At 39.7% G+C, this 72,089-nt stretch overlaps 2 protein-coding genes across 6 annotated transcripts in view; both read left to right on the top strand.

Moving 5' to 3' along the window:
- The first annotated feature begins 15,323 nt into the window (after positions 1 to 15,323).
- avpr1aa (arginine vasopressin receptor 1Aa) lies at positions 15,324 to 43,950 on the top strand. Of its 5 annotated transcripts, none has more exons than XR_008531916.1 (4): positions 15,324 to 15,945; positions 17,542 to 19,109; positions 21,655 to 21,805; positions 42,936 to 43,022. XR_008531916.1 is itself a non-coding variant. In XM_054619836.1 (3 exons), the coding sequence occupies exon 3, from the start codon at positions 17,789 to 17,791 to the stop codon at positions 18,821 to 18,823; it is 1,035 nt and encodes a 344-aa protein (XP_054475811.1). In that variant the 5' UTR covers positions 15,324 to 15,945; positions 17,365 to 17,441; positions 17,542 to 17,788; the 3' UTR covers positions 18,824 to 19,222. The 5 variants fall into 5 exon arrangements, 3 of the variants coding, with proteins under 3 accessions (XP_054475811.1, XP_054475812.1, XP_054475810.1); XR_008531917.1 differs by lacking the exon at positions 42,936 to 43,022 and adding an exon at positions 25,143 to 25,212; XM_054619836.1 differs by lacking the exons at positions 21,655 to 21,805; positions 42,936 to 43,022 and adding an exon at positions 17,365 to 17,441 and having other exon boundaries at positions 17,542 to 19,222.
- Positions 43,951 to 61,257: 17,307 nt separating this feature from the next.
- Positions 61,258 to 72,089, top strand: part of ppm1h (protein phosphatase, Mg2+/Mn2+ dependent, 1H) — a 31,334-nt gene continuing 20,502 nt past the window's right edge. The window contains exons 1-2 of the mRNA XM_054619998.1: positions 61,258 to 61,539; positions 70,828 to 70,993. Of these exons, the coding sequence (XP_054475973.1) occupies positions 61,307 to 61,539; positions 70,828 to 70,993 (399 nt within the window). The 5' untranslated portion in view covers positions 61,258 to 61,306. The remainder of the gene's footprint in view (positions 61,540 to 70,827; positions 70,994 to 72,089) is intronic.

Raw genomic sequence — 72,089 nt, 5'->3', positions numbered from 1 at the left:
TTACGGTGATGTCATTTGATGGTCCTTTTCATTAAAGGTACAGTCACTGTGCCAACCGCACACACATTATAAAGCCATTGGTACAAGGCAATAAAGTAAGTTATTTTCCTTTAATAAAACTCCCCAACAGAGCAGTGTTATTTCCATTCAACTTCCTTATACTACTGTTGGTGGACCATTGCAGCACCGCTTTACGATTTTATTATCTGCAGGTATGAGAATACATTTATTTTTATAGCGAAACCAATAATGATTTGTCCGCATTCATCTGTAGGGGAAAAGATAGAGAAAATGAATTTGAACAATATCTGAATCTGAATATTCACTAGCTGTTGAAACTGTTTTAAATGGGTATGGATTCAGACATACAAGTTCATTTTGGAGGCCGTATTTGCGGTCCAGTTGATCTGTATTGTGTTTCATTGAGAGGTTTTTGCTATATCTAGTCTACCCATACTGATATATGTGTCTTGATGTGTGTGGATTGTGGCAGACAAGATCAGTCAAGTGACTTTAATGGTAAAATGAAACAAAGCCTTAGAGGCCAAGACAGGATGTCAGATTAGAAGCAGTCAAAATGGTGGAAATAAAGTGTGGATGGGCTGGTATAAATACTGTGTGAATGAGGAACATGCAGGGGCCGGGGTGAATTAAGACAGGGACAGAGAGGAAGACTTAGCAAAATACAAACAACTGAGGAAGCAAGCGTGACAGTATGGTAAAACACAACTGAACTTGAAAATTAGATTTGTTCCAGAACATTCTTTGGCTGCATTAATCTTGTTTGTGTGAACCTGATAAACTGATGAATATATATTGTTTAGAGCATTTCTGTGAACCTGTCTGTCAAAAAAAAAATGAGACATGCTGTAACATATAAGGAAATATGCTTTACCAATACACTGGATTAAGACCAGTGACAAAAATATATATATAATATATAATATATATATATATATATATATATACTATTTTAGATACTATAATACTATATAGAAATGGATTTTACAGGTGTTGACGTGTTTCCAGCTCCTGTGATTATTTTAACTACAATTTCTCGTCTATACTCTTGGCTAGTAAATATCTCATATAAAACCACACTGTAGGTTTTACTTTTAAATGCACTTAGTAGCTGTATAGTAATGGTACAGAGTATTATAATTGTGATGTTTACACCACTGTCTTCTCTTTAGATAATGGAGCTAGTGTATTCACCTGAGACTACAGACATTCAGTCACAGCCTGCTGTCCCACTGTCTCCCTCTATTATTGATCTTCCCACACTGGGAGATGGCGAGTGTTACCATGTCTTCATTAGCTACAGCAACACCGACTACCAGTGGACCCACTCCCTCATCCACCAGCTGGAGTCCTTCGGCTTGCTGGTCTGCGACAATGAGCGTGACTCCACTCCCGGCGGCACCGTGTTGGAAAACATGTCCGACTGCATCCAGGAGAGCCAGAAGGTCCTGCTGGTTCTCAGCCCAGAGTTTGTGAGGAGCCGCTGGTGTCTCCTGGAGGCCAACATGTCTTTGTTCAGAGACTGCCTGCAGAGGAAACTCATCGTCCCAGTGCTGCTGGAGCCAGGAGTCTCTGTTCCTCTCCACCTCTGCCACCTCACCTACCTGGAGGCCAACGACCCGGACTTCAAGAATAAGCTGCTCAAGGTGCTCTGCATCCCCAACCAGCAGCTTCAAGGGTCCACTGTGGTGCCCTTCCAGCCTCCTTCTATCTACAATGGGAAGGCCCTGCAGCCTTTGATTGCTGTCAATGATGAGGGACTCAAAGAATGGAATTGTGGTCAGTTCAGTGACATGGAGGTGCCAGACCAACTGCGCCTGATCATTGAGGACCACGAGAAGTACAGAAAGGCTGTGAGGATGATCAATGATGTCTCTCAAAGTAAAGTGCTCCCACTCTGGCTTAGATTACTGATGCCTGCTATATCTGCAATATTGAGTTTTTTTTTGTTAATTGCATTAAATCCGTTGGTAACTGGTTTATCGAATGGCGTGAACCCAATTCTTTGTGCGGTCACTATTGCTTGTCATGTCTGTGTTTTAATAGGTTTTTTCTTTGGTGGTGTTCTCTGGAAAAAAGATCAACGGAAGTACATAGTGAAGGAAATGCAGAGAGCTATGGGCCGGGCAAACATAATCCTCTCTGAGGAGAAAGTGTTAATGGGCTGTTGGTCAAATTCAAAAATCTATCTAGTGTACATTAATCTGGACGGTTGCAAACAAGAGTTTGCGGAAACATTTTTGAGCAGGGTTGTGATGAGGATATGTTTCAAAGAGCCCTGACCTTCTTCTCACCAGGTTATGCCTGCTGCCTTGCTAACATACACTTCCCCTTTCCTCAGCCCAGCTCCACTGGTCACCTGGAGGGAGGGGTGTGTTTCTGTCAGTATGTCTCACAGCAACTGAGTACAGAGCAATGGGAATAGTAATGGCCACATTATTGTCTTTACTGTTAGATTAAAGCTCACCAAGTCATCATGTAATGTCTTGATGATTACGAGCCACCAAGAGTCATTAAAGGCACAGTAACTTAATTCATGTTAGAAGCCCCTCAGACATCATGAAGGAGGCTGTCACTTTAACAAACCTGAAAGCAGAACAGTGAGGATGCTTGGCACCCTCTTCTTCTGGAGTTTACTTTCAGTTCTCGATCACCCACACTGTGCGATCACTCTTCATTATATATGCTGGAATTTACTGTATCATGAACAGGTATCGATGTAATTTTTTTTGCCTTTATTTGTTGTCCTTATTGTTATAATAGGTTTCCTTCTTTCAAAGAGCACTAGGATTCTGTTGTTTTTTTAACATGATGTTTAGCATGATTTACTTCACAGATAAAAATTTGAGTCTGTTTTGTACACTTTTGACGTCTTTCTTTTTTTTTGTACACATCATTGATCTTTATAACTCTCAATAACCTTCAACTTAAGCTTATGTGATTACTTCTTCATACATATGTAAGGTGCTTAGTGTATATTTGGAGTAGCATTGAGTTCCACGCTCATGCGTGTTGGTACTAGGGAAGTGAAAAAAAGTTCAGTTACAATGTTATCCTGAATCCAGCTTTAGCAGACTTTATCCAGCAGCCAAAGTGAACTGCGATCAATGATCCAGCCGCTGTCTGCCAGCTGCAGACAGCATGCATGATTCCGCAGAGCACGTAAGCTCTGCCCCTGCAGCTTTGATCATATTCCAATTCCTTATTAACAATAAAATGTCACTGAACTTACATCATATCCAAACTTGAAGTGACTTTAAGGAATTATGCTGTAAAATGCAGGGGGCCCGGGTGAATTAAGACAGGGACAGAGAGGAAGACTTAGCAAAATACAAACAACTGAGGAAGCAAGTGTGACAGTATGGTAAACACAACTGAACTTGAAAATTAGATTTGTTCCAGAACATTCTTTGGCTGCATTAATCTTGTTTGTGTGAACCTGATAAACTGATAAATATATATTGTTTAGAGCATTTCTGTGAACCTGTCTGTCAAAAAAAAAACGAGACATGCTGTAACATATAAGGAAATATGCTTTACCAATACACTGGATTAAGACCAGTGACAAATAATATATATATATATATATATATATATATATATATATATATATATTTAGATACTTGCAGTCAGACAATTTACAAGTGACTGACATGATGATAATGGTGATGATGAGGATGATGATGATAATGTAAATAGTAAAACTATTTGTGACTAATGCACACTTATGGTAAATACTCAATTTGCGTCCACTAACATGCTATCACAAATGTTATGGCAATCAAAAGTCTTATATATATATTAGCCTGGACCAAAGTGGACAGACAGACTGACAGACTGACGCAGCCATCCACAGAGCTGCACAAGACATTAAAAATGTGTGAACAGATTATTGTTTAATTTGTAAACAGATATTTCAATGCTCAGTCATGCTTGCATGTGCATATGCATATAGCAGAAATCCACATGGAGCATGTCTGTACAAACAAACACACAGCCAAGTGATCATGATATTATTCTATTAATCATGACGACAGGCTGACAAGGTCACAAATGTCTGCCAAGACATGAGAAGATTATTAATTGAGTCTCAGTTGGTACAAAAAAAAAAGACAACTGCAGCCATGACCATGAAATGTATGCTCAGCAGGTGGATGTGGTGACAGAAGAAGCTGGGACAAACTACATTTTTCATCCTCCCAGCTCAGACGTGGTAGCCTTAACCTGGAGACGCAGACAAAAACACAGACACACGCATAATGTTCCACTGCCTATTCCATCTTGTCAATATACGTACCTGTCCTAAATCTGGCACAACTAATAAATAGCTCTAAAGACTTTGTCACAGTCAAGGTAAACAAATAACTGCATGAATGCATGAATGATGGTTTATGCACTGTGGGACCAGGGAAAAGATTGTTTCAGTGTAGAAATATGACTCTGTGCAAATGTTTACTGCATTCTGTTAAATCAGTTTACTCAAGATGTAAACTGAGATGGTATTCATGTAGAACCTTGATACTTGATCCACTCTCTTCAAATGGAATAAGCCTATATGAACTGTCTTGTGGTAGGAACCCATTTCTTGAGTTTCTTTAAAGGGGCCAAATTAATTTTTCATCCTCCCAGCTCAGACGTGGTAGCCTTAACCTGGAGACGCAGACAAAAACACAGACAAACGCATAATGTTCCACTGCCTATTCCATCTTGTCAATATACGTACCTGTTCTAAATCTGGCACAACTAATAAATAGCTCTAAAGACTTTGTCACAGTCAAGGTAAAAAAATAACTGCTTGAATGCATGAATAATGATTTATGCACTGTGGGACCTGGGATTTCTGTTTATTCAGGTGAAAATATTGTTTCAGTGTAGAAATATGACTCTGTGGAAATGTTTGCTGCAGTCTGTTAAATCAGTTTACTCAAGATGTGAACTGAGATGGTATTCATGTGGAACCTTGATACTTGATCCACTCTCTTTCAATATGAAATAGGCCTACATGAACTGTCTTGTGGTAGCAACCAATTTCTTGAGTTTTTTAAAAGGGCTAAATTAAAAAATTCAGAGCATATCTATTGCTTCCAACAGGTTCTCAACATGGCGACAGCTGACGCGGCGGTTTGCAGGGAACAGTGCAAACAACGGAAACAGTGCTGACAGAGCTAACAGTATTTACCTGAAGGGGAACCGAAGGATGTACGCTACTCTTCCTCAAAGATCGACATTCATTCTCTGCTCAGATATACATCACTCCACTACATCTTAATGCTTCAAATATCATGCATTTGTGGAGCTGATTTTACTTCTATATGCACAAAATTGCATATGGAGTATAAAAAAGAACAATACCATTACCTTACATTGTTTTTCATGGTTTATAAGAAGTAACCAATGGCTTTAGTAACAGTTAATGAATGATTTGCAATTTTTTTTACAAGCAGTTCAATTTTACCAAGTCTACAGTTGTTCATAATGTTGATAAGTCATCAATATGGTTTTGCAATAATATATCAAATCTGCAGGTGTAAATGCTGCAAACTGGATGATAGTCCCGATTCTTGAAAAACATTTTCAGAAGGTGCAGTTTACTTTACATTACATTACATTACAGTCATTTAGCAGACGCTTTTATCCAAAGCGACTTACAATCAGTAGTATATTACATATCATTCACCCATTCACACACTGATGACAGGCTACCATGCAAGGTGCCACCATCAGACTCTAACTAACATTCATACAACATCCAGTCCACACCGATGGCAAGCCTTCGGGAGCAACTTGGGGTTAAGTGTCTTGCCCAAGGACACATCGACTGCCGAAGCCGGGTATCGAACCACCGATCCTCTGATTGGAGAACTACCTTGTAGTCTCCACTACGCCACAGCCACCCCACACCTGTCTATGGAAGCGGTCTTGCTTGGTTAAAAACACAAGGTGTCATACTGGAGATATTTTTCAGACTTGAAAACCCCAAAGATTTACTCTTAATGGCTTATAACTGATCTTTAAAGCAGCAGTACATTATCTATTAAGGATCCCCTCCAGACTCTCCTTTCCAGATAACAATAAGTTGTGCCACAGTTGAGGTTAAACTGTGTTGTAACTATCTGTAAGATTAACTCAGAGTGATAAATGCAGCAAAGTTAAGGCAGCAACAAACCAGACTGGGTTCTGCTCGGCCAGAACAGATGTGAATGAGTGGCTAAGATCTGAAGAAGTCCTAATCACACTTGCATGCAGACAAAAATAAATAAATAGTTTTGACAGTTCAGTAAGTTGTACAGAACCATTATTGTGTTGTAAACTGTTTCTAAGGTGATTATATGCAGCTGTAGACAGGTTGGACCTTAACCAGCCAAGTGGACAGGTGTAAGCGTCTCAGGTTACGGTGATGTCATTTGATGGTCCTTTTCATTAAAGGTACAGTCACTGTGCCAACCGCACCCACATTATAAAGCCATTGGTACAAGGCAATAAAGTAAGTTATTTTCCTTTAATAAAACTCCCCAACAGAGCAGTGTTATTTCCATTCAACTTCCTTATACTACTGTTGGTGGACCATTGCAGCACTGCTTTACAATTTTATTATCTGCAGGTATGGGAATACATCTATTTTTATTGTGAAACCAATAATGAATTGTTCGCATTCATCTGTAGGGGAAAAGATAGAGAAAATTAATTTTGAACAATATCTCAATCTGAATATTCACTAGCTGTTGAAACTGTTTTAAATGGTTATGGATTCGGACATACAAGTTCATTTTGGAGGCCGTATTTTGCGGTCCAGTTGATCTGTATTGTGTTTCATTGAGAGGTTTTTGCTACATCTAGTCTACCCATACTGATATATGTGTCTTGATGTGTGAGGATTGTGGCAGACAAGATCAGTCAAATTATTTTATTGGTAAAATGAAACAAAGCCTTAGAGGCCAAGACAGGATGTCAGATTAGAAGCAGTCAAGATGGTGGAAAAAAGTGTGGATGGGCTGGTATAAATACTGTGTGGATGAGGAACATGCAGGGGCCGGGGTGAATTAAGACAGGGACAGAGAGGAAGACTTAGCAAAATACAAACAACTGAGGAAGCAAGCGTGACAGTATGGTAAAACACAACTGAACTTGTATATTAGATTTGTTCCAGAACATTCTTTGGCTGCATTAATCTTATTTATGTGAATCTGATAAATTGATATATTTACCAGTTTAGTTCAGTCTGTAAAACAAATATAGAGAAATGCTGTAACATATAAGGCAATATACTTTATCAATACACTCGATTAAGACCTGTCACAAATACTATAATATTATATAGAAATGGATTTTACAGGTGTTGACGTGTTTCCAGCCCCTGTGATTATTTTAACTACAATTTCTCGTCTATACTCTTTCCTTGTAAATATCTCATATAAAACCACATGGGGGCTGGTATGAATACTGTTTGAATGGGGAACATGCAGGGGTCCGGGTGAATTCAGAAGATGCTTGAGACAGGGACAGAGAGGTAGATTTAGCAAAATACAAACAACTGAGGAAGCAAGCGTGACAATATGGTAAAACACAACTGAAGTTGTATATTAGATTTGCTCAAGAACATTCTTTGGCTGCATTAATCTTGTTTGTGTGAACCTGATAAACTGATATATATAGCTATATATAGTTTAGAGCATTTCTGTGAACCTGTCTGTCAAAAAAAAATTAAATAGAGAAATGCTGTAACATATAAGGCAATATACTTTGTCAATACACTGGATTAAGACCTGTGAAAAATACTATATAGAAATGGATTTTACAGGTGTTGATGTGTTTCAAGCCCCTGGGATTATTTTAACTACAATTTCTCGTCTATACTCTTTGCTAGTAAATATCTCATATAAAACCACACTGTAGGTTTTACTTTTAAATGCACTCAGTAGTTGTATAGTAATGGTACAGAGTATCCCTGTAAGACAATTCTAATTCTAATGTTTACACCGCTTTCTTCTCTTTAGATAATGGAGCCAGTGTATTCACCTGAGACTGCAGACATTCAGTCACAGCCTGCTTTCCCACTGTCTCCCTCTTTTAATGATCTTCCCTCACTGGGAGATGGCGAGTGTTACCATGTCTTCATTAGCTACAGCAGCACCGACTACCAGTGGACCCACTCCCTCATCCACCAGCTGGAGGCCTTCGGCTTGCAGGTCTGCTACCATAAGCGTGACTTCACTCCCGGCCGCACCGTGTTGGAAAACATGTCCGACTGCATCCAGAAGAGCCAGAAAATCCTGCTGGTTCTCAGCCCAGAGTTTGTGAGGAGCCGCTGGTGTCTCCTGGAGGCCAACATGTCTTTGTTCAGAGACTGCCTGCAGAGGAAACCCATCGTCCCAGTGCTGCTGGAGCCAGGAGTCTCTGTTCCTCTCCACCTTTGCCACCTCACCTACCTGGAGGCCAACGACCCGGACTTCAAGAATAATCTGCTCAAGGTGCTCTGCACCCCCAACCAGCAGCTTCAAGGGTCCACTGTGGTGCCCTTCCAGCCTCCTTCTATCTACAATGGGAAGGCCCTGCAGCCTTTGATTGCTGTCAATAATAATGGACTCAAAGAATGGAATTGTGGTCAGTTCAGTGACATGGAGGTGCGAGACCAACTGTGCCTGATCATTGAGGACCATGAGAAGTACAGAAAGGCTGTGAGGATGATCAATGATGTCTCTCAAAGTAAAGTGCTCCCACTCTGGCTTAGATTACTGATGCTTGTTATCCCTGGAATATTGGCAGTTATTTTGGCAGTTCTATCTGGAGTTGTAGATCCGTTGGCAACTGGTGAATCGAGTGGCGTGAACCAAAAGCTTTGGGGCTTCACTCGTGTTTGCATCTCCTGTCTTTTCATAAATTTTCTTATTGATGCTGGTCTCTGGACAAAAAATCAACGGAAGTACATAGTGAAGGAAATGCAGAGAGCTATGGGCCGGGCAAACATAATCCTCTCTGAGGAGAAAGTGTTAATGGGCTGTTGCTCAAATTCAAAAATCTATCAGGTGTACATTAATCTGGACGGTTGCAAACAAGAGTTTGCAGAAACATTTTCTGAGCAGGGTTGTGATGAGGATATGTTTCAAAGAGCCCTGACCTTCTTCTCACCAGGTTATGCCTGCTGCCTTGCTAAAATAAACTTCCCCTTTCCTCAGCCCAGCTCCACTGGTCACCTGGAGGGAGGGGTGTGTTTCTGTCAGTATGTCTCACAGCAACTGAGTACAGAGCAATGGGAATAGTAATGGCCACATTCTTGTCTTTACTGTTAGATTAAAGCTCTCCAAATCAACATGTAATGTCTTGACTAATACGAGCCACCAAGAGCCATTAAAGGCACAGTCACTTCATGTTAGAAGCCCCTCAGACATCAGGAAGGAGGCTGTCACTTTAACAAACCTGAAAGCAGAACAGTGAGGATGCTTGGCACCCTCTTCTTCCGGAGTTTACTTTCAGTTCTCGATCACCCACACTGTGCGATCACTCTTCATTATATATGCTGGAATTTACTGTATCATGAACAGGTATGAATGTATGTTTTTTTGCCTTTATTTGTTGTCCTTACTGTTATAATAGGTTTCCTTCTTTCAAAGAGCAGTAGGATTCTGTTGTTTTTTTAACATGATGTTTAGCATGATTTACTTCACAAATAAAAATTTGAGTCTGTTTTGTACACTTTTGATGTCTTTCTTTTTTTTGTACACATCATTGATCTTTATAACTCTCAATAACCTTCAACTTAAGCTTATGTGATTACTTCTTTATACACAAATACGTTGCTTACTGTATATTTGGAGTAGCATTGAGTTCCTTAAATACAATTTTTTGCTGAGTGATGTCACATCAGACTTTTTAGATTTGTATATTGTTTTACATGAAATCAGCTGAAATGTTTCACTTCTTTAGACAGACATAGTGTAGTGTAGTGAAGGAAAACAATATAGTACTACATTGACTTGACAGAGAGAGATTACTTGTTACCTTGTAAATTAAAATTTTACTCAAGATATATTTACATTACATTACAGTCATTTAGCAGACGCTTTTATCCAAAGCGACTTACAATCAGTAGTATATTGCATATCATTCACCCATTCACACACTGATGACAGGCTACCATGCAAGGTGCCACCATCAGACTCTAACTAACATTCATACAACATCCAGTCCACACTGATGGCAAGCCTTCGGGAGCAACTTGGGGTTAAGTGTCTTGCCCAAGGACACATCGACTGGCGAAGCCGGGTATTGAACCACCGATTCTCTGAATGGAGAACTACCTTGCTCTCCACTACGCCACAGTATATAACAATTAACGCTCTTAAGCACAAATAGCGACATCCACACTTTGTCACAAACTTGCTGGAAGGTGCCAGACTTTGAATGAATGCAACAGAAGATACCCTTTACCTGGCTGTGGCCTGTCTACTCCTTCCTTGCCTGTGTCTCCGCCCGATCACTGTCAGTCCAATAAAGCACCACACAGCAGAGAGACTGACCAGGTAAACTTATTGGCCTACACAAAGAAGCAAATAAAAACAGACAGCGATGTAGCAATCCGTTTTCAGCCGTCTATCAGACGCTATAGAGTCCCTCTTACCCTGAGCCTTGGTACCCAAAGGGGCAGTGTTTGAACTGGCTGCACATCCTGCTTATTGACTGGGGGTCACAGCACCACATGCGGTCCAAATGCTCTTTGCTGATGCCCTGAAACATCCTGAAAAAATCAAAAGAAGAAGAAAAGACAAAATGCAGGCAGAGGGCAGGGTCTCTGTCGATACAGACAACACAACACACTTCTCTAGCTTCATTAGCGATGATTGAGAGGGATCATTTTTGTTTAAGACAATACATTGTTTTCTTAAGGGAAATTGTTGCATAGTATACCTTTATGTATGAAACACCTGCGACAAAGGACACCTTTAAATAAAAAAAATATTTACTGATTTGCTCTTGTAGAGAATGATATCATTTGATAGGCAGGTCACTTTTGGGTGATTCAAAACCCATAATATCCTATTTTTAAAGAAGCATGATGATAGACTATCAGTGTTGACATAAAATTACCTATTTCTTTGTCTTCCCCGTCCTTGTATAGCATGTACATTCTGCTTATATCACAGTCCAAAAACACAGAGCTATGGAAACAACAAATTCATGAAAAGCAACTTTAAATTTCCTTTTGTCTTCTTTACCTTCAAATGTTTTAATCATAATCCATTTCCTTATTCAAAATAAATGTTGCTGAACTTACATCATATCCAAACTTGAAGTGACTTTAAGGAACTTTGCTGTAAGATGACCTCTAAAGATATTTTTTTCAATAAGTCGACGAGTTAACGATATTTTGGTTGGCAACTGGTTTATCGAATGGCGAGAACTGCTTATTGATATTGGTCTCTGGAAAAAAGATCAACTGAAGTACATAGGGAAGGAAATGCAGAGAGCTATGGGCTAAAATATATTTTTTTGACACTTCAGGAAGCTGAAAAAAATAAACTGTCTCCTAAGGTGATTATATGCAGCTATAGACAGGTTGGATCTTAACCAGCCAGGTGGACAGGTTTAAGCGTCTCAGGTTACGGTGATGTCATTTGATGGTCCTTTTCATTAAAGGTACAGTCACTGTGCCAACCGCACACACATTATAAAGCCATTGGTACAAGGCAATGAAGTAGGTTATATGCCTTTAATAAAACTCCACAACAGAGCAGTGTTATTTCCATTCAACTTCCTTATACTACTGTTGGTGGACCATTGCAGCACTACTTTACAATTTTATTATCTGCAGGTATGAGAATACATCTATTTTTATTGTGAAACCAATAATGAATTGTTTGCATTGAACTGTAGAGCGAAAAGATAGAAGAACTTATTTTGAACAATATCTGAATCTGAATATTCACTAGCTGTTGAAACTGTTTTAAATGGTTATGGATTCAGACATATGAGTTCATTTTGGAGGCCGTATTTTGCGGTCCAGTTGATCTGTATTGTGTTTCATTGAGAGATTTTTGCTATATCTAGTCTACCCATACTGATATATGTGTCTTGATGTGTGTGGATTGTGGCAGACAAGATCAGTCAAGTGACTTTAATGGTAAAATGAAACAAAGCCTTAGAGGCCAAGACAGGAGGTCAGATTAGAAGCAGACAAGATGGTGGAAATAAGTGTGGATGGGCTGGTATAAATACTGTGTGAATGAGGAACATGCAGGGGCCGGGGTGAATTAAGACAGGGACAGAGAGGAAGACTTAGCAAAATACAAACAATTGAGGAAGCAAGCATGACAGTATGGTAAACACAACTGAACTTATATATTAGATTTGTTACAGGATATTCTTTGGCTGCATTAATCTTGTTTGTGTGAATCTGATAAATTGATATATACAGCTCTGTAAAACATTAAGAGACCGCTTCAAAATTATCAGTTCATCTGATTTTACCATTTATTGGTATGTGTTTGAGTACAATTATTTTTTTTGTTTTATTCTATAAACTACTGACAACATTTCTCCCAAATTTCAAATAAAAATATCTTCATTTAGAGCATTCATTTGCAGAAAATGACAACTGGTCAAAATAACAAAAAAGATGCAGTGTTTTCAGATCTCGAATAATGCAAAGAAAACAAGTTCATATTCATTTTTAAACAACACAATACTAATGTTTTAACTGAGGAAGAGTTCAGAAATCAATATTTGTTGGAATAACCTTGATTTACAATCACAGCTTTCATGCGTCTTGGCATGCTCTCCACCAGTCTTTCACATTGCTGTTGGGTTCACTTTATGCCACTCATGGCGCAAAAATTCAAGCAGCTCGGCTTTGTTTGATGGCTTGTGACCATCCATCTTCCTCTTGATCACATTCCAGAGGTTTTCAGTGGGATTCAGGTCTGGAGATTGGGCAGGCCATGACAAGGTCCTGATCTGGTGGTCCTTCATCTACACCTTCACTGACATGTCTGTGTGGCATGGAGCATTGTCCTGCTGGAAAAAACACTCCTCAGAGTTGGGGAACATTGTCAGAGCAGAAGGAAGCAAGTTTTCTTCCAGGACAACTTTGTTCTTGGCTTGATTCATGCGTCCTTTACAAAGACAAATCTGCCCGATTCCAGCCATGCTGAAGCACCCCCAGATCATCACCGATCCTCCACCAAATTTCACAGTAGGTGCGAGACACTGTGGCTTGTAGGCCTCCCCAGGTCTCTGTCTAACAATTAGACGACCAGGTGTTGGGCAAAGCTGAAAATTGGACTCATCAGGGAAGATGACCTTACTCCAGTCCTCTATGGTCCAATCCTTACGGTCTTTCGCAAACCTCAGCCTGGCTCTTATTTGCTTCTCGTTGATGAAGGGCTTTTTTCTAGCTTTGCACGACTTCCGCCCTGCCCCTAGGAGCCTATTTCTAACCGTCCTCGCCGTGCACTTCACCCCAGCCGCCGTTTGCCATTCTTTTTGGAGGTCACTTGATGTCATCCTACGGTTGTTGAGTGACATTCGAATGAGTTGGCGGTCATCCCGGTGAGTGAAGAGTCGTTTTCGTCCTCTGCCGGTCTGTAGCTTTGTTGTCCCTAATGTCTGCTGCTTGACCTTGGTCTTATGAACCGCCGTCTTTGAAATTTTAAGGATGGAAGCAACCAGACGCTCACTGTATCCCTCCGCCAGTAAAACCAGAATTGAACCCTTCTTTTCCTCCCAAAAATATTTTCTTTAAAACTCTTTTGGCATGGTAAATAGTCACTTTTTTTATTCCAATTACTTTTAAGGTACTACTAGCACTGTTTCCGCCATCCAGCTGGTCCTATTGCAAGAGGATAGTGATGAACACAGCACTGGTTTTTATACTTTTCTTCATTAAATAAGATTTAAATACTCTAAATGAATTTATTTATTTTTTTAATTTGTGAGAAATGTCAGTAGTTTATAGAATAAAACAAAAATGTAAGTTTACTCAAACACATGCCAATAAATAGTAAAACCAGAAAAACTGATAATTTTTTCCAGAGCTGTATATATATAAGTTTAATATATTACCAGTTTAGAGCATATTTGTGAACCTGTCTGTAAAAGAAAAAATAAGAAATACTGTAACATATAAGGAAATTGACTTTACCAATACACTGGAAAAAGTGACAAATACAATAATATTATATAGAAATGGATTTTACAGGTGTTGATGTGTTTCCAGCTCCTGTGATTATTTTAACTACAATTTCTCATCTCTACTCTTGGCTAGTAAATATCTCATATAAAACCACACTGTAGGTTTTACTTTTAAATGCACTTAGTAGTTGTATAGTAATGGTACAGAGAATCCTTGTAGGACAATTATAATTGTGATGTTTACACCACTGTCTTCTCTTTAGATAATGGAGCCAGTGTATTCACCTGAGACTGCAGACATTCAGTCACAGCCTGTCCCACTGTCTCCCTCTTTTATTGATCTTCCCACACTGGGAGATGACGAGTGTTACCATGTCTTCATTAGCTACAGCAGCACCGACTACCAGTGGACCCACTCCCTCATCCACCAGCTGGAGTCCTTCGGCTTGCAGGTCTGCTACCATGAGCGTGACTTCACTCCCGGCCGCACCGTGTTGGAAAACATGTCCGACTGCATCCAGGAGAGCCAGAAAGTCCTGCTGGTTCTCAGCCCAGAGTTTGTGAGGAGCCGCTGGTGTCTCCTGGAGGCCAACATGTCTTTGTTCAGAGACTGCCTGCAGAGGAAACCCATCGTCCCAGTGCTGCTGGAGCCAGGAATCTCTGTTCCTCTCCACCTCTGCCACCTCACCTACCTGGAGGCCAACGACCCGGACTTCAAGAATAAGCTGCTCAAGGTGCTCTGCACCCCCAACCAGCAGCTTCAAGGGTCCACTGTGGTGCCCTTCCAGCCTCCTTCTATCTACAATGGGAAGGCCCTGCAGCCTTTGATTGCTGTCAATGATGAGGGACTCAATAAATGGGCTTGTGGTCAGTTCAGTGACATGGAGGTGCCAGACCAACTGCGCCTGATCATTGAGGACCATGAGAAGTACAGAAAGGCTGTGAGGATGATCAATGATGTCTCTCAAAGTAAAGTGCCCCCACTCTGGCTTAGAGCACTGATGCCTGTTATCGGTGGAATATTGGTATTTGTTTTGTCAGCTCTATCCTCAGTTTCGATAGTTTGGTTGATAACTGGCAGGAACCCATATCTTTGGGCGGTCACTATTGCTTGTCTTGTCTGTGCTATAATAGGTTTGACTATTGATGTTGGTCTCTGGAAAAAAGATCAACTGAAGTACATAGTGAAGGAAATGCAGAGAGCTATGGGCCGGGCAAACATAATCCTCTCTGAGGAGAAAGTGTTAATGGGCTGTTGCTCAAATTCAAAAATCTATCTAGTGTACATTAATCTGGACGGTTGCAAACAAGAGTTTGCAGAAACATTTTCTGAGCAGGGTTGTGATGAGGATATGTTTCAAAGAGCCCTGACCTTCTTCTCACCAGGTTATGCCTGCTGCCTTGCTAAAAGACACTTCCCCTTTCCTCAGCCCAGCTCCACTGGTCACCTGGAGGGAGGGGTGTGTTTCTGTCAGTATGTCTCACAGCAACTGAGTACAGAGCAATGGGAATAGTAATGGCCACATTATTGTCTTTACTGTTAGATTAAAGCTCACCAAATCAACATGTAATGTCTTGACTAATAAGAGCCACCAAGAGCCATTAAAGGCACAGTCACTTAATTCATGTTAGAAGCCCCTCAGACATCAGGAAGGAGGCTGTCACTTTAACAAACCTGAAAGCAGAACAGTGAGGATGCTTGGCACCCTCTTCTTCCGGAGTTTACTTTCAGTTCTCGATCACCCACACTGTGCGATCACTCTTCATTATATATGCTGGAATTTACTGTATCATGAACAGGTATGAATGTATGTTTTTTTGCCTTTATTTGTTGTCCTTACTGTTATAATAGGTTTCCTTCTTTCAAAGAGCAGTAGGATTCTGTTGTTTCTTTTAACATGATGTTTAGCATGATTTACTTCACAGATAAAAATTTGAGTCTGTTTTGTACACTGTTGATGTCTTTCTTTTTTTTGTACACATCATTGATCTTTATAACTCTCAATAACCTTGATCTTAAGCCTATTTGATTACTTCTTTATACACAAATACGTTGCTTACTGTATATTTGGAGTAGCATTGAGTTCCTTAAATACAATTTTTTGCTGAGTGATGTCACATCAGACTTTTTAGATTTGTATATTGTTATACATGAAATCAGCTGCAATATTTTGCTTCATTAGACAGACATAGTGTAGTGTAGTGAAGGAAAACAATATAGTACTACATTGACTTGACAGAGAGAGATTACTTATTACCTTGCAAATTAAAATTTTACTCAAGATATATAACAATTAACGCTCGTAAGAACAAATAGCGACATCCACACTTTGTCACAAACTTGCTGGAAGGTGCCAGACTTTGAATGAATGCAACAGAAGATACCCTTTACATGGCTGTGGCCTGTCTACTCCTTCCTTGCCTGTGTCTCCGCTCGATCACAGTCAGTCCAATAAAGCACCACACAGCAGAGAGACTGACCAGGTAAACTTATTGGCCTACACAAAGAAGCAAATAAAAACAGACAGCGATGTAGCAATCCGTTTTCAGCCGTCTATCAGACGCTATAGAGTCCCTCTTACCCTGAGCCTTGGTACCCAAAGGGGCAGTGTTTGAACTGGCTGCACAGCCTGCTTATTGACTGGGGGTCACAGCCCCACATGCGGTCCAAATGCTCTTTGCTGATGCCCTGAAACATCCTGAAAACAGCAAAAGAAGAAGAAAAGACAAAATGCAGGCAGAGGGCAGGGTCTCTGTCGATACAGACACCACAACACACTTCTCTAGGTTCATTAGCGATGATTGAGAGGGATCATTTTTGTTTAAGACAATACATTGTTTTTTAAGGGAAATTGTTGCATAGAATACTTTTAGGTCTAAAACACCTGCGACAAAAGGACACCTTTAAAAAGAAAAAAATGTATTTGCTGATTTCTTTTGGGAGAGGATGATATTTTTTGATAGGTAGGTCACTTTTGGGTGATTCAAAACCCATAATATCCTCTTTTTAAAGAACTAGATGATAGACTATCAGTGTTGACATAAAATTACCTATTTCTTTGTCTTCCCCGTCCGTGTATAGCATGTACATTCTGCTTATATCACAGTTCAAAAACACAGAGCTATGGAAACAACAAATTCATGAAAAGCAACTTTAAATTTACTTTTTTCTTCTTTACCTTCAAATGTTTTAATCATATTCCATTTCCTTATTCAAAGTCAAATGTTGCTGAACTTACATCATATCCAAACTTGAAGTGACTTTAAGGAACTTTGCTGTAAGATGACCTCTAAAGGTATTTTTTTCAATGAGTCGACGAGTTATGCTAACAAAAAACCATGGCTATATTAAATATTCAAAAAGGATTTCTCAATAATAATTTCTTTTCATTATAGTTTCTTCGTAGATAATGGAGCCAATGACCTGCAGACTGCAGACATACAGTCACAGCCTGTCCCACTGTCTCCCTCTATTAATGATCTTCCCACACTGGGAGATGGCGAGTGTTACCATGTCTTCATTAGCTACAGCAGCACCGACTACCAGTGGACCCACTCCCTCATCCACCAGCTGGAGTCCTTCGGCTTGCAGGTCTGCTACCATGAGCGTGACTTCACTCCCGGCCGCACCGTGTTGGAAAACATGTCCGACTGCATCCAGGAGAGCCAGAAAGTCCTGCTGGTTCTCAGCCCAGAGTTTGTGAGGAGCCGCTGGTGTCTCCTGGAGGCCAACATGTCTTTGTTCAGAGACTGCCTGCAGAGGAAACCCATCGTCCCAGTGCTGCTGGAGCCAGGAGTCTCTGTTCCTCTCCACCTCTGCCACCTCACCTACCTGGAGGCCAATGACCCGGACTTCAAGACTAAGCTGCTCAAGGTGCTCTGCACCCCCAACCAGCAGCTTCAAGGGTCCACTGTGGTGCCCTTCCAGCCTCCTTCTATCTACAATGGGAAGGCCCTGCAGTCTTTGATTGCTGTCAATGATGATGAACTCAATGAATGGGATTGTGGTCAGTTCAGTGACATGGAGGTGCCAGACCAACTGCGCCTGATCATTAAGGATCATGAGAAGTACAGAAAGGCTGTGAGGATGATCAATGATGTCTCTCAAAGTAAAGTGTGGTTTCGCCCACTCTGGGTTAGGGTACTGATCTACCTTACAGGCATAATATGTTTTTTAATCATGACAGCATTTTCCACAGGTTTGACAATCATATTTTGTAGTAGCCAAAGGTTTTACGCATACCCTTTAGGAGTATGGGTGCTCACTATTTCTGGTTTCTGCTGTGTTCCATTGGGGTTGTTTATTCAGATTTGTCTCTGGAAGTGGGGAGATGTGAAGTACATTGTGAGGGAAATGCAGAAAGCTATATGCAAAGCAAACACAATACTCTCTGAGGAAAATGTGTTAATGGGTTGTCGGTTCAATTTAAAACAAATCTATCTAGTGTACATTAATCTGGACGGTTGCAAAAAAGAGTTTGCAGAAACATTTTCTGAGCAGGGTTGTGATGAGGATATGTTTCAAAGAGCCCTGACCTTCTTCTCATCAGGTTATGCCTGCTGCCTTGCTAAAAGACACTTCCCCTTTCCTCAGCCCAGCTCCACTGGTCACCTGGAGGGAGGGGTGTGTTTCTGTCAGTATGTCTCACAGCAACTGAGTACAGAGCAATGGGAATAGTAATGGCCACATTATTGTCTTTACTGTTAGATTAAAGCTCACCAAATCATCATGTAATGTCTTGACTAATACGAGCCACCAAGAGCCATTAAAGGCACAGTCACTTAATTCATGTTAGAAGCCCCTCAGACATCAGGAAGGAGGCTGTCACTTTAACAAACCTGAAAGCAGAACAGTGAGGATGCTTGGCACCCTCTTCTTCCGGAGTTTACTTTCAGTTCTCGATCACCCACACTGTGCGATCACTCTTCATTAAATATGCTGGGATTTACTGTATCATGAACAGGTATGAATGTAAGTTTTTTTGCCTTTATTTGTTGTCCTTACTGTTATAATAGGTTTCCTTCTTTCAAAGAGCAGTAGGATTCTGTTGTTTCTTTTAACACGATGTTTAGCATGATTTACTTCACAGATAAAAATTTGAGTCTGTTTTGTACACTTTTGATGTCTTTCTTTTTTTTGTACACATCATTGATCTTTATAACTCTCAATAACCTTGATCTTAAGCCTATTTGATTACTTCTTTATACACAAATAAGTTGCTTACTGTATATTTGGAGTAGCATTGAGTTCCTTAAATACAGGTAATTCTTCACTGAGTGATGTCACATCAGACTTTTTAGATTTGTATATTGTTATACATGAAATCAGCTGAAATGTTTCGCTTCATTAGACAGACATAGTGTTGTGTAGTGAAGGAAAACAATATAGTACTACATTGACTTCACAGAGAGATATTACTTGTAACCTGGCAAATTCAAATTTTACTCAAGATATATAACAATTATCGCTTTTAAGAACAAATAGCTACATCCACACTTTGTCACAAACTTGCTGGAAGGTGCCAGACTTTGAATGAATGCAACAGAAGATACCCTTTACCTGGCTGATCACTGTCAGTCAAATAAAGCACCACACAGCAGAGAGACTGACCGGGTAAACACATTGTGAAGTGGAGAGCCAGAAAGTCCTGCTGGTTCTCAGCCCAGAGTTTGTGAGGAGCCGCTGGTGTCTCCTGGAGGCCAACATGTCTTTGTTCAGAGACTGCCTGCAGAGGAAACCCATCGTCCCAGTGCTGCTGGAGCCAGGAGTCTCTGTTCCTCTCCACCTCTGCCACCTCACCTACCTGGAGGCCAACGACCCGGACTTCAAGACTAAGCTGCTCAAGGTGCTCTGCACCCCCAACCAGCAGCTTCAAGGGTCCACTGTGGTGCCCTTCCAGCCTCTTTCTATCTACAGTGGGAAGGCCCTGCAGCCTTTGATTGCTGTCAATGATGAGGGACTCAATAAATGGGCTTGTGGTCAGTTCAGTGACATGGAGGTGCCAGACCAACTGCGCCTGATCATTGAGGATCACGAGAAGTACAGAAAGGCTGTGAGGATGATCAATGATGTCTCTCAAAGTAAAGTGCCCCCAGTCTGGCTTAGAGCACTGATGCCTGCTATCGGTGGAATATTGGTATTTGTTTTGTCAGCTCTATCCTCAGTTTCGATGGTTTGGTTGATAACTGGCGGGAACCCATATCTTTGGGCGGTCACTATTGCTTGTCTTGTCTGTGTTATAATAGGTTTGATTATTAAGATAAGAGATAAGAGATAAGATAATCCTTTATTAGTCCCGCAGCGGTGAAATTTGCAGGCTTACAACAGCGTAGAGTAAAGTGCACACAAGAGACATAGTAGAAGAAGACAAGATAAAAAATAAAAAATGAAAAATAAAAATAAAATAAAGTATTATAAATAAGCAATAAAAAAAACAGTAGAAAAAACAACAATAACTGAAATATTATATTTACAGACAGAGAAAAAAACAACAACTATTTGAACTATTTTTAACTTTTTTAACTATTATTATTGATGTTGGTCTCTGGATGTTGGTCTCTGGAAAAAAGATCAACTGAAGTACATAGTGAAGGAAATGCAGAGAGCTATGGGCCGGGCAAACATAATCCTCTCTGAGGAGAAAGTGTTAATGGGCTGTTGCTCAAATTCAAAAATCTATCAGGTGTACATTAATCTGGACGGTTGCAAACAAGAGTTTGCAGAAACATTTTCTGAGCAGGGTTGTGCTGAGGATGTTTCAAAGAGCCCTGACCTTCTTCTCACCAGGTTATGCCTGCTGCCTTGCTGTGCTCACAATGTAATGATTCAGCTGGTCAGCAGCATTTATATGTATGATCTGGCAGATACATAAAAGACAGCATCATCCGCGTACATTTACCACAGGCCAACTCTCAGGTAGGTCATTGATATACATGCTGAATAGCAATGGACTTAGAACTAACTCCTGGGGTAGAACTCTACCCCTAAGATATGAGTCAAACCATTGTGAGACACGATCAGATAATTTAATTTTGAGAAGTTTGGATATAGACACACTGTGGTTAATAGTATTGAAAGCCTTTGTTTTAGTTTAAGACTGTCTAACTACTCCCACAGCATGGCCTTTATCCAAAACATTTTTTTTATTTTTTCCAATTAGACGGCAGCCAGATTAAATGACTTTTGATTCAGCAGGATTTGGTAACACCTGTCCATGCATTTATCTTCAGTAGACATGACTACTGTAGAGGTGTCCTTATCTTTTTTTATCCACCATGATTTCCTTTGGGTTCGTTCTCAGCAAGCAAGAGTGGTTAAGTGTGCAGTCCTCATTAAATCCTGTGTTTTTCACACTGTGGCAGAGGCATCATAATTATAACTAGTTTTATCGTTGTTTCAATATAAATCAGGTCTGGGGGCTTAAGACAGCCTCAGGTACAAGACTCTCTTATCTGTTGCTCTTTTGACTAAATTTTGTTGATCTTTCCCCACTGATTCCACCTTATCAGAAACAAAGACTTGTTTGAGATGTGAGCGCCGCCATGTACCACAGAAGAAGGATCAATATTTGCTGTCCTTTACGACACACAAAGACGGGATTCAGGATATGAAACGGAGACATGACACCGTTGTACGGCAGGGAATATAAACCATGAACAGGTATGAATGTACGTTTTTTTGCCTTCATTTGTTGTCCTTAGTGTTAGCATAAGTTTCCTTATTTAAAATAGCAGAAGGATTCTGTTGTTTTTTTAACATGATGTTTAGCATGATTTACTTCACAGATAAAAAATGTAGTCTGTTATGTACACTTTTGATGTCTTTCTTTTTTTGTACACATCATTGATCTTTATAACTCTCAATAACCTTAAACTTTATACACAAGTAAGGTGCTTACTGTATATTTGGAGTAGCATTGAGTTCCTTAAATACAGGTAATTCTTCCCTGAGTGATGTCACATCAGACTTTTTAGATTTGTATATTGTTTTACATGAAATCAGCTGAAATGTTTCACTTCATTAGACAGACATAGTGTAGTGTAGTGAAGGAAGACAATATAGTACTACATTGACTTGAAAGAGAGATATTACTTGTTACATTGCAAATTCAAATTTGACTCAAGAAATATAACAATTAAAATACGATGCATTATTATTCATTAAACTATCCAGCATAATTTTAGAATTGAAAGCTCCACCTTAAACAGAAGTTAAGTACATTCAAGTTAAGTTTCGCTGATAATGTTATTTGTGTTATAAATTCGAATGGCAATAACATAAACTATTTGAGTTGCAATGGGAGGGTGGGCGCTGTTCCTGTAGGCTTTCCGCTCATGCTTGTTGGATCTAAGGAAGTGAAGAAGAGTTCAGTTGCAATGTTATCCAGAACCCAGCTTTAGCAGACTTTATCCAGCAGCCAAAGTGAACTGCGATCAATGATCCAGCCGCTGTCTGCCAGCTGCAGACAGCATGCATGATTCCGCAGACCAAGATTGCATGTCAGCAGGTCGAGGCCTGGATCACACTGAAAACATTAAATTCTCACTGTGCCTGATGAGAGATGGAAATGTCCTCCTACTGCTGCACTTCAATTACAATTTAATTAGGATGGATTAAGCGTACTTGTCTCAGGTAGAAAAACATTACCTTGCTGCGAGAGAATCATGTTGTGTGCACGTATGTTGAAAGTGTAGTGTGGCGGGATAATTGCACACAGAAGCAACAGTCATAACGAGAAAAATCTGTCTAATCCTAAGCAATGACTTTCATACTGATTTAGCTCAATCACCTCCACTGCTGCCACATCTATTAAATCTTTATTTTGTCTCCGTGTTACAGCGTGTATATGCATCCACGTACATGTATAGCTTTGCTTATTCCAACATGAAGTTATTTTGTAATCCACAACAGCTATTACTGCATTTGTTGCAACGTAAATGCTTCTGTTCTCAAATGCAATGAGCCCTGGATGCTAAAAATTATATAGTTTCTGAATTAGCTCCTTAAACTGCCTCTTACAAGCTACTGTTACCCTATGGCAATTGTTTTATATAAATGTAGTTAATTAAAGCATTCCTCTGTGTTCAGCTTTAATCTTAAACTAATACATTGTCCAATTACATTTAAAAATAAATGACATGCACCTCCTGAAGCTGAAAGTAAGCAGCTTAAGTCATCAGTTTTCTCCCTTAAAGAGAACAGAAGCTGTTCTCAGCTGGAATTCAGTTCATCCATGGTCTTTAGAGTTTTGGATAAAACACTGGCATGCCCTTTACGTAGGCGCTTAAATCCCATTTCCTATGGAGCCGCTTTGGCTGGCGGTAGTGCGGTTTCCACACTCTGTTCCAGTGAAGCATTATGCAGCCTGGGTGCGGACTCAAATGTTAGTCTGCATTGAAATACAAAGTAATCATAGGGTTTCATTAAATTAAATTGCCAATGACAAGAATTGGGGCGGCTGTGGCGTAGTGGAGAGCAAGGTAGTTCTCCAATCAGAGGGTCGGTGGTTCGATACCCGGCTTCGGCAGTCGATGTGTCCTTGGGCAAGACACTTAACCCCAAGTTGCTCCCGAAGGCTTGCCATCGGTGTGGACTGGATGTTGCATGAATGTTAGTTAGAGTCTGATGGTGGCACCTTGCATGGTAGCCTGTCATCAGTGTGTGAATGGGTGAATGATATGTAATATACTACTGACTGTAAGTCGCTTTGGAGAAAAGCGTCTGCTAAATGACTGTAATGTAATGTAATGTAAAAGAAGATGCGCTACTCATATTCAAATGGTGAAGAAAAAAAACAACTTTTAAAGTGTTTATGAATTCTCAGTCCCCAAGATCAAGCGACTATAAGGAAGTTAAAAGTAACAGAACTTAGAAATGATGAAGCTTCTCAGATGATTGGCGGGTGAGTGAGTATAAAATTGAGGAGAAGAAGTCACTGCTCACAGCGAAGAAATAGTCTGACACCACTACTTTTTTGTTTAACAAACAAGATGTAATGCATCGATTAGTGAGCTGCCAGAAGGCAGATTTCATTAGTCCTGGAAGGAACCATACTAGCAATTAGGATAGTTCGATAATACGTCCGAGCACTTGCAGCAGCAGGATGGGCAACTCCAGGTACAAGTGGTATAACAAGACAGGATGGGCTGGGGCTAACTGATCTGCACGCTCATTTCATTAGATCTGTCTGAAACACCACACAAAGATGTCTTTGACATAACGTCAACACTGTAATGTGAGACAATTCTAGTTTTTCATGTTTTAAACTAAAATTCTGGACATATGCATTGCACCTTTAAGCAAAAGGTGGAAATATTTATAAGCCTTTGACATAATCAATAAATAAATTCCTAAAAAACAGGTAGAAATACAGGTGAAGCGGCACACTTCACTACAGCGTGCTTATTTCTGCCTCCTCGCTGTATTGTTTGGTTCTGGAATGTCAGGACAAACATGATAAGTTGCCTCCTGAGAAAACACGTCCTGTCAGCTGAGACAAGAACAGGAGCCTTTCCATCTGAGCTCTGTTGTGTGCTGCTGCCTGTGTCTGCATGATAGGCAAAGGGGGGGGGGGATTAGTGCCAACAATGGTTATTATTGGATTTTATTTGAATTTGGCATGCTCGCATTGAACAATTAAATAAATAATAATAATGCAAGTTGAATACATTAGCCTGCGTTGTAAGGAACATTTTCCAAGCTAAATCAATGACCATAATCAAGCCTGGGTGTAAAGAGGCCATAAGAGTAGTGTATTGACAATGTGTGTGCATCCATGTGTAAAGGTTCTCAGTTGAGGTTGTGTGCTTTGTTGACCTAAATGTATCCATAGCATGCCTCTGTGGGTTACATACATCTTTATTATCATATATATAACATGCAGTGTGATACTTGGGTCAATATTCTGAGGTTAAAACAACACCATATATCAAACCTCTGATAATGAGCACCGACTGGGCAAACTTATCCCCCGTTTAAAAAACAAATCTCTTATCAGCAGAGAACCTTGTGACATCGACTCCAAGACCCTGAAAGAAAAACAACAATGTAGAGAGAAAGAGGACGGCAGCTCCGTATCTATTCCAGACCCTTCACTTAACACTTGACTGCAGGTCCGTGCAGTGAGAGATGTATTCCACGCTGGCAGTGACCTAGTGCAGCCATTCACTCTGTAATGTTCCGTTAGCTGTAACTTTAATCTAAAAGAACGTGTTCTTTTCAGCATTTGCCAGACACAGAAACCAGAATCAGAACAGGATTTCTGCCCAGCTCAGTTGGAGCAAAAAAAAAAAAAAAAAAAAAAAGGAACTGATTCTATATGTTTGATGTGCGAAGTATGAAGATATTATGCATTAAAAAGGACAAAACGTAATTGGTGGTACATTAGTTGGAGTTTAGAAGATGGTAGGACACTCTAAAAGAGATTAGATGAAAAAAAAACTTGCATGATAATATAAGATGATAACATCACTTGTCTGGCTCCTTGCTAAAATTCAAGTGCTTCAAATCTATTAAGTTTACCATTTCCCACTTAAGGAAAAAAAACAACAAGTGTAATTTATAGCTCTTCATGGATTTATCATGCTGTCTTTTCATGCCTCTGGCAGATTCCTTAAGACATGGTTTTGAATTTCAGTTTATAAACGCTGCGATGAACCCCACCGTTTCCAAATCTTAAACCGCTCAGACACTCTTAATGCAAGTTGTCACAATAAGCAACCAAAGAATCTTAACAATTTGCCTACCTGTGGCATCGATGTAAAGGCACCTAATGGACATTTAAAATAAACCAAGTAAATCCCACAGAATCTCAGGTTGTAAAGTTATTTCAGAAGATGCAGGTCTGTTTAAGGTTCCCTCAGAGAAGGGTCTCAAGAGGGCTTATTCACAGATATGGAAATGTCTGCCACTGAAAAACAAAAAAGTGTGAGGAAAGCTGCCACATGGACTGACAAGGTAAGAGAAAATAAGATTTCTTGTTATAATTATTCATTATTTAAAAATCACATATAAACATATAACGTAAAAATTTACATTGTCATCGTTATGCTTTGAGAGCTCTTCCACAACATCAAGTCAAGGTCCCACAGAACAGACTACCGCTTGGCATGAGGGCCATCTTGTCAGCTTTTCATTATCATTTCAGTTTTCTTTTTTTTTGGAAGCTACAGGAATGCAATGTCAAGAGGCTAAACAGTCGCCATGGTTCACAAGCTACATTCTGCAGTAATCCCTTTGGCAAACTCAGAGTCCAACTCCATGTGGTTAGACAGATTTAAAGTGAAATGTTTAAACTCCCCTGGCACTCACTGAAATGCCCACTGATCCAGCAGCAAGCCAAGCTGCTGCAGATCTAAATGGCAGGAGCTACAAGGGAACATCTTGATCTACAATCTCACATTTCTCTATTTGTGATAGCCGAGTCTTGTTGCGTGAGATAAGGCAATACTAGTAAAGCTCCCCGGCTGAGGTGTCGTGACCGCCGTAGACGGCTCCGAAGACTTTCGTGTGCTTACCAGCAATCTTTCATCTTGACTCAGAGAGCTAGAATGTGCCTCGTGTTTCGCTGTCAAAGTTCTATCTGCTCTTAAAACTTTTCAACACTGTGCCATTGAAAACAGAATTGTAGAAAACACTTGGGTGGAATGGCCGCTTTGTGTTGGAGAAATGAGAAAACTGATGTGGGAACAGAAACACTGTTGCTTCTTGTTTGTCAGCTGATTTCTGCGAGTCAGTGTCTCCAGCTGTCCGACAAGGATGTGAAACTATAGAAATAAACAGTTTGTATGTGTGTTTCTCATACTCATCTTTCAGATTTAATTTTAACACTTAAAGGAACATTATTTTAACTCTTGCGTCAACTTGAAATATTTGCAAATTCATCATTTATGTGATATCCACAAATTCACCCCAAAATCTAAAATGCATCTTTTCCCTCTTACCTGTAGTGCTATTTAACAATTCTGATTGTTTTTGTGTGAGTTGCCTAGTTTTGGAGGTAATCCACAGACCTTCATGATTTCTGGAAAGAAACATTGTTATTTTTCAGATAAATTATTTGGCGCTTTGAGCAGCGTGCTATAGAGTGCTATTATATTTGAGCAAATGCAGACATCTCTATGGCTAATATCTCAAAAACTAGGCAACTTACACCAACACGATTTAGTTTAATAAATTACATTGGAGGTAAAATATTTGTTTGATTGTTTGATTTTTGACCAAATATTCACTTCTGTGCCTCAGTTCAGCCTCACAGAGCTGCTAGCAAGAGTCTAGGCTTCTTATCCCGTGGGGTGTGAATACTGAGCAGTTTCCTCTGTGAACCGGATCTCTGGGGTCATCCTTAAAGGAGCGCAGGGTCACCGGGGGCACCGCGGCTGTTTTTCCTTTCACTGTGACCAGCCTGGGTCCAGTTAACCTTGCACTGGCATGTTTACAAATTTCAACCACATCACTGTTCTGCTTTGTTTTCTGTATTAGAAGAGCATGTCTGTGCATAAATCAGTAGACATAGATTAGTCTGGTGTTTACAGGCAGAAGAAAAGTGATGCTGTGCTACCATGATTGGTTGGGAACATTAGGCTGAAGTGTCCAGGACACAGTTCGATCATTAGAAGAAGCAGAAAGGCCAGTAAAGGACGGACCTGTGATATTTGTAATACTAAATTTGAAATGTGGTTGAGAGCTGTGCGAGGGAATTAAAGCATCAGTCACAAAAGGCACACAGGGTACTCGGTAGGATACGACCGTCTCACATGTTGAACAGATGTACAAAGAGCAAATAGGGATAAAATCCTCAGTAGATTGTTTTTCTTTTGCCTAAAAGGGAGAGAACAGACTGAAGAGAAAACAAACACGGTTTCTGTGTCACCATGTGTTTCTGAATAAGAGAGTTTGAACCTCTTGCTTTAATCAGTGACAGTTTTTGTCCCTCAAAAAAAAAACGAGAAAGAAAACGACTCAAAATTTAGGTTTAAAGAAAGGCCCCTGCATGGAGTTGAGGTGAGACATAAAATAACTGTATATCTGAGAATTATGGCATGACATACCTGTCATCTAAGCAAACACGCCCATGAAGATGCATTAAATGTGTGCCTTACTTACCAAAAGAACGGCTCAATCCTTTGGAAAATACAATGTTTAACTTTCTTGCAGCGAGATGGTTGAGAAGATTAAATACCACTCAACACATTCAATCATATACATTGAATGTGTTGTATCTCTGTTATGCTGTTCATTCTGTAAACATGACATCTATTGCATTCTGTCCATCCTGGGAGAAGGACCCCTCCTCTGTCGTTCTCCCATAGGTTTCTTCCTTTTTTCTCCCTGTTAAAGGGGAGTTTTTCCTGTGCCGATGTGAGGGAAGGACAGAGGATGTCGCATGTGTACAGATTGTAAAGCCCAGAATCACAAATTTGTAATTTGTGATTCTGGGCTATACAATTTAAACTGAATTGAATTTAATTGAACCACCAAATTGCACAATATAGAGAATAGATTTGTATTCTCTATATTGTGCAATTTGGTGGTTCAAGCTGAAGTGCTCTTATGGTGCTGAAGTGCTCTTATGGTGCCCACTGAGACTTCTTCAAGAGATAAATTGGTGGTTTTCCTGTTTCTGACTGTTGGTTTTCTAGAAAGTATTACAGAAACTGCTTTACTGTCGGCTTTAACATTTAGCTGTTGCAGTTTTTGGTTAGGGAAATATATTTTTCAGCCAGGTTGGACTTCCATATTTGATGTTTGAAAGCACTTCTTGTACATCCCTTTGGACAAAAGGGTCTACAAAATAAATATAGTGATGTGAAGGTAGTGTAAAGGTTGTCAGTGAAGACATTAAAACTGATTGAATGGACTGAGCCTTTTTATAGTATGTGACCTTTTCTGCCTGGTAGTTCCACAACCTTCCAGGAGGTGTTTAATATAGTGTGTTATTTAGTGAGACGGACAGTAAAGGTTTGGAGGCTAAGGTGGTGGATGGGCGTGTAGTCCATCCAGAGTGCAAAAATACCCTGTGGCAATCGGGGGGGGGGACATCTTTGATCAACGGTCCACAATCCTGCCTTTAGAAATTCTGGGAAACAACAGTCCAGCAAATGTTTCAACTCCATGTAGGATTCCAGCTATTAACATCTTTCACTGTATCCAAACCTGGATCAGTTCCATATGAGCGAAACATCATGTGTATATAAATACTTCCATATGAACTGAGGGAATGAAGCCTCATACGTTCTGTTGGTACGCAAAACCAGTCTGATCTTTACCTTAGCTAGCATGAATGGCATGCAGTAGACAACACAGTGAGTCAATCACACACAATAACAGCGAGAAGGAAATGGAAAGAGGACTGTAATTGGGTAAAAGGCCGAGCTGAAGTGCTCTTATGTGCCATTATCAGCAAGGTGGCCCCAAATTCAGACACGTCTATTTCTGTTTGCCCTTCAACTCTCTCCTCAGTGAAGGATAGGTCACAAACACCTTTTGACACCGTCTGTCTTGCAAACAAATTTAGCAGGAAGTTAAAGTTTGTACAATGGGGAAGTTCATTCTAAATTTTTAAGAGATTTAAGTCATTTATTTTTTGTTTTTCTATTCTCTTGGCTCTTAAATGAGTCATAAAAATTACTCAGGTCATGTCCATATATTGCACGATAAGTCAATAACCTAGAAATGATCGAGAGGTATTTTATGTCGATAACATAAAAATGATTGAGGTCTTATCCAAATATCTCACGATAAGTCCATAACATAATTATCGTAACAGGCCATATTGCTGTTTTTGTGTGTTACTTTCCCACCATCTTGCAATCATATAGATTTGCATGCCAATAATAATACCCAGATGTTTTTCAGCTATTGGGCTATTAAGTTTCCCAATGCCCCAGTTACTGACTATCCCAAAAAACAACAAACTGAAAAAGATCATCATTCGTCGTGGTCTGTGCCCATATTTTCGTGGTTTTCCTCCGAGCTGCTGCAGTCATACAGCAGGAAGCTACTGTATGTCTCCAGAGAGAGGGACAGGACTCCGTTTAACCACCAGCTCAAAATTTAGATTGAGGCTGAAATTAACTTAGTGGCAACATCTGTTACTCCTTTGGAGTCTGGCCAAAAGAAAGATAAAAAAAGGAACTGGTATTCTTATTTAATGTCAATTTTCAAACGTTATACAATTTAACTTCCTGCAGCTGTTGGACTATAAGTGAATTGAAACCCTCACCGGTGTCTGCATTGGCTGCAAGTGACAACATACACAATAATGCACACCAGGCTCTGTGTGTGTGTGTGTGTGTGTGTGTGTGTGTGTGTGTGTGTGTGTGTGTGTGTGTGTGTGTGTGTGTGTGTGTGTGTGTGTGTGTGTGTGTGTGTGTGTGTGTGTGTGTATATATATCTGTACCATAACTGTGTGGGATGCATGGACCCATCATGATTGTGAGAATATAAACAAAAAATGAGAAGTCTAGTGGTAATCTATTTTGAGTGTCAACATTTTTAGAGAGGAACAGAATCTTGAAATAATCCCAAGACAATCAAAGACATTTGTCTTTATAAATCTATTACAGACAAGTTGTCTCCTCTGAAAATGAATGGATGAGATCAGAGAGAGAAGCCTGCATGCTGCCCCAGAGGGTTGATCTTATGAGGTCACAGTGTGTGGATTCAAAGAAAGAGCGATGAGAACATTGCTGTCTGACTCTCCTGATGAATGTTAAGTTTTGTTGATGCCGCTGAGTTTCCCTTAAGCTCTGATTGCAGGACACGCAAGCACACACAGCAACGACCACATGTATGCACATCTGCACACGCCATTGAAATTTCCACTCCTATCATCCATCTTCATATAAATAACTCGGCTAAATTTGACTGTTTATGTTAAAAGTAACTTTCACAACAGAAAAAGCATTAAATGTTGATCACATGCTGCAGAAATACTTGTCTTTCACATTTTGCCTCAAAAATCAAGGTTTTGGTTATTCCTCATGTTTAAGAATGTCTTTGTTCAACCAAAACCTTTCAATCAAAACAGCTTTAGCCTTTATGAGAGCGGTTTTAAAATATTTTACTGTCAAATAAAATGGTTTTATTCAAACAGAGAACAACGTGATGGGACCTCAAAACAGATGTTCTAATAAAAGGGCAAATGACTCGCCCGCATAGCTACATAGCAGAGAATATCCCTTTCTTATCCGTCTGCTGCACCATATCAGACTATTATTCACTTGAAAGTGCAGTCAATATAGATTACAGATATGTTTTTCCTGTAACAGTAAATCAGATTAAGTACTTACATTTGCCATGTGGGTGGTGCCCTTGTGAGCTATCGTAAATCTAACATAAGATAACGCTTTCAGAGTGCTGTCTGTATGATATATACTGCATTAGATATACTGTAAGTGGATTGTAAACACAGTGACTAGTTAGGTAGTTTTTCATTGCTCATTCCATCTCTTTCTCTACGATAATATTTTCCAAGTGGATTTAAATCTATCTATCTATCTATCTATCTATCTATCTATCTATCTATCTATCTATCTATCTATCTATCTATCTATCTATCTATCTATCTATCTATACTTAACAGTCACATTTGAGACGCTGATCTTCTTTTTTAAGGCTACGTTTTTACTCATACTTTTTGTCTCATAGTGTTGTGATGAGCTGCAGGGTAGGTGCACATATGTTAGTGTTCACAGAGATGAGTTCTTACCAACTCTCATGTCCTGTCCTACAGTAACACTAGTGTAAGTTTTCGGGATGATTCACATAAACGCAGGAAGTAAAAGAACTGTAGTTTTAGCTAGCAGTGCATTTTACAACTTCTAGGACCTAATGATAATTTCTTTGGGGTAAATGAACTTCCCAATACAAACACACGAATAGCCATTATTTTAATCATAAGGTCCTAAAAGTTGTAAAAAAGTATCAACGGCGAATCCAGAGTTCTTTCCCTTTTCCGTTCATGTCAATTAGCCAGAGAAGGAGGCTGGACGGAAGGCTAGAGGCAGGAATAAAAGAAAACGCTAGTGCAAGATCCCCATACTGTCACATGAATACTATACTCGGAAGTCAGACTTTTTTGGCTTCATGCGTCATTGAGCTACATTTTTATAGGAAGGAACGGGATGTCGCCGATATCTGAAATATTTCAGTCGGTACCAAAGTTGTGGACCAACAGAAAGACTGACTCACAGAATAGTCACAGATCGAGTCACACTGCTGGCATGGCTAGAAATATATTTCTATATGGAGCCTAGATCAGGGACGTGCACAAGGCCAGGCTAAAGTTGCCTGAGCATCAGCTCATTTGCCCCCTTTTGGCTAATCTGCCCCTTTGGAGGAAAACAAAGTTTTATTTATGCTGTTAGGGTTGCATACTGTAGTCTCTATGCTAGTAGCCCTTAATGCTAGAGTTAGACCAAATTAAGTCACCATCTCATCCAAACTTTTATCATGTTTTTGATTATAGGCATGCTGTCGCAGGACACAGACATTTGCCCCATCTTTGTGTTTAATTGGGCCGGGCCTCCGTGGTTCAGCTCCGGCAGATGCACCTTTGTCTGCGTTGCCAGGTCATTTTGTCGAAGCTTAAGCCCTGATGTTTTCAGTGTAGCCCCGAATATAATTTTAAATGCCTTCTACTTGCTGTGAGTGAAATCCAGAGCACACAGGTCCAGGAAAAAAACAAACAATTCCATCGGTTTTCCGAAAGAGAACTTCTAGACAACATTGTGCTAGAAATACAAACATATTGCAGTGAAGAAAAAGGACACAGAGAGTTAAATGTGACGGGAGCAAAAAACGCCCCAGAACTATCCTCCTTGTGAAGATGTAGTTTTAAGGAATAGCAGTTTAAAGAAGTGTACACAATAACTGTACACAAATATTGTGTATTATATATAGAAAAAATACAATCAAGCAATGGATTGTGAAAGAAAACAAAATGCAATAAAATGTGAAGAGTAATCTGTTAATGTGATACTAATGGCCCAGGGATCATGCATAAAACCAAAAGTAACTACATAAATATATGAAGAGGTTTGAGGTCAAGCTTTTGTGCTTTTTAAAACAAGATTTACTTTTTTACTACACGGAGCTCAGTTACAAGCGGTCACTTGATGGAAGTCCTGTCATAAATACCAGCTTTGTGAGGGTCATAATATACAGTTTTTTGCGATCGTGTAACAGAAGTGTTGATTCAATTCTGTGTCTATGTTTAAGGGTTTAGTTTTCGTGTGTTTCACAATACTGTGAGTCTTTTTTTTTTTTTTTTTTAAATCTCTGGTGATTATTGGTGGGCATACAAAGCACTTAAGACTGGTATCCCATACGGACCCATCTTCAGCCAACAAAGGCACTTTGGTTAGGGTGAGGGAGAGATCTTGGATTCAGTTCCCACCGTTATTCTTAACTTTACTAAAATGATTTGAATTAAAACAATTACCTAACTTTGTGTGTCAGTTACTTCTCGTCTCTTTTTGACTACCTGCATACACTTTAGATAAAAACATTTTTTTAATAGTTTTAGTAGTTTAGAATAGGCATTAGTTTTGCTATTGCCCAGTCTATATTACCCACTCCCCCCCCCAAAAAAAATGGATTTGCCTTTTCGAAATACTGTATAAATAGGGAAACAGTCCCTGTGACGCCACCCATAGGTGTCTAAAAGAGTAATTAGGAAGCCATAGGTGGGTGGACCCGGCTATTGCCTCGTTTTCAGTGATGACATAGTCCGACTCTACAAATAAGCTTTAGGAGACAGCCTCGAGTGGCCAAATGAGGAACTGCAGTTTATGGCACTTCTGCATTGGCTTCAATTCTCAGCACCGGAGGTTGCCACTTGTGGGGGCATATATAGCAAATGGCATCAATGTTAATTTGAGTTCTTCTCTTTAAATACAGGCATATTTCCAGGGTGGTATTCAGAATTACTTGCAAGAGCCCATTTGTTACTCATTGATTACTCGACTCATAGCTGGGGTGCTCTCTTACTCTGTGGTATTCTGACCCTACAGGCCGGCAGTGCCTGCACTGTTATATTTACAACCCTGCTCACTTATCCAGAAAAACTGTTACCTGTCCATAAAGATTATCCAGAAACCACAGATTGATCTTAAAATTGGAAATAAAGATCTGTATGTGTATTTTTGTACAGCTTCATACCGAAGCTCTGGCTTGATTTTTACTACTGGCCCCAACAGGGAAACTTCCATTTAAGGAGTTCCTCACACGAAGGGGTAATCGCTGGACCCAATTACATCCTGTAATACTGTTACATATAAGCTCTAAAGGCTCTATGTGGCATTGCCTTTTGACTTAGGCCCTCTTGCCAATGTAGGCTTGGGTGTGGGTCACATCTACGCCTTCCAACTGTTCATACAGTTCAAGTGGGACAAGTGACAATGATCACTTCCATTTTTGTAAGGTAATGCGTCCACTCTTGGAGGCCGAGAGAGAACAGAATGGGATGGTAGTTGAGAGACAAAAGGAAGTTCAAACCCATAGGTCTCATCCAGTCTCATCAAAGGAGGAAGCCTCATCATGATTGGACTCCTCAACACTATCCTCAGTCTCAGACACATTCTCCTGAGTTCCATCATCAATGTCAAAGGACTTTTCTTAGAAGTTATTTTCAATTGAGCAAGAATAAATGGAGAGCACCAAGAGAAATGGTTGAGAAGGCTGCCGTACAATATTTTATATGATACCTCCCTCGCTGTGTGGGACATATAAGGGGTTTTCTCAGTACTACATGTATGGTTATGGCAGGTTAGGGCTCTAAAGATTACAAATCTGCACGTTATAATGACCTCAAAATCAGCCACAACAATCTAAACAACTGTGCGTAAAATGTTCATCTTTATTTATTGTTTTATATAGCTAAAATAGCTCTGGGTCAAATTGATCCCAAATAAACACCAAGGTAAAAATGCTTAAATAATTTAAATTGACCTAGTTGTCCCCATTAGGTGAGGAAAAAACATTAAATATATTTTTTTTTAACTGAGCATAAACGGGAGATTTGAAATCACTGTTGATGTTTCAATATCAAACCAAGACTTAGGGAAGTTCAAAGATAAGGTATGGAGGGAAAACAAATTAAATTTGGCTTATATGCTTTTGTCAACATATTTGTTAATTAACACTTTCTCATTTTGTTGATAAGAATCACAAGCAAGGCTCAAAACGGATGCTGTTGCAAATTAGTAATGCATAAAAGTCACTTCAAGGAGACAGGATTGGCTTCGGGCATGCTGGCATGATAAAACACAAAAGGACAAACCCTGAAAGTTTTGCTACAAAGTTAAAAGCTTTTTTACCTCCTCCTGTTGCTTTAAAGTGGTAGTATGATACATTTTAAACAGCAGAAACCAGAGTCTGAATGGAGCAAGATTGGGCCAAGTGTGAAGTGCAGTAGGGCCAGTTCTGCCGTGCCCCACCAAGCGTTTTAGGGCAAGCAGCTTACAAACTACAAAGCAATGTTTCTAGAGAAGATATTTTCGACAAAATATGATGACATTGTTTTTTTAATTAAGATTTTTGAAATAGACAAAATTGAGTTATCAATTATTGTGTCTGAAGTAGAGAAAAGCCTATAACTCCTTTTGTACAACAGCGCCCTGTGGTGGGGCCGTGCCCCACGGGCCCCTAATGTAAAATTCCTGTGGTCGGTACCACTGCACCTTCCGTAAAATAAGCCAATTTACAATTTCGGGACCATGTAACCTCAAATCAGATATGCTGTCGAGTGGGTCTCAGCTCACAGGACAATTTGTTTTTTATACATTGTGGTGGCCTTACGGATAAGTAGGTGAGCCGGCCCATCTGGCATTATTAACCCCTAAAGAAAAATGTAGTATATATATATATATATATATATATATATATATATATATATATATACACATATATACACCACAGTGGTCTTTCAAATTTAAACACAGAGGCAAGGAAAGTGGCTTTAAACAAAAGCTGCACTGAAGGTTTCAGTATATCATCTACGTAGGTCCAAGTTGCATAACCTCTATGTACTCGGTGAGGATTATAAACCTGCATGTCGTGTTTACTGAAGCCCTGATGTATAATCAGCCCCAAGGCCAGAGGAAAACATTCAAATCTACTACATATAAACTTACATAACGAATGTATTATAGGTGGCCTCTGCGAAGGGTCCTGGTTATTGGCACAAGTTCCTCCATAAAGTGAACAGATAATGAAATGTTTTGTTTGACGTGATCTTTGTAGGACCGCAGTTGTCCAGGGGAGAAACTGTTTTTTGTTTTTATGAGTACTAAAACAGATCTATCTGAGTCAGGGGATGTCAGCTGTTGAGCTTTACAGCTTTCTGTAGTTTAAATTTTTTTCTTTCAGGTGCTCTTCTTCTTGATGTCAGTCAGAAAAAAGGATATTTCACTTAGGGAGCAGGATGAACAGCCCCCCCTCTTATATTATATACTATAATGCATGTGGTGTTGATGATATAAGCCAGACTGACAAGTTAAGCATGCACGCCATGACTTTGTTAAGAGAGGACATTCCTCTCTTGCATGAGATTACACATGGCAGTGACATTGACAGTGTATAAAAGCCTGTGGGACGTAACGTTCAACTGTTAGAAACTTTTGTTTTTGTAGCAGAGCTAACATAGATTATTACTGACTGAGATTGAGTGACGTGATAATGAACTAAAATACTAAGTGTAACTTTGTGTCTACACTGTTAATTAGAAATAAGAGGAGTTGACAAGGTAGACATTTTAAGAAAAGGTTATGATTTCCACTCTGAATTGGACTTTAATCAGCTACATATTTAATTAAAATGTGTAATGAAGATGTTTGGATTTTCACATAGCTCTGAAATAAGTTGTGCAAATAAATACAAAACTAAAGAGGAACCCCTTCACAAGGGGACTCTTTATCCCAAAGGATAACAATAGCTGCCAGAGAGTCTGAGGATCTCTTGCAGAACCTTAAGCCCGTGAGTGAAAGGGAAACATCACGGAAATGATTTAGAATGACTGTTCCGGCTACTGGAGACACAACATGCATTCCCATGATTCCCGGCCCCAGACACACCGTCCGCAGTCGAGGTTGATGAACCTTCTTCACGTCCTGAAACTGATGAGACAAGCTAAGCCTGGAGCTTTAATAACAGCACAAGACATCTCCAGTGAACATCTTCAAAAACATGAGATGAGGATAAACGTGGTTCAGTCCAGCGTGAAGGGAGACATCCGTTCTGCTGTCCTTTAAGCCCCAGGACTGTACCAGAGTGGATTATGGGAGGGTAAAAATCAGACACATAACAGGGCCCCCATGGGAGGAGGCTGGTTTGCTGGTCAACAGAAGCCCAAGGCATCAGAAACATCCCTGGCTGTGACTCTGATGGGAAGATTAACAGTGACTGGGATAATTGAGAGAAACGTAATTATCCCACTAAGCCAGTTCAACCGGCCACTAGGTTATTTTTAGTAAAGGGGCCCCAGTTTGCAATACTCACTACAAGGGCCACCGGAAATGAAAGAGAGGCGATCCGGACAGTGACTTCAATGTGAACGCAATAAAGATAACTATCTTCACTATCAACGCGTGAATCGGATGAGCTAATTAGCTGCCGGATACCCACAGCCAGTTGGCAATCATGTTCTTTCGCAATGGAAACTGTAATAAGCAATTCACATTGTTATAGGTCACTTGGAAACTGAGGCGGCGCTAAAGATGCTAAAGCAAAGAAATGGTAGACGAGTGTGCAACCGTGGAGAGTGGAAGGATGCTCTAACAAAGGGTGCTAGAAGAGAGACGGAAAAAAGCCTGGTGGGTAATGTCAAATTAACAATATTAAAGACCTCCGCCATTCAAATGTGTTCTGCTTATTGTTAACTCACTTGGATGTTTGACATCCTCTGTGCAGAGTGACGTACTGTATGTGCAGAGTTTCACACTTAAGGCTGAAGATGGAGAGGGACATATCACAAAAAAGAAGAATCACTGTTTCAGTGCTTGTTAACTGATCTGGAGTTCCTACCAACAGTCAAACTTTGAAATGAGCCAAACAGTTTTTTGGGCTGCCTAGACCAGACAACATGTGATTCAACAAGACATTCAGTTAGGCTCCCCTTCTTATGTCACATACATTACATTACATTTAATTACATTACAGTCATTTGGCAGATGCTTTTATCCAAAGTGACTTACAATAAGTGTATTCAACATAGGTATTCAAGAGAACTACTAGTCACCAGAAGTCATGAGTGCATCTCCTTTCTTAAAGAAGCATCTAAGAGCATAAACCAGAGCAAAAGTACAGTGCAGAAGCAAATTACTACGAATACAATAAGTGCAACAAACTAAGACAATAAGTGCAACAAACTAATACGAATACAATAAGTGCAACAAACTGATACGAATACAATAAGTGCAACAAACTAATACGAATACAATAAGTGCAACAAACTAATACGAATACAATAAGTGCAACAAACTAATACGAATACAATAAGTGTAACAAACTAATACGAATACAATAAGTGCAACAAACTGATACGAATACAATAAGTGTAACAAACTAATACGAATACAATAAGTGCTACCTGGAAGGCTCAGGGTAGTACTTCTTGAAGAGGTGAGTTTTCAGCCTGCGCCGAAAGATGGGCAGCGACTCTGCTGTCCTGAGGTCAGTGGGGAGTTCATTCCACCACTGAGGGGCCAGGACAGAAAAAAGCTGTGACCGGGTGGATCGGCCGCAGGGACCTCTGAGCGACGGGGCAACCAGTCGCCCCGAGGCAGCAGAGCGAAGTGGTCGGGCGGGGGTGTAGGGCTTGACCAAGGCCTGGAGATAGGAAGGAGCTGTTCCTTTCACTGCGGCTGTGGTGTAGTGGAGCAAGGTAGTTCTCCAATCAGAGGGTCGGTGGTTCGATACCCGGCTTCGGCAGTCGATGTGTCCTTGGGCAAGACACTTAACCCCAAGTTGCTCCCGAAGGCTTGCCATCGGTGTGGACTGGATGTTGCATGAATGTTAGTTAGAGTCTGATGGTGGCACCTTGCATGGTAGCCTGTCATCAGTGTGTGAATGGGTGAATGATATGTAATATACTACTGATTGTAAGTCGCTTTGGATAAAAGCGTCTGCTAAAATGACTGTAATGTAATGTAAAATGTAATGCCCTGTAGGCTAGCACCAGAGTCTTAAACTGGATGCGAGCTCTTACAGGGAGCCAGTGTAGAGAACGGAGAAGGGAAGTTGTGTGGGAGAACTTGGGGCGATTGAACACCAGGCGAGCTGCAGCTTTCTGGACGAGCTCCAGAGGTCTGATGGCCGACGCCGGGGCTCCGGCAAGTAGTGAGTTGCAGTAGTCATACAGGCTCATAAGATTATACTGGCCCCCATCTGAGGATCTCCACCCGCGCCTTGAGAACTACCTTTGCAAAGGTGCACCATATTTTTCTCACAAGCCAATCACAGCAAATTGGACTTTTCAGGAGGGGTCTTAAAGAGACAGGCGCTAACCGGAGGGTTTATAGAGGTATATTCAGACAGACGGAATGAGAAAACTTCTGTGTTTTTTGATCATTAAAGCATGTAGAAACCAAAAATAAAAAGTACCCTTAAAAGACGTGTACATGAGCATGATTTTGGGACATCTCAACTCATTTGGAGGCCAATCATAGTCCAATGCAATTTACACAAGTATGTGTGGAAATAAGAAACCTCTCACACTAAAAATTGAGTTTTTTAGGAAACATTTGAAATTTAAAATATTTGTGGAAAAGAGCTGATGTAATAAAAAGTGATAAAAGACAAACATTTTATTTTACAACAGATGGGGATTTTAGGGGTTCCATGGAGATATGACAAAGGGTTAATTATTCCAAATAAAAGAGCAAATATTTTCCTCATGCGATCCAGCCCAGAGAAAAATTCTGGGGATATCCATCTCTGAGATTTCTGCTAAACGTGAGCCTGGTATACAGACAAAATTAACCTGAAGGAAACTCAACTTTTTAAAAGCGAGGACCGCTTACATAAAAACACTAAACACCTTATTTGAACATAACTATAAAAAGCTTTTTCTTGGAGCTTGAATTGTCTATTCAGTTTGAGTTTTTACTTTGAATAAGACACATGAATACCCCGAGTAAATCAAATCTGGTGATTCTTGGAGCAAAGCACTTAAGATAAACTATTTTAAACAGTTTATCATTGCACAAGGCCTTACTCAGCCTACGTGAAAGCAACATCAGCAACATTCCATTGTGTTGGTCAATGCATCTTTAATAACAATTAAAGAGCTGCATTAGAGATGTGTTGAATATTTTCTGTAAGGTTTATGCAAATGTTATAACAACGGATGCTTCAACTATAACTGGGATAAGAAATGTGTCCCTTTTTTCTGTTTTTGGTGACTTCATGGGTTCAATGGAAGCACACTGATTTCTACACACATGGCCCACGTTGTGAGTGGGAGGGCCTGAGGTGATGGAGGAGGTTTTGTACACTATGGGGTTGGGTTTGGCTACGCACTGCAAAAAATACTTTGCCATCCTAACTTTGAAAAATTTCCCAAGGCAAGAAAAAAGAAAACAGCACTTATTGCTTGCATTATTAGCATTTTTATTTACTATAAGTTTTATTACTAAGTTGTATTTGTTCTCGTCTTCACTTACTTTATTTAAGGCTCTAAAGTGTCATTGCAATTTCAAAACAATGCGTCTAAATACTAATTCATCTGCACTTGGAAACATGAAAAACAAAATGATATTACTTCATTTAAATGGTTTCTTACATTTGTCACATCCTAGGACGCACATGGAAAACGTGTTCTAGGACTTATCAACACACCAAAGATGCGAACTTTTTTTTTTTGGGTGCTTTATTTTTTGCAGTGCATCCTCTTTACGCACACGCTTGTCTAGAATTCGGTTCCAGTTTAAAAAGCCCCGGCAGCAGAGACAAGTCAGAAAGCAGCGGGTTCCTCACTGTGCGCAATAAGTAGCTCCATATACGGATTGGACACCTCGCAGCCCCTCTGGCACGGAATCTGCAAGGGCACACAGAGGGGGGGCAGTGCCATCCACACTCCGGACTATGCATTGCTTCTGAGAGGAGGGAACCAGGTCTTTGGTTTTCAGTTCCCTGAACGAGCAAACGATGGAGGCGCCTGGAAACATCACCATCCACGCGAATGGATCCGATCCGTTCCCACGGAACGAGGAGGTGGCTCAAATCGAGATAATGGTCCTGAGCATCACCTTCGTGGTTGCTGTGATCGGGAACGTGAGTGTCCTGCTGGCCATGCACAACACCAAGAAGAAGATGTCACGGATGCACCTTTTCATCAAACACCTCAGCCTGGCTGACCTGGTGGTCGCCTTCTTCCAGGTGCTGCCTCAGCTCTGCTGGAGGATCACCTACCGCTTCTACGGCCCGGACTTTCTCTGCAGGATAGTCAAGCACCTCCAGGTGATGGGGATGTTCGCGTCCACCTACATGATGGTGATGATGACCCTGGATCGTTACATTGCCATCTGCCACCCACTGAAGACCCTCCAGCAGCCCACGCAGCGCTCCTACATCATGATCGTCTCCACGTGGATGTGCAGCCTGGTGTTCAGCACCCCGCAGTACTTTATCTTCTCCCTGAGCCAGATCCAGAACGGCTCCAACGTGTCCGACTGCTGGGCGCACTTCATCGAGCCCTGGGGAGCCAAGGCGTACATCACCTGGATAACTGTGGGCATCTTCCTGGTGCCCGTGGTCATCCTCATGATGTGCTACGGGTTCATCTGCCACAGCATATGGAAAAATATCAAATACAAGAAAAGAAAATCGACGCCTGGCGCTGGGAACCAGAAAGGGCTGTTTGGGAAGAATTCCGTCAGTAGCATTACTACCATATCAAGAGCCAAACTGAGGACCGTCAAAATGACTTTTGTGATCGTTTTGGCGTACATTGTGTGCTGGGCGCCGTTTTTCACAGTGCAGATGTGGGCTGTGTGGGATGAAAACTTCCAGTTGGTTGGTGAGTGCTGGAGAAGTGTATTTATTAGTACTGAATTTAAAACTCTTACAGATTAAGGAATGACGTAATATACTGCCAAACATAGTTTCCAAAAGAAAGCACTAGGTCACCAGCCACCAAAATAAAGCAATTAAGAAAACAGCCTTTACGCACAGCCTTTACGCACGGGTTTATTTGCAATGCAAGACTAAAGCTATGCGTAAAGAGAGACAAAATGAATATTAACTACAGAAAGAAGAATGTTTCGACTGATCTATTGTTTACAAGCCTCTTCATTTACATGAAATAACCGAGTGCATCTCTGTGAGACTTCAGAACGAAAGCTGTACTGCAGAAACGGTTTTATTAAAAGTGAATTAGAGGAGAGGCTAAGAAAACCCAAAGTTCCCTTATATGTTAGTTTTTTTTTGTTGTTTTCAAATTTCAGCCCTACCCTACCCTTCACCTCATGCCATGTTTATTCTGATATTCTGTCAGATACATATTGGTATCTTTAAACCAAACTACTGTAATCGGGTGATAATTGGTTCTTTTCCCAGTGCTGTAGACAGATAAGTTCACTATATGAGGAAAATTAAACTTGATCCAAAAAGTCTTGAAATTATAAAATTCTCATCAGAAACTAAGTCTGTGAACTTTTGGTGGATTTTCTCATCTTTAAAAAAAAAAAATTAGGCATTTCAACACCAGATGAATTTTGGAGAGGCATTTCTGCACCAGATGTTTTGCAGATTAATCATCCCTTTCCTCCTTCCCTTCTCTGTTCTCTAGATTCTGAGAACACAGCAGTGACTCTGTCTGCGCTCCTTGCCAGTCTCAACAGCTGCTGTAACCCGTGGATATACATGATCTTCAGCGGTCACCTCCTCCAGGATTTCATGCACTGCTTCTATTGCTGCTACAAAATGAGCAGGAACTTCAAGAAGGAGGACTCAGACAGCAGTCTCCGCAGAACCACAATGCTGACAAAGATGACCAATCGGAGCCCTACGGGCAGCTCTAGCAACTGGAGGGAGATGGACAATTCTCCTAAGTCCTCCATTCAGGCGGAGTAAACACACAGTCAGGCAACTCTGTCTACTGGGGGGTGAAAAACATGTCTGAGAGTGGCATCAAGGTACACAGTATCAAACTATCAAACTTAACTTTGGGCATGACTGACAGTGACTGAAATGTCCCCCAAACTCCAAAACTATAAAGCAAATCAAGCTTTTCTTTTTCACAGAAAATCAAGAAAGAGTGATGAAATGTGGTGTTGACCGAGAATTTGAAACAAGGAGTGAGAATATGGACACATTACCTCACACCTTGAGGCTTCTTGCTGGATTCTGGGTGCAAACATGATATTTTTTTCACAATTTCTCCGAAAAAAAAAAAAAAAAAAAAAAAAGAGGAAAATAAATTGAAACGCTTTGCTTCACATTCATCCAGTTCTTGTATCACCACAGTTGTTCATGAAAGCACTGGTGCTGACAGCTATGTTTTTACTTTATTATGTTGAAGTCAATTGTAATACTCAACATGATTTCTTTCTGAGAAAAAACCCTTTTCCAGGAATACTGGTGCTTTGACTGGTGGTTATGTTTCCCTGCTGTGCCTCCGAACACCCTTTCCTGTAAAGATAAAAACGTTAATAGCAGCCAGGAGGTGTGTGGTGGTGAAAACGACTCTTCCAGACCGCACTGCTCATGTAACCGAGGCAGTCGACTCATCCTTTGTGTCTAGCTTTCCGAATTGTTGTTTTCTCGGAACCACATTTTAGTGGCTTACGTAAAAAAAAAAAAAAAAAAACAAAAAACTCTTGTTTGACCTATCACACAGAAAAATAAAACTAATGAGCGTGAGGTTAAGGTTACATCCATTAATCACATTGTTGCATGCATCCACATTTTTCGTATTATTTCATAATGCAGCTGGGAGTCCTTTGTGTTGGTCCCCAAAGAATTGCGATTTTTGCTGTTAAGCAGGCAAAAGGGATCCCCTTAAAATAGCAGGACACACACAGACACAGACACACGGAAGGGATGATGGGTGTTTTGATGAAGTGAGATTGGCCACAGTTGGAGGAGTCTACCTACTGTTCCATAGGCCCCTCCCACGGCTTTCACAAAATGTATGGAGAAGCTCACACATTCCATACACTCCACATCAACACACTTCCACTTCCTGATTCTATTTTTTTTTTCTGACATCCTGCACCATTTGGGGGGTCTGTTTTTTGGCTCCATTTGCACTCCAGACAAAAACAATCTCCTGCACGTGCCATGTGCAGCACCAAAATGGTCGTCAGACCACCACGAGAACACATATGTTATGATGTATCAAGACATTTCTATCCGACTGTAAAGTTTATATGTACAGATAAAGGCACTTATATATCTGTAAATAGGAATAATGTAAATGCAATGTAATGTAAATCTGTTCAACATGAATTATATTTGTCTGTAATAACTTGTGTACATTGAAAATAATTTAAATATCCTATATGTGGAAATATACATACTAATGCACTGAATACCACGCTGGCTTCGTCTGCTGTTTTCACAGAAACATCACAGTTTCACTCACTTTGTTTAGGCTTCATTCAGTTGCTGCACAACCTGGGGTCATTTCTGCTGAAAATTGATTTTGAATATCTGTAGTCAATCTAAGCACTAGTAAACTGCCAAATTCTGGGATTCTGCTGTTATAAGGACTTTTTAATTAAAACTGATGTGAAAAAGAAGTCCTGTCAATAGGAGGCTTTAAGTCAACAAGCTGTCCACTCCTGCAGAACTTATAATATATAAACAGTTATTGTAAAAGCTTTTGAATTGAAATGTACCTGTACTGTGACTATAAAACAAAGAGACGGATATCTCAAAACAATGACAAATAAAAACAAATCTGCATGGCTTCATACCACTTTAGTAAGAAAATATTTTCTATAATTTGGGTGATCTGACATCTCTTAGACTGCATTAGGAGAGGGAGATAATTTTATTTTATTATGGGATAATTTTATTGTGTAATTTAGTTATCACATAATTTAGTTTCTTGCTGAAATGATGCGCTAAACCTCATGAAATCATAATTGCGTAATGTAATAATGCAGTATTACTTCATCCAGCAAGTCTTATAGTCTTCAATAGATAATTAACAACTCATTTTAACGTTATAATGAGTAATTACACCAGGATGTCACAGTATAGAGCTGGTAATATTGGCCAGTTTCCCTTATAGTGACTAAACCCTCCCAGTCCACTTGATCCTCTATGGTTCAGTTTATCTTTGACCATCTGACCTCATAACATGAGGGTCTGGTTGTCATATCACAAGACGTATAGGAGAGAAGGGATCAGGCAGGAAATTAGGTGAGCCTTTCAAATAGTGTAGAGAAAGGTAAGACCTGCATAAAGGATACAGGTGGTCATTGTAAGTAATAAAAAAGCTTAATAAAACAAACAATCAGACAATCCCTGCTGGTATCAACTGGGATTATGCTGGGAGCCACGATCTCCACTTAAGGCGACACAGAGGATGTATCGCTGTGGCTCTGTTGGACGGATCTCAAATTCCCAGTCTAAATATCACTCTGCCTGTTACTAGAAATGCCAATCATTACGTTTCATGCCTCTGAAAGGCTGGCCTTGCTCACATGAGCTGGGCTAAGGTCATCCCTCAGAGTCTAGACTGAGCAAATAGCTCAGGAGGCAGTGATTGAGTTCCTCCAGAGAGTTTGACTCCAATTTAGGGAGCCGGGAAACAGAGAGGTTGTATTATAAAAGGCTCACAAAACAAGTAGCTTTGCCCATAAAAGAGGCTCTTTCTACCAGTTCAACACATAAAAAAAATAAAAAAAATAAATCAGAAAATCAAAGTCTCTTGTTCATACAATGTGTGCTGCGCTGCTAGTGAGATGAATGCAGGAAGACGGTTTAAATGGGTCTGGGAGGGGTTTGTGAAGAGCAACAAGGTCCTTTATATTCTCTGTGTGTTTTATTTATCAATACCTCAGAATAAAGAAAAAATACTTTGATGATGGAAAGTGAGAGGTGGAACAAAGAAGCAGAAGATGTGAGCTGAACACACGCACGAAGGTCAATGTTCCCAAAGGCACACCACTGAAGAATCAATTCATCACCTTTACCCTATAGTCTCTCAGGAATGAAATAACCACTTCAAGCTTCTTCTCCTTCTTCCACAAACCCCACCACCTTCCAATTGGTTTAGCTGAAGAAAGCCATGTCTCAAAGAATACATCTATACCCCGCAGAGTTGGACCCAAGATTGCTTTACGGCGCTCCCTCCTGTGTATTCTTTAGACTAGGAAAAAACGTTCTGATTGCACATTGTGTGAGACAAATGCCAACAAGAAACACGCTTCCTTTCTCAGTGAGTAAAAAGCTTCCACCAAGTTTCCCTCACAGGAAAGAAGTCCTGTTTTCTGTCCATCTAGACAATTGCATCCACAGCTGGCTTCCCTCCACCCGACACCCTGGACTTTCCTTGACACAATACAGACACTGTTACTGGCCAGAGAGGATAAACCAAACAGGCTAAAGTTTGAACAAAAATGTGGATTTTGTTGGTTTTCTTGCACATTTTTTGGGCTGAATCAGAATTATGTTGATCAGTAGTGACCTAATAATAATGAGCTTTCTTGGTTATTAGTTGAGGAACAATGAGCAGGTCTTGGATAAAGGAAGTTCTTTCAGCACTCTGATCAAATGAGACGAGGCTCTCCGTCTCCTTTACATGCAGCCTCCTGCTTCCTGCTCCATTGTTCTCCTTTCATGGTCCTTGAAAAATCATCTATTTACTATTAAATGTTTTTTAATAGCTCCCGGGGGTGTAATCAGGTCTAAACATGTTGGTACACAAAATCTGGAATGCCATCAAACGCTATTGTTCAAGACTTTCCACGTCCTGGCACAGTGAAGAAGCCAGAATGGAAAGAAATCCGATATCCAATTTTTTTTTTCCCCAACAAATTGGATGTTTACAATGTTGCCTGCCCGAAGGAAGGTTATTACTGCTGCCGTGACAAGTATCTATCTAGAGGAGGTTTACTTAAAAAAAATTTTTTTTTATTGTGGTGAAATACATCGTCATCAAAACAGTTTTCCTTTTTTTTTTTTCCTTCCGCAGGATCTGTGAACAATTGTTTATCTTCTTTCAACTTCCGTGCTCAACTGTCAGCATATTTCCATACATACTGAAGTTATTGCTTCCTATAGCAAAGGGTGATATTCCCCGTATTTGTAGAGGAGGTCCTCAAAAGGGGGACCAGGAATTTAAATCCTAATAAAGACTTTGACTGTAATGTGGGTGTATTGGGGTAGTAAGGGCATACAACTTACTGTTCTTCTTTTCTAGTATAATTATGGCTAACAACAGAGTTATTTATGAATTAAAGTGAGATATAAATAGATAAACATATAAAACAAGAAGCATCACAGCAAAACACAGATAGAGTAGCTGAAAACTGGGAAGAGAAATAACACCTTACTGTTGTTAATGATGGATGTTGAATAATACTCTAATAAATTACTCAAGAAAGCAGCACAAACATGTTAAATACTTTATCTCAGTTAGTGGACCCTGATTAGTAAAATTAGTTTGTCAAACAACTATTAAATTAAGGTTAAGAATTAACCTTCACACCAAAAATCTATTCAATAATCATACATATTCTACTCACTCTGGGACCATGGTTTATGCAGAAATCAGTAAACTTTGATGTTTTGAAAAATATGTTGACCCATCCACCTCCCGTCCCGTCTCACTGTTTGTATTCTATATATTATACTTCACTATCTCTGAGAGTTGAATGTTCACATGAATGCAACAAATTGGTGCGTTTACCACGACAAAGGTTCCTAATTGACCATACATTGGCATTGTTTCCATGGCGCCCATGCGTCATATAAAACACACTACGCACCATTACCACATAATGAGCTGTTGAGAGGTGGAGGTCATTTCACGTATTTCTATGAGACCAGGCTGGATCTGAACAGCCACGCTCAAAGGCGGGTTGAGAGTAGGGAGGGGCAAGATGCAATAATGGTTAAAGTATGGGGATAACAGCACGGGTCTTTAGAACTATCCTTCCTCAAAAGTATTCATAGTGATGAAGTCATGAAAGCAGTCTTGTAAAGAATGAAATGCCAGGGGGAGAATGTCGAACACTCCTGGCTTTTCCTTTCTCAACTAAACAAACACATACGTAAATCAACTGATGCCAGTTCAGTTGACAGTTGACAGCGGATTCAGATGTTGTTTCAACCCTCCGACACGCACGCACGCATGCAGGCACGCTGAATCCGCATCCAAAAAAACTCTAATTGTTACCAAAAAGAACAACCTGTTCTGAGAGGAAGTCAACTGGGCCTCCTGGCTCTGCATTAAAGGCTTGGCATATGCAGCCTTTTAGTCATCTTTTCTCAAAGAGGTTGAAAGTTCACATAGAGACCTTACTAATCAAATGTGTGCCTTGATGTGCCGCAGGATCAAAGCGTGGATTATAAACTTGCTCTGTGTACATCAAACCAGAAGGCAGAGCCAGGGAGGTAAGATAAGCTAGTGGACTCCTTATCTACTCATTCATCCAGCCTCTAAATGTCATTATACCTGTGTATACAGAACATACACAACCCTAAACGTACGAGATCAAACATGCCAAACGACATTCTGATGCAGAAATTATTGCATTACATACCTTATCAATTTTTTTTTATTGCTAGGTTTATATTCTAACTGTATGCATGTGCTTATACTTGTTTTTTATTTCATTTTATTTTTTATCTTGTCTTCTTTTACTATGTCTCTTGTGTTCACTTTACCCTATGCTGCTGTAATCCTGCAAATGTCCCCGCTGCGGGACTAATAAAGGATTATCTTATCTTATTTCAAACAAAGATGTCAATTTTTATTGAAATAGCACTCACCACAACCACTAAAATATGAATATTATGTGATGCCTTCACAGCGAGAGTTGTTGCCTGGAAACCGACAGCAGGTTAAATTGGCTCGATAGGCAATGATTAATGAAATGTCACTGCAATGGCTTTCGCTGCTCATGCCCGTGGCTGAGGGAGATCTTGACCCCCTCTCGTATTCAGGCCTTATTTGTGAACAGCGATGTCACCAGTCGAGAGAGAGATGAGGTGTCGCTCGTAATGCCTTCCTGGACGGTTGGTGCTGCGTGTTCCAGCGTCTGACAAGAGGCAAGCTGTTGGGGATTTTATCAGGAGTTCTCATCGGTAGGTGATGTTAGGCAGTGAACAGGAAGAAGTGGCTGAATGTCAACTCCTAAAGCTACATTGTGTTGTGTCAAAGGAGAGCAATACTTCTAAAAGAAAAATCCAAACAACTTCAAAATGAGCAACAGTTATAACTGACTGGATCTCACACCAATTTACCTCCTAACCTGATTTCACAAAATGAATGCTGGTGGAATAACTGCAGGCCTCCATGTAGCATTATATCAATTGTTATTACACAGCTTTGTTGAATACTCGATTCTGATTGGTCAATTATGGCGTTCCAATTTCTGTTTAGCAGACCTCAGCTATGAATAACAATCCGTTGCCATGGATGCAGATCTGACCTCTGTACACAACAAGAGGAATTTTCTTTTTAGCAGAAGCAACAAACTTTTTTTAAAATCAATAAAAACGGGAGTAGTCGCCCACTAAGCAGGATAATGATAAATATGTTGAGAAAGGAAAGCCAGGAGTGTTCGACATTCTCTCCCTGGCATTTCATTCTTTACACGACTGCTTTCATGACTTCATCACTATGAATACTTTTGAGGAAGGATAGTTCTAAAGTCGGCCCGTGCTGTTATCCCCATACTTTAACCATTATTGCATCTTGCCCCTCCCTACTCTCAACCCGCCTTTGACTGTGGCTGTTCAGATCCAGCCTGATAGTATATTAGTGCGTTTTATATTACGCGTGGGCGCCATGGAAACAATGCCAAAGTATGGTCAATTAGGAACCTTTGTCGTGGTAAACGCACCAATTTGTTGCATTCATGTGAACATTCAACTCTCAGAGATAGTGAAGTATAATATATAGAATACAAACAGCGAACCGTTCATTATTGCGAAATGGACCCTTCTAGGTGATTCTGGTCACCCTGCCAGGGTTCATTTTGAAATAATGATGCACTAATGGTCTACGTTAAACAGTTATAGTTTTCTCTGTATTTTCAGAATGACATTTTTGACCATCACATAATTGTCACCTGCGAGTGTGTGTGCATTTCCTTCAACTTTACAATTATAATTACTTGCAGGGAGGAAAAAAAAGCATCTCACTTCCTGTTTTGAGGCGTTAATTAATGTCCCTTTGCCCTATTAAAAAACTTCAAAAAATAACCCATTAGTACATGATGCCATGTCACATGGCCACTCGTTTTCTGGAGCTCAACTTTATGCTAATGTCTGAAAATGATACCACTTGAGATTTAATTATGTTAATGGAGCATTTTAAACTTTACCTTAAAAATGTTCAGCTAGTATGTTTTTTCATTTCAGATACAAAGTAGGCCCAAAGTAGGGAGCTTTAAAAAGACATCATTTTGTTGTCTGCATTAGTGAATATATATATATATATATATATATATATATATATATATATATATATACACACATATATATATATATACACACACATACATATATATATATACACACACACACACATACATACATATATATATATATATATATATAGTGCCTAGTTGGAGAGGCTCACTGAAAATTCAAGAGGTTTTGACTAAATTAACATTATTTTCCATTTCATTATACAAGGTATTATATAGGATTTAATGTTCCAGCTTTCCATTCATAGCTCTGTGTGCATTGATCTCTACTCTAGTTAGGAGCCGTTTGTGTCATTATAATCATGTGGGCTCATGAGGCATATGGAGACACAGAAATGATCAAAGTGGAACAGGTACTAGACATGATGACTAACAAAAGAAAACAATGGGCATCCAGCTCCTCAACTTTCAGCAGAGGAGCTGGATGCCCAATTGGATGCTTACAATGCCAAGATGGACACCAGTTAGAAGCGCTCAGAATGGATGATACTTCTATCCCCTATTTTTTGAATATAAATAAATATGCATTTATCTCCATGTGCGTCATGACAGAGAAGCTCAGGAAGTTGTTTTTCTTCCAATATATACAGTACCAGTCAAAGGTTTGGACACACCTTCTCATTCAACTACTTTGAAGAATCTAAAATATAAAACATATTCTGGTTTGTTGAGCATTTATTTGTTTACCACATAATTCCATATGTGTTCCTTCATAGTTTGGATGTCTTCAACATTAAACTACAATGTAGAAAAGAAAAAAAAAGGAAAAATAAAGAAAAACCATTGAATGAGAAGGTGTGTCCAAACTTTTGACTGGTACTAATATATATATATATATATATATATAATTTTAGAATTCAACAAATCAATATTGAAATGTTCACTGCAAGTAAATTACATTAAAACACTCCACTAACTCCTGATAGTTGTAATTTTCTTTCAACTAGTGCTTTCTCATGATGGCTCACTATATTTGTTTGCGACTCATAATGTAACATAAAAAAAACACACTACATTAGCCAGAGTTTTGAATGAGACAGGCCGTGTTGTAACTTCTACGAATTCCATTTTGTCCAAGTTTCTAAAGCAATAGTGAAAGTCAAAAAGGTCACACATTAAACATTTTCGATAAGCATTGTCCCTCTCGAGTAATAAATAATGATATAAACACGAGTGATTGGTGTAAGTGCTCTACAAAAACAACACATACATGTGAACAACCAACAACAACAACATATGTATCCTTTCTTTTCCATTGGAAGACACTAAATTGAACTTTTCAGGAGAAAAGTACTGTTAACTACAGAGAGAGGAAGACAATAACAGAGACAAACGATCAAAGCATGTTACGACCCCCCGCTAACCCATCTGATGGGACAGATGGGAATGGAATCTGGAACCTCAACACCCATTAATCACACACATTGACAGTTCAACTGGAGCACGAACCCTGTTGGTGGTGTGTGTGACTGATGAAATGTTATTCCCTTAATGCATCACACACAAACACATAGTAGAATTGTTTTGGAGTGTGTTAAATAGATTGACAGCACATGTATACCACACAGACACGCAAGAACGTGCAGTATTATACCCCAAAACGTGCCACGCTTTTACTAAATAGTCGTCAGATAAGGGTTCCCTTGAAGGGTTCTCAGTACACTGGTGACCTCTGCTGGTAAGAAATGATTACAACAAGCTGGGCCACAAAACCTGATCAAATAAAATCAGTAAAACTCATATGTTCTGAAATCATTGGTCATTATCTTTAAATTTGCACTTTTTTCCAAAATCCAAACAGGTAAAAAAATAATAATAAGTGATATGTTTTCAATGCATTACATGGAGCCAGCTTTTCAATCCTGCCATGAAATGTACAATATCAATACCACATGATTTTAGGATGGAGAATACATTACATTACATTACATTACAGTCATTTAGCAGACGCTTTTATCCAAATCAGTAGTATATTACATATCATTCACACACTGATGACAGGCTACCATGCAAGGTGCCACCATCAGACTCTAACTAACATTCATGCAACATCCAGTCCACACCGATGGCAAGCCTTCAGGAGCAACTTGGGGTTAAGTGTCTTGCCCAAGGACACATCGACTGCTGAAGCCGGGTATCGAACCACTGACCTTCTGATTGGAGAACTACCTTGCTCTCCACTACGCCACAGCCGCCCCAATAATAAAGAATAAACCAGCATCTCCTTCTGCATTCAGGTATATCACCATATGCATGAGACTATAAACCACCTTATTTTGTTGTAGTGACCAAAAGCACATTAAACTCCTATTTTCATGGTAAACAGAAAAAAAGTATAATGTTACAATGTTTCTGCAATTGTATTGTTGTTATGTGTACTTAATGGTGACCTTCCAGTGTTTGTGCAAACAGAATAATTAATCAGGTTTAAGACTCGATTGGTCATCAGCAGCTCGGAGCTTGCAAAGCATTGTGATGAGAACATGGAGGGAGGGAGGGTAAAAAAAAAAAATGTTATGATGACAATGTCGTATGAAGACCTAGTAAAGAAAAGAACATTAAAAGTGTGCATTAAAATGTCAACATTTACACATAGCACCAAACAAACGATACATTTGCGCTTTGCAGTCTGTGCGCACAACTCATTATCAATTACAACCACCTTATTCAGAGTAGCCTCACCAAAACCAGAGGACAAAACTCACACAATTAAACAAACAATACACAATAAAGTACGACTGGACACCACGGCCGGTGCAACAAGCATCATTAAGAAACACAATTAAATAGGGTGACACATCTTCATTATAATAAAACACCATCAAGGCAAACAACACAGAGTTGTATAAACAATATTAACTCCACAGCAGCTGCAGCAAACAAACAAACAAACAAACAAACAAACACACACACACACACACACATACATACATACATACATACATACATACATACATACATACATACATACATACATACATACATACATACATACATACATATTTAAAAACAGATGAGAGCTGCACAGTTTGTACACAACATGTTATGCACACACACAAGCACACAATGCTTTGTTTTCCTCTGGAGAGTTACAACCATCAAAATGTAGTTTAGTTGTACTTACCTGTCTGAATGACATCCTGTGAGTGTTTCACTTTGAAGTCCTCCTCCATCTGCTCCAGGTTCAACTTCTCTCTTCTCAAAGCAAAATATAACCAGACCACTCAGCTTCTCTGTAGTAAACTGTTTAACTCACCTGGAGGATCCATCATGAGCATTTTTAGCATTTAGCATGTAAGCCACACCCAGCATGCACCTGTTGGGTGTGTTTGATTTGGGTCACTTAGTGTGCATGCCGGGTGGTGCAAGACATCCACGATTAATTAAGCTGGATGCAATGAAGTATATATTTACTCAAATACTGTACTTAAGAACAATATTGACTTATTTGTACTTTTCTTTAGTATTTCCAATTTATACTACTCTATACTTCTACTACACAACAATGAACTACTCAGCGACATTTATTTTACACTTAAAGTTACTTACTTTTTAAAGTAAAAACATTTATGGCATGCCTATATGATATGATGCAGTAGTATACAATTATTTAAAATAGGCTCCATACTGGCATAGATAGATTCCAAAAGAATAATATAATATTCTAAAATAATAAAACACAGCACAAGATCCATTCTACATAATAAGTGCATTCTATTTTGATACTTTAAGTACATTTAGCTGATAATACTTTGCACTTCTAGCTCAGGACTAGTAATTGCAAAGGAGTATTTATATTATATTTTAAGGACTGTGGTTTTCTACTTTTACTCAAGTAAATAATATGTGTACTTCTTCCACCACTTCTTTTTAAACCTATGCTGAACTTCTTCTCTGCTGAAGCTGCTGATTTTGCTCCTGCTCTTTCTTCCATTCTCACACAGTTTATCGTGACTTTATATTTGTAACTTCTGTTTTTTAATTTACAATGACTGCAATTAAAATGTGGCAAAGAACAATATTTAAGATAAACTATTTGACTAAAGACAAAATATTTTGAAAAGTACAACTTAAAATGACATCGTTACAGTTACAAAAGTATTTGTTACTTCCAACCCTGGTGGTTATATTATAAAAAGGTTGTTGTTTTACAGTATAAATGAATAGATTGCCCAACTGTGTTAACATTTTAACATTGACATTAAACATTTAGTTTCAGTGAGATGTTGAATCAACTTGACAATATTGTGGGTGAATCTTTAACTCTATTCCTTAAAGTTGGGTCAAGGTAAAACATTTTAACAGTGTATTAGAGGCAGCATTGGTTGCAAATTAGATGTAAATTTAGTGGTGCAGTAGACTATAATAAAGGAAGGAGTGCAGTAATACTGCAGCAGCACTAGCAGCATTACTAGAATGAGTTTTAGTACTGTTGTTATTATTAGCATCAGTAGTATGAGTAGCATGAGCCACATGCAGCTCTTTGTCTGTATATTTTTGGCTCCTCTATTCACACCTTATTGTCTTATTTTATTATTTCATTTTTGACTCAAACTTGTAATTACAGCATAAATATAAAATGTTGCCCTACAGCAATATGAGATCCAATAACTTGAGTTATAATAACTCAATCATTCACTTTCACCTGAACACAACCATTGTGATAAGTGCGATAATTGCAATTTATCCGTCGAAAGACAAATGTATGCAGTGCTGACATGAAGATGTGTTGAAGTCTGTCTCACACAGATAAACAGACAGTCACCGACCTGTGTGATCATCTGTGTTCACACTCACCACCTACAGATTATCCTCTGGTACAAGTGTGTGTGTGAGCGGCCGTCTGTGTCCATCTGTGAATCACTCATCAGTTGGACTAGCAGACTGATTACACACACACACACACACAGACGCACACACACACACACACACACACACACACACACACACACACACACACACACACACACACACACACACACACACACTTACACACACGCACACATACACACATGGACGGCTATGACATAGACATTGTTCAAGCCATGTTGACCCGGTCATCACAGCCATAATCCTGTGGTGAATAAGACAGAGCTGCAGAGAGATGATGCAGGGAGTGGGGAAAAAATAGATACACCTTAAAAAGTCTCAAAATTCATAATGACATACTGCATTTCTATCACAAGAACAAAAAAAAAGAAAAGCTAAGGAGCCACAATCAGAGCTTCATGCATACTGATTGATCAACGCCACACTAAAGCCACAAATAAACTGAAGCCAAAAAAGATGGCTGACAAAAATCTCATTAGCATCCTTGAAACCTTTTTATTTTATTTTTTTTAATTGCTGATTTGGAACTTCTCTAAATGGCCTTCTACTACTCACAGAACGATGACATGGTTAATAAAAAAAATAAAAAATAAAATATATTTTATGCTCTTGTTTCCTTGGAGGCTGCTTCCACGCTATAAAATTGATTTTCAATGGTACTTCTCATTGTTTTCAAATCACTTCAGAGCTTTCCTAACTATTTTTGTTGCTGACAGATCGCTGCGTCCAACTCACTCTCTCACATTAGCTGTTCTTCTCTCCAGGACTAAAGCCTCTGGTGTTGTTGCATTTAGTTCTTAAAATAACTGACTCCTAGGAGATTTAAGGGAGCGGACCTATTGTGAAAATTGTTCCAAATTGAAATGTTTTGATATGCTGCACTGGGAATGAGCTGGAAACCTTGATCGGAACATAGTGATATTTTTGGGATTGTTTTTCAGTAGAAGATTACTTCTTTAGGTATTTATTACATTATGTGTCTCTCAAAGGAAAGGTGACAGAGGTGTCTTACATAACGATTCGTTTTAGTTATTTTTATTAATTTTATTAAATTTCAGCCTTTCTAGCAGCACAACTCTGTGGATGCAAACGTCTGTCTGTCGAACAAAAGTACACTACATGGCCAAAAGTCGACACCAAACAAAGTGTGTGGAGACTAAAGGAAGCAGGCTCTCAAATGTAATGAAATCATTGTATAGAGTACATCATCTCCTGCACCCCAGCTCACAGACTGGCTTGTTTTTGCGTAATTAGGTCAGTATATCTCTTTTTTAGCAAACTCATGAATTATTGATCGGATATAGTCTGCCAATTTGGCAACTCTACATTCATCTGAGTTCATTCATTTTCACCAGAGACATTCTGTATAATGAGTGAGCTCACGGTTTTAATGGGGATGTAAACTTAGAAAGGTTGAAAATAATCTAACTGTGATGGTGAATATGAATTAGGCAGTAGCTTGTTATTGTAATTTTCAGAGAAGCGTATGCTGTTCACTGAGAGAAACAATCAAGTTCAAATCCTTAGAAAATACACGTGTGAATGTATCAAATGCAAAATATATTTAACGTTTATCACATATGGAGCCCATTTCACATGTGGTAAAATTCACTTATCGGAACATGTGGTTAAGGAGATTTAACATCTGTAAAATTAACATGATAGAGGCACACTACATTTTTAGAAATTTAATAATCTATAATAATCTATTATTTAATCATTTAATCAAAAAATGTAATATAAAATAAATAAATTAAAATGTAAAATGTGTGTTGGTTATAAATTGCTTGATCAACTGCCATACTGATAAGGCATGTAGGGTTTTCAGACATTTCACAGGTGAAGTATAGTATTATTCAGGTATACTGGTGTCTGTGTGAATAATGAAGCAGTATCTGGGTGGGTTGGAGGACACTAACAACAATGTTTTGCTCTGTTGTAACCAAAAGGGTTAATCTGACCATGCTTCACTTGAGACTTAAAGCAAATAAGTAAATCTCACATAAATGGAAATTTATTAGAAGTGACATTGGGATTGTGAATAAAAGTACATGTACCACTGTAAAAACACGCTCATAAGAGATACAATAAGAGTCTTCAATCAGTTATTATTGTGATTATGATGCTAAATATGGAAACTTCTATTTGAACGCTGATTAGATGTCTGTCTGCCAACTCTCCGTAGACTCCAGCAACATTTGGCTTCGGGGTTGTTGATAGGAGCAGATTGTCCTAAACGCAACATTTTTGTACTAAATGGCTTTGAATGAATTCCCAGATGAGCCCAACAGTGCCAATTTGTGATTGTCTCTCTAGCATTGAAGGTAGAGCATTTTTTTAAAGTTCATTTTTGATCAAATCATAATTCTTTATAATTTCACCTTTCAACACTGCCACTCCATGAATAGAGAGAAGCCTGTGAGTCAGATCTGTGGGTTGGCTGGTACATACACTGTTGTATTGTATAACAGATAATTTTGTGAGGCTTACGTCTCCAAAACACAGCTCTCAGTATGTTTGGAAGTTCATGATGTCTAGACACACATCCTGGTGGGCTGGCTGACCGCCCAGTCAATCCGATTTAAACTGTCTCACAGGCCAGAACGAACTGAAAAAAAGTTTGAAACAAAGGGAACACCAAAGCAACGACCAAAAAGTGATCTTCGTCAAATTCTGGCCAGATGTGTCATAGTTTAGGTCACATTTCTGGTTTGAATAAAATTATTGCAGCGGATGTAACCTTTCTCTTTATCTAGGAAAAAAACCAATAACAATTCTCTGGAAGTGTATGTTGACAGAAAAATAGAATTGCTAATTGTAACCATCTTGAAAACAGTTTTGCTTCAGCAGACTTTGATACCACTCTCATATCTGTACAGTAAATATGAAGTTACCACCAGTATTCTGCAAGCTCCCCATACTGTGTCATTTTCAAACAGTGTTTTTTGTATGTATTACAAAAAAATCAAAAAAAGAAGAAGGCTTTCTAGGAGGAAGATTATTTCAAATCATACTGGGTAAACTGGGGATTTTTAGAGTTTAGAGTCTAACTCCAGGAGATGCAGGGTAGACAGACAGATTTCTGACATAGGCCACTTTTTCTAAAGCAAACAGATTCACTCAAAAGGACGAGAGACTCTTTGTTTGTCTTGGACTGAGGGAGGTTTGTAATGAACCGCAGGGGGCATGTACAACAAACTGATGAAGAGATGCCCACTAATGGTCAAAAAACAGAGAAACTATGCAACTCTTTGGTCTGACTCTGAGCCTGTCTGCTGAATATAATGAAATTATAACCAGACAGCTTGAATGTTTATAAAATATTAGATTTCTTGGTACTGTTTCTGGATAAAGATTTGTAAAGAAAAAAACACGGAATAATGTTGTTAGATTTGTATAATAGTGAATAATGTGAGAGGTGTTACATGACAAATCCTTTCACCAAAGCTCTCAAACAACATAACATAAAAAATGAAAGGGGGACAAGGTAGAAAATATTCACTGATGGTGTGCCGCCGACCGGGCAGAGATGCTAATCATGACTTGCAGGAGGCCAGGCAGACGACCGGAGTCGTTCTGGAGGTCGTGATGTATACCGGACCTCACAGGAACACAGCCTGGGAGATGCAGCCGGTGTAAACTGGAGGCTGACGGGGCATCAGAATGGAGGCTTGAATGACAGGCTCAAGAGACAGGTTTGCATGTAACTTCCACCTGGCAAACACAGTTGTTGAGGATGAAAACTACAGATCCTACAATAGTGAAGGCATGACCCGCTGTACTCTGCCTCTGATTGGCTTACACTGATATTCTTAACCCTATTCAATCAAACTCCTCTTGACTAAACATAACCAATCTAGCCAACAAAGTCAAGGCGTACTAGTCAATCAGAGGCAGAGTAAGGTGGGTCATGCCTTTGCCAGAGCAGGATTCGTAATTTAGCACCCAGGAAGCCTGGGTAGTGACCCGAAAGACAAATCCTTTGTCACTCAAAATAATTCCAAGTGAAAGGCAGGCCAGGAGGGAGTGCATTGGTGTCCACTGAGTCCATGTTTAGGCAGATCATTCTGCTGTGGTGGAACAAGGGTGCAAACAAACACAGGACTCTGAAAGAGATTTATTGTGAAACCAGTTGTAGTAACAACGTTGGACAAATGCAAGATGGAAAGCAACGGATTGACATTGACTATTGATTCAATATTGAATTTAAAATGTTGTGGCATACTTGGAAATTTGGATGGACATTTCTCAGTAAATAATACCATCATGTATTCAGCCAAGCCTCAGTATAACTAGTATTTCATATCTGAGAAAGTATATGTACAGTAACCGGGTCAGAATAGGCCTTTATTATAGGTTAACCTTTATTACAGGTCAAATGACAACAATGCCACCTTGAGACTTTCAACCAAATAATACAAGCATGCCTTTGAGTTCAAACTCAATTTCTAACAACTGTACTAAATATATACACATACTAAGACAACCGCATGGCTTCACTGACATAGAAATAATGTAAGCAATATATTTGTAAAAGGTATTAGTTGTGGTGGTGGGGGGTCACATCCCCTTTGTTCATAGGTCTAAAGCTCACCACATGTCACCCTTGATAATAAAAACAAAATAACAATGATCAAAATAAGAGAATGTATCACTGTATTTAGTGACAAAAACACAAAATGAAAAATAAAAATGAATGGGGAATGACATGAAAGGATAGGATTATATAAAGGTATGAACATACCTGTGTTTTTAAAAGAAAATAACAAAACAAATAACATAGCCCTTCAACATTGTTGAATTTTGAGAATTGTTTACAATCCTGAAGTCTCAGAAATCTGCTGCAGAAAATCATGCATTACTTCTGTTCGGAGGCTCAGTGACCCCAGCTGTGAAACATGGCTAAATACAGTGTTTTTTTGTATACATTAGGCCTAAATTTTATTGATGCTGATAGTATTATTGTGCAGCATTATCCCTCCCAAATAATACTATTTTAATTTCCTATATTGGAGTAGGCTGCTCTAACAGTAGACTGGCCTAACAGATGCCATTATTGCCATAAAGTAGCCTACAAATCTGAGTGAATGACATTTTGGCCAACCAATGAAATACCCTTTATATTCGTGCATATCCCTAACATATTCCATATAGAAATACTAGTTCATTTTGCTAAAACAACTATCATAATCTTAGCATTTTGTTGACCTCCATGAAACGTGCAAGGAGAGCCCAGTTTTGCGGGCAGCTCCACGCCAGCGCCGCACCTTGGCCGGGATTACGCACCTTTGACCTCCAGCACTGTCAACACTAAGCCGCTCACTGAGACGCCGGTGAGACCGAATCCACCAGCAGCAACCGGTTTGTCACATGACCCAGCGTGCAGGCTCTCTCTCTCTGGCTCAGCTTTCTCTGGGTGTTTCTGTCTTGATTTCCGCGTTTGGAGCCCGAGTGGAGCGCTGCGCCGGAGGAGTCTCCGCGGCCGCTCCGTGGCTACCTTTTGTCTTTACGCGGAGACACTGCGTCGCCGTGCGGGCATCAATCAATCGGGGTGGGTGGGTGTGGGTGTGTGGAGGAGGGAGGGAGGGAGAGAGAGAGAGAGACACACACACACACACACACACACACACACACACACACACACACACACACACACACACACACACACACACACACACGCAATCGCATCGCCTAGGACCCAAGCTGCGGCAGGACCATGCTCACGCGTGTGAAATCTGCGGTGGCTAATTTCATGGGAGGTATGATGGCTGGAGGCTCCAACGGAGACCATCCAGGCGGCTCCGAGCTGCCGCTGAAGTACCCGTACAGCAGGCCGGAGTTCCTGGGACTGTCGCCGGATGAGATAGAGTGCTCTGCGGATCACATCGCCAGACCGATCCTCATCCTGAAGGAGACCAAGAGGCTGCCCTGGTCCACCGGCTACGCAGAGTGAGTAACCTGTGCGCGTCCATCTTTGCTTGCATACAACACGGAGCATCCTTTTTTTTTTTTTTTTTTTTTTTTTTTTTTTTTTTTTTTCCCCCTGAGATCAACCCATCAATGCGTAAACATGAGAATTATTCTTATTCTTTTATTCTTATTCTTATTCTTATTCTTATTCTTATTATGGCAGGATTCATATGTAGATACAATTAAGAAAATATGCCAAGGTGGAGAAGCAGGCCTTTCCCCTTATATTCTCCACCCCTGTGATAAACATCATATTTATAGGGCATAAACATACCTCCGCCAAACTGATAAGGTTATTATAATCTAGGCCATACACAAATGCTTTATTATTGTGCAGAGGTAGTAGAAGGTAAAATGGCATAAGCTTGTTATAGGTGCAGACTGTAAGACAGAAGATCATTGTGGGGTTTTTTTTTTTCTTCAACATAATGACATCAACAAATGTAGCTTTTATTTTGAAATAGCAATAACATGTTTTAATGGAACCTGCATGCATGAGGCTAGTCAGGAAAGCTCTCACAAAAAGGTAGAATAGTCAGTTTACCACCTAACCTGTTTCATTGCTCGTTGTGTGCAGAGTATAAGTAGCCTACAGTAGTGAGTCTCAGTAAAGCTGGTAAAACCTGACTGTGTTCTTTAGATGTAAATTACAGGAGACGCATGACACATCACTTATAGAGATCAGGTTTTTAGATTATTTTTGTTCATGTTTTCCTTGTCGGACACTAAAAGTCCTCCTGCTCCTCCTCCTCCTCCTCCAGAATCACGACCAGAGTTCATGTGTTGTATTATTGATATCACATCTTATGTTTGGGCGTTAACAATCCATTTGGCTTCCTGCCGAGGCTGTGATAAACTGTCTGTGTTGATTTCTAAAAGGTTGTATTATAAACAGCATCCAGTTCAGCAGCTTGACTCATGAAAAGCAAAGTTGTAACTGTTCTTCAGTAAACTGTTTTCGATAGTAGCAGCTGCAGGAAAAACAAATGTCCGAACTTGAGAAAATGCAGACTTGGTGGAATATTTTTCTGACAGCAGCAAACAGGAGACGGAGCAGGAACGATTTCAATTTGCATGCTTTTGAGACCAGCGTGCTGTACGTCTCGACAGGCTTAAACAAGACCTGCACCATACAAACAAAAAACCTTTTCACTTCGTGTGGTTGACATTCGCCTTTGACAGGACTCAACTCAAAAGTAGGATAAACTCTTATTCTCATCATTACATTACATTACATTACAGTCATTTAGCAGACGCTTTTATCCAAAGCGACTTACAGGAAGTGTATTCAACATAGGTATTCAAGAGAACTACTAGTCACCAGAAGTCATAAGTGCATCTCCTTTCTTAAACAAGCATCTTAAAGCATAAGCCAGAGCAAAAGTATAGTGCAGAGGCAAATTACTACGAAAACAATAATTGCAACAGACTAATACGAATATAATGAGTGCTACAAACTACTACGAATAGGATAAGTGCAGTAAACAAATACAAATTCAATAAGTGCAGCGAACTGATACGAATACAGTAAGTGCAACAACTAATACGAATGCAAATAAGTGCTACGAGGAAGGCTCAGGGTAGTCATCAGAGTCTAATGCCCGAGAGCGCAGAGTCACAATCACTTCTACTCATGCATTCCCACATTGAAGTATGTGGGTGGTCTGTCTGTTAGTGAGGCTGTCTCATAACTGTACAGGTCACAGTTCAGTCCTTGAGGCGGTCCAATCAACACAGTGTGTGACGCCGCAGTTCAGTGCACTGAATCCATGAATTCAAATACGAGAGTTCAATTTCTTGTTTTTCTCCTTTTGACGTGAAGTCTTTCCTTCTTGCCATTAATGGGCTGTTATGATGGAGCGCCCGTTTCTTTTAGCTTAATTGTTTAATCGATGAAAACGCTGCGTGCAGGCACTCCCAGTATCTCTTTGCATCTAATGTTTCAACTTCATCCGTCTTGCTGTTAAAACAAACAGTGTGCAAATGCTTTTCATCTGAACTCAGCCGGGGGCTTCAACACAACTGACCGTGGCAGTCTCACTCCCTCAAGGCAACTGTCTTTGTTTACAAGAAGTAAACTGGACCGATTAATACTTTGCCAGTAAAGAGCGAGAGAGAGATTAGGGCTGCGACTGAAAAGGATCTTCAGTATTGATTTATTCGCTGGCTATTTTTCCTATTTACAGATCAATCGTTTGAAACCAACCACGTCTCAAACAGAATTACGTTCCCATACAACAAAACTGCACCCTCAATTACGTTTAGAGAGAAACTTATTTCCTCCCTGAGCTCAAGGTGATGTCTTCATATTGCTTGTTTTCGTCTGACCAACAGTCCAGAAACCCAAAGATATTGATATGATAATGTAGCAAAGACATGGTCAAAATGGTCCTCACCCTCTCTCCTCTCATCACCTCCTCCACCTTGCTTGTTGGCAGGGGAGAGTAAAGTGGCACTGAGACGGTAAATGAGTTGTGACGAAGTTTAATTCTCTCTTTCACTTTACTGTCCCAGGACCAACACAATCCTTCAACCTCAGCAGCAGTCCGATCAATACTTAATCAATATGCGTCTGTAAACTGAAACATTTCAGGTCCTTGGCTTATGTGTAAAAGATCTGTAGGTTTCCTCCCTGAGCTCCAGGTGATGTCTTCATATTGCTTGTTTTTGTCTGGCCAACAGTCCAGAACCCAAAGATATTCAATTTGGGTGATGTAAAATTGAAAAAAAAAAAGCAACAAAATCCTTTACATTTTATAGAGTGGAACAGGAAAAGTCTTCATAATTTTTGATTGATTCAGTCCTTAAAAATGTTGTAGATAAAATGTCTATTGATTGAGCTATTAATGTTATGACTGTTTCAGTTAGAGATAGATCTATATGGTCTCTGCCTGAAGAAATCCTTTGAAATGGTTTGATTCTCATACACGCCCTCCGCTATGCTCCCTCATGCTAATCTGCCGTGAAGAATTTTTAATCTCAAAACAGAAAAGAGAGGAAACCATCACCCACTCCTATGTTCTAAAGTAGGTTAATTTTAGTTAAAATGATAATTCAGATTTATTTTTTGTGCTAATTGTGTATTTCATGATTTATTCAGAATTATTGCTAGTTCACGAACAAAACACAAACAAAGTTATTGTCCTGGGGGTTTCTGTGTCTTATTAAAATCAGCATACTTAAACAGGACGTATAATTCTACAGGATCAGTTGAACAGGCCTACTTCACGAATAGATGTCATGCTGCTGCCAGCGTGTGTGTGTGTGCATGTGTGTGTGAGTGTGTGTGCCAGGTTTGCGTAGCATCTGCCAGGACTGAGCCATACTGGGGATTTGTCAACAGCTGGCTGACCAGCAGGCTTTGTTGTTGTTGTTAAATCTTACTGCTAGTGGAGAAAAACCTGAGTCCATATGAGATGATGTGATGTAAGGGTTAACAGGTCAGATATTTACGGGTCTCTGGGTTTGCTTTTAGGTTCATTCCAACATCCTGACTGCTGAGGTTATCCTGTCTTGCTGAGCTGCTCCCTGTGGAGACAGGAAGAGCAGATCTAGCTCTATGGGATGGATTCTGATTTCCCCGCCTCTGATTCGGTTGCACTGTCAGGTCCAGTGAGCACAATCATTTGAATGGATCACTGAGTATTGCTCAGTGCCCTCTCTCTTCTCCGGCGCACTTTTGCAGACAGGCTACGTTTACTGCTGCCTTTCCACCCATCACGTACACATCAGCTTCCGACCCCGAACGATTCTCCCTTGTGCCCTCGGTTCACTGTTTGGGTGCAGCTCACAGCGCTTTGTGTTTCCGAAAAAGTATTGATTTGTGTTTCTAAAAACGAGGTGGAAACTGCGTCTGATGCCTTCAATAAGTTAAATCGGGCGGTGCTTTCTCCAGGAAGTCAGGTTTTGTAGGGTTCAAACTCAGGGTTCGACCATGTACGTTCACAAAAACAAAACGGCCAAGTCACAGTTAACAAACGTTAATAAGGCACCTCATTATTACTTGAAATGTTACCTTACCTCTTGTCCCTTCCTCTAAATGTTTTAGATGCAGTCAAATGAAAAAGTGATTGATTAATTGCTGAAATAATTAAACGGTAAATAGATTATGACAATTATCATTACTTGCAGTCTTAGTTACCTGACTACTTAACCTGGTCCAGGTTCCGATACTCTCATAATGTCTGGATGTTTCCATTGACATTTGTTCCAAGCTACTTTCTAGGAGGGAGAACAGTGATGGGACGAGAGACGGGACAGCAAAAACACTGTGGTCATCACCTAATGTGTAGCTTCAATTTTGATAAAAGTGAGGTCTTGAGAATCAATCAAAGCTGGCAATGAGCATAACATATAGAAGACAGAAATCTATCCAGTGGTGGAATGATTATGCCAAAGCCAGTTCTTTAGTTTCATTAAGAAATGTTAGAGCCACGTCATCAGTCCAATCGAAGTTTGATGATAATGTAGCACAAACACGGTTCCAATGGTTCTCACCCTAGCTCCCCTCTCCTCCACTTCTTTCCTCTCATCACCTCCTCCACCTTACTTGTTGGCAGGGGAGAGTAAAGTTGCACTGAGATAGTAAATTAGTTGTGACAGAGCTTCTCCAAACCACTTATTCATTCTATCTTTCACTCTACTGTCCCAGGACCAACACAATCCTTCAACCTCAGCAGCAGTCCGATCAATACTTAATCAATATGCGTCTGTAAACTGAACTCTAGCACCACAACCACTGCACACTGTATGTTTGGTCTGCAGGTCAGCAGAGTCGCATGTGTGAGAGGGCATTTCAGGTCTTATGTGTAGAAAAGCTGTAGGTTGACATTACTCAGCATTGACATCTAAGTTAACGGAACAGAGATAAGAAAGTAGATGTTAAACAGTAAGAAGCTGGTATTTTTTTTTATAACTTATGGCATGCATTTACAAGATTAAAAAGGGTTTAAACATGTTATAAACAACTCAAAATGCCATAAATATGCATGTTATCCTTCTATTTTTAACGCAGGTTTATCCATAATACCACTTTGTTCTTCCTCAGTCTTAAGTCAATGTTATCACTCAGCTGTGGAGAGGAAGCACATGAGCAGCACTTTTTATTTTTTCGACATACAAAGCTTGCCAGTGCTTAATCACATGATACAGCACGTGTGTTGTTTCTGCTACATCAACAGACCACATCGCTCTGAGGCAGGAACTACGTAATGCTGCTTCAGTTCAGTGCCAGCTTTCCTTAACGTGAACTATGAGTTAACATTCACGAGACTTGTTACGCACTGCCATAATAAAATCATAAGATCATCTTTATCTTTATCCTCCGTGTGAAAACTGTTTGTTTGTGAAAACTGAAGAAAGTACAGTAGCAAAATAGATGCAAAGGATTATAGCAAATAAGGATTATCTAGACATAGGTAAAATCTGCAATAAGGAGTTATGCAAAACAAAATGACCAATAGAGACATACAATATGTAAAAGTGGCAATGCTATTGGAATATTAAGATAGGCATGTTTCATAACATCCCATAAATGACCTGGTGGTGTCTGATTATACCTTTTGGAGCAAAACTTGAGGTGAAGTGTGACCAAAAAAGAATAAAGACTCCCAAAGAGGAGACACACGGTAGTTTACAGCTCAGACGGAGTAATTAAGGTCATGTCATTGTCTGAAATGGGAAGAAATGAAACGAGGTAACCAAATATGACAGCCCTGCTCTCAGACGCTGCTCGGGCCTTGGGGTCTGGATGGCTTCTCCTCTCACATCAGAGATGAAAGGCTCAAATAGCTCAACTGTCATTAATCTTGTGACGGTCCGGGGTCAAATGGCTGCTGCTCCCTGCAGTGCTTTGGTCTCAGACACGCATGACGGTGTCTGAAGTGTGTGGCCTCTATTCATCACATGAAGTTAGGGGAAAGAGTTGAACACATTAACTACACATCACATACTGTATACTTACATAACTGTTGGTAATTTTCAAGACCATACCATCATTACATAGACTTATTTTAAGAACTTGTGGGGAAAACTCAAACTGTTTTAAACTGAAAACGACTGCTGACTGGAAGGATAGGCTGTGGAAAAATGTTTTAGTAATTTACAATAAAACGGTAAAACTTTGTTTTAAATCTCAAGTATTTCTCTCAAATACAGCAATCCTGAATTTTGATATATAAAACAGATATTGCCATTTCCAAGGCAAAATAAGCAAATATCCCCATAACTTAAGTATGAGGTTCATTCTTTATCATGGGAATAGTCTGACAATAAAAAAAAGATCTAAACTCAGTGTCCACTGAGTCCCTTTCATGGGTTTTTCAACCAGATCTCATGGTCTTCATCCTTGGATGGAGTTTGCACAGTTGACATGGAGAATTCATGCAAGTTGCTTACATATACACTCCATCTGCTGATGAAGACTGAGATGCAGTTGAACTGCTGTGCAACAAAAAAAAAAGTCAAGTCCTCCCATCTTGTTCTTTAAATGTCACAATGCTTTCTGAGCATTACAACAAATATATTAAAAGCAGACATCTTGACTTGTCATAGCAGTTAAAGCTGTGACATTCCTTTGCAAATTGTAGCAACACAGCAAGGAAACGAGCGAGAACGGAACTAGTATTACAAAAACAGAAGCAAATTAGGCAGCACGGTCCTCAAGGACAAAATGAACAAAAAGACACACTAACTAGAAAATAAAAAACTGAATTATTCCAGGACTAACAAAGACGAAGGATCAAGGACTTACAGAGCTGCATCAAGGTGCATTTAAAGAAAATATTTTCACCAGAAAACAAGTTTTCACTGCCTTGGTGATGTTAAAACACAACAAAAACACAAAAAATCTTTAATATGTTTGAGGTCGTAGGGTGACACTTTTAGTGTGCAACTAAAACGGCCCAGTCATTCCCAGAGGTGTGTGAGGTCTGCTTTACTGATCCTTTCAACCCCATAAGGATTACAAGGAACAGTGCTCACTCACAAACTCAGGATATCACGGTTTTCAGTCAAGGATCGGATCATATTAGTACAAAAGAAAAGGGAGCAAAAGGTTTTTTTGCCTCCGATACCAATTGCTGATCATCAAAAATTCCATTCATTCCATTCATTTCAACCGCTCTGAGGTCAATGTAAACTATCAGATGTTTGTAATTGTGATCCGTTACCTTTGTTATAGTCATTTATAGTGGTTATTTGCATAAAAACACAATTCAAATGATAAGGAAATTTAAAAAAAGTCACATTCGCATTAATGCCGATCTCTTAATTGCATTTTTTTAACTAAATATCTAACGAGACCGATACCGATTAAACTGTGGACCATTCACATGTGTGCAGAACCGTGAGGGCGGATCCATACGGCTCACTGATCAACTACGGCCCGTTACACCAATACTGTGCAGGCAAAATCAAGTGTTTCATGTAAACCTGTGTTATTGACACACCACAGGGAGTTGTGCTATTATTAGTTTTTAGGACAGGGAAGTGGTGAATAGCCCATTGTGTAAGACCCCAATTAAAATCAATCTTACTGAGTGAAGGTCTGCCCAGTCAATATCCTGTCGGTTTTATAACCCACAGTGTTTTCTTAGCTGGAGACAGAGGGTCTGTGCTCTTCATGTTCATCCCCAGGACCAATTAGGATTACTTATATAAGATCCTCCACAGGGAAGCAATCATGGCCGCCTCTCATACCAACATGTAGCCATATAATGTCTCATCTATTAGATACGACACTTGAGCCATTGCTTAAAGAGACATGCTACCAGTCTCTAAGACTTAAAGCTTAATAACTTTGTGTTTTTATGACAAAAGTCTGTTGAAATAAAAAGTGACAGAATCCACCAACACACAAGAAAAATACAAATTTAGACTTCACATGTTGTCCCTGCATGCCCCTTGCCCATCTAAACTCTTTAGCAATAATTTCATAAGATACCATATTCACAGTAGGACCACTGTAGACTTAACATCTCCTACAGTGTGGCCAAATCAAGAATGCCTGGAGTATTGTGAAAGCAGCGTGTGCTTGTCCAAGACTGCAGCAGCTCACAGCAGCAGTACACCGTCTGCCAGCTGTTGTATAATGCAGTATTTATGTATCTTTCTGTCCTCTCACCTACAAGCGTGGGTTCTCAAATTGAAATGTGTGTTTAAAGAGTGTCTATTTGCTGACTTTATCTCACGTTGTCTCACTTTGATTATTGGAAACAATATGCTGCCTTGAAGGGAAACTCTGACACAGAAATTGAGTTTTGGAAAAGGGTTTAATAGTCCTAATAACGTCATATGGATTAGAGGTCACATCTTGGAGGAGATCGCTAAATAGGACATTGAAGCCCTTGAATTACATGCAGCTGTGTATCATCTTTCATCACCAAAATTAAGGAGATTTGCCATCTAAGTAAAGTGATAAATGCAAGTTTAATCCAAGACAGCTGTAACCAAACAGTTTCTGTTTCTGATAGAACGGAGTGCTGGAAAAATGATGTGAGATGAGAGACAACAGATGTCTTGGAAATAGTTCATCCCTTAGACCTCCCCCATCCTGAAGCTTTATCTACCTCTCTCTCTGATACTAATAATGTTGTTTTTTTATGTACACTGCCGCTCAAAAGTTCGGGATCACCTGTTATACAGCTATTAATATATTGTTATAGGCATTATTGTACAATTGACACTGATACTGGTAACTGTTTCTATTCAAAATCTGCAGATTTAATTTATAAATGACTGGTGGTTTTTATTATCTCTTTATCTTAGGTGTCCTGTTTGATGATGGATAATTTAACAGATATTTAAAAAAAAAAAACCAGTACAATTCAGACACCTAATGCAATTTTTACATAAAATATGTATTATTTTTATAAAAAGGTATAACGATTATTGAACCAAAACAATGCTATTGGGCTCTGAATATAGTAGTTACCCATTTATTTTTGTACCCTCTGAAGTGTTCTCAGTGGTTAGATTGAATTGGTTTAAACTGTGATTTGTCAGTCCAGTATTTTCAGCTGTTATTCCCTGATCCAATTCCAACAGTGCTAAGAGCAGCTTTGCTAAAACAGCGTTGGCTATTAATATATGTTATAGGCATTATTGTACAATTGACACTGATACTGGTAACTGTTTCTATTCAAAATCTGCAGATTTAATTTATAAATGACTGGTGGTTTTTATTATCTCTTTATCTTAGGTGTCCTGTTAAAGTAATGCATGGCTTTAATCCCCTGTTTTGTGTCCTGTTATCTTTTCTACATTTAGGGTGATCAATGCAGGAAAAAGCTCATTAAATGAGGACCAGGCCTGCTGTGAGGTGCTGGTGGTCAAAAGGAGACCTGCAGGATGCTCCACGCCCAACCGAACCCCTACGAGCCGCAGGAGGTCTTCCCTGCCCAATGGAGAGGGCCTGGGCCTCCCGGAACGCCCGGTGAGTCAAACAAACGGATCCGGTTCCATCGGGAAATATCAGCCTTCCCACCATCTCTGACATTCTGCAGACACAGTTTATGACAGCAGAGGAAGTGATGAGTTAAAACTGGAGAACCAGTGTGATGCTGAAGTCTTACACAGAGCCAATATGCAATCAACTTTATGGATGCCAGCCAAGGCAATCAACTAGGCTTTACACCCTTTGCACACACATCACCAAAGCTAATATCGTTACAAATACGGCCACTCACAACACCACTTACTAATTAACCAAATACACAACCATGCAACAACTATTCCTTGCAGCAGAATCCACACGGCACACTCACCTCACTGCAGGTTCATTACAATTCAGTAAAAGCAAACAAAGGCTAGAGATCGAAAACATTTTATTTTTTTTGAGTTTTTGAGGTTGTAGGGGGAACATTAGGTTTAATAAACTACACAATATTTGCATTACCTACCATTTGCAACAATGAGGAAGATAGAGGAAGATGTCCATAGAGGAAGGCCTTACCAGAACCAACCTGGTATTCAATGACAATTCAAGAGGAAACACAACAATAAAAAAATGTTTGCAATTTGAATAATGGATTCTGCTAATGGTTAACTATTGAAAGGTGTTTTATGATTGCCAGTGAATCTTTCAAATATTTATCCCAAGACTCTTTTAAAAAGTTTAACTCACGAGGCTTTCAGGCGGCATCAAGTGTCAATCAAAGTCGTCTTTCTAACACTCTGGAGAACAAAATACAATCCAAAGTGAGACTGATTGCTTTGATTGTACATGGACAAATGTGTGTGCTGCTGACATTATGAATTCTTAATATTGAAGAAAACAACTTCCTTTGGTTTAGGTGAAAAACAACTAAAACTATGATTTTCTTTTTTTTAAGAATAAATAACTGAATTTTATATTTCAGTTCAAGACAGTTCAAATCAAATGCTAACCCTCAGCCATCTCTTTTTTAACATGTCAATTCTGGTCACAGATTGGGAGCTTTGACATTTAAAGCATTAACTCACTGATGAAATCTAGGTAATGATCATCAGTATGGATGTAGTCCTTGAATGCCCCTGGGGGCCGGCTGTTG

This window comes from Anoplopoma fimbria, chromosome 19, assembly GCF_027596085.1.
Source record: "Anoplopoma fimbria isolate UVic2021 breed Golden Eagle Sablefish chromosome 19, Afim_UVic_2022, whole genome shotgun sequence".
NCBI classification, from domain to species: Eukaryota; Metazoa; Chordata; class Actinopteri; order Perciformes; family Anoplopomatidae; genus Anoplopoma; species Anoplopoma fimbria.
The sequence above is the reverse complement of the archived record's forward strand: the minus strand, read 5'-3'. Positions and strand labels throughout refer to the sequence as shown.

What these genes read in the sequence shown, in the direction of transcription:
- avpr1aa (XM_054619835.1), top strand. Translation starts at nt 41,294, where the DNA reads ATGGAGGCGCCTGGAAACATCACCATCCACGCGAATGGATCCGATCCG. An exon ending in TGAAAACTTCCAGTTGGTTG is followed by an intron (nt 42,165 to 42,935) that starts GTGAGTGCTGGA and finishes TCTGTTCTCTAG; the next exon opens with ATTCTGAGAACACAGCAGTG.